The 71818-nt window shown below is 45.2% G+C and overlaps 1 protein-coding gene, 1 long non-coding RNA gene and 1 pseudogene across 2 annotated transcripts; 1 reads left to right on the plus strand and 2 right to left on the minus strand.

Annotated features, from left to right (window-relative positions):
• Nucleotides 1-4772: 4772 nt before the first annotated feature.
• Nucleotides 4773-14150, minus strand: LOC111756303 (small ribosomal subunit protein uS2-like; annotated as a pseudogene).
• Nucleotides 14151-37429: 23279 nt separating this feature from the next.
• Gpr50 (G protein-coupled receptor 50) lies at nucleotides 37430-42817 on the plus strand. Its single transcript, XM_063245659.1, has 2 exons — nucleotides 37430-37616; nucleotides 39981-42817. The coding sequence occupies exons 1-2, from the start codon at nucleotides 37430-37432 to the stop codon at nucleotides 41522-41524; spliced, it is 1731 nt and encodes a 576-aa protein (XP_063101729.1). The 3' UTR covers nucleotides 41525-42817.
• An 8525-nt stretch (nucleotides 42818-51342) lies between these two features.
• LOC134475392 (uncharacterized) lies at nucleotides 51343-52162 on the minus strand. Its single transcript, XR_010046494.1, has 2 exons — nucleotides 51969-52162; nucleotides 51343-51856 (listed from the first exon to the last, which is right to left on the minus strand). It is a non-coding gene; the product is annotated as an uncharacterized LOC134475392 (long non-coding RNA).
• Nucleotides 52163-71818: the final 19656 nt, after the last annotated feature.

The following is a 71818-nucleotide window of genomic DNA, read 5'->3' on the forward strand; positions in this document are numbered from 1 at the left end:
CTGGTGTAAAAAAAAAAGAGTTGCATTTTGCTCCTTTACTGGAAAAATAAATTTAGTTTTCAAACAAAACTCATATACATTCAAACACAATAGATGCCTTCTGTTGTTTTAGTATCACTGAATGCTATTTTCAATAAGAAGAATGTTTATATTTTAAATCTAAACAGTGATCACAGATTTGTTTCATTTTATTTATTCTTATCTTTAGCTCTATACCATTTGGAAAAAGAATCTTAGCTGTTCTACAGTCAATTGAAAGGTATGAGCATGACTAATTTCTATTTTCCTTCTTTTTTGTGTGTCTTTTTGAGACAGGGTCTCATTATGCAGTTCAGGCCAGCCTTGAGCTCACTTTGTAACCCAGGCTGCTGTTGAATTTGCAACAATCCTCCTGCCTCAGCCTCCTGAGTGCTGGGATTACAAATGTGAACCACTACACTGGACTTCTTCTGTTGTTTCTTATCTTTTTGTTTTTTGAAACAAAACATAGTCCATGCTGGCCTCACGTTTGCATCAAGAGCACTTTACCCCCCAAAGTTTCTTCTTGCCCCATTTATTCTTATTATTTTAATGTTCTGTAGAAGAATGGTTGTCATTTAAAACCATAACATTCTCACCATTATTAGGAAATTACCTTTCACTCTTTGATCGTATTTTTAAAATTTTCCTTCTGTATTGTCATTATCTTTAATCCATGTGGTGCTTCTTATTAGAAGAGACCAGAAATCTGACAATTCAAGAAATTCAAGGTAACCATCACAGAAAACTTGTTTTAGTTTTAAAGCACACATGGTGGATTGCTATGAGTTTGGGGCCAGCCTGAACTATACCCTGCCTCCAAAGACCAAAGAGGGAAAAACTATTTTTAAAATTAAAATTGTTTTTTGAACAAATGCAAAAAATTATAAAGCCACACTTACTGATGGGGAACCATGCGATGTTCTTTCTCTTATTTCTTTCCCTCTCTCTCTTTTCTTTGCCTGCCTACCTTCTTTCCTTCTTTTCAGTCCTAGGGAGCAAACCCAGGGTCTCCAGGCCGAGCTACACCCCCAGCCCTTTTTACCTGTATTTATTATTTGCTTATTTATTTAGAGACAGGGTCTCACTAAGCATTAAGTTGTCCGGGCACTGGGCTTGAAAATTTCCATCCTCCTGCCTCAGCCTCCTAAAGAGCTGGATTACAAGCATGAGCCACTTTACCTGGATTATTTATCATTTATTGTGATGAAAACATTCAGAATCCTTCCTTCTAGCTTTTTGAGATACACAACTCAGTAACCACGGTCACCTGCAGTCATCCCACGGTGTGACAGCACCCCAGAGCTTCACTCCCCCTCCAATCTTCACAGACTGCATACCGCGCAACTCCTCCACACCCCTCCCTCCTCTCACTCTGTAGCCCCTCACAGCCGCATCCACCCTCAGCTTCTGTGGGAGCCGTGTCTCTATTCTGTGTGCTAGTGACATCATGTGGCACTTGTCTGTCTGCACCCGGCTTGCTGCTCTTCTTCAGGTCCATGTCCAACCATGTGTTTTGAAAGAGAACTGTGTTCTTTTAGACGGCTGAGTAGTATTCCACAGTGCATATTTACCTCGTTTTCCGCATCCAATCATCAGCTTCCAAACCCTCAGGCTGTCCCCATTGCCTGACCATCATGAACAGTGCTGCTGAGGATCAGGAGAGTGCAGGCATCTCTTCCGCACACTGCTTTGCTCTCCTGTGGCTATATTCCCAGAGCAGGATCACTGGATCATGTAGGAGTTCTATTTGTATTTAATTTTTTAGTGCTGAGAATTGAGCCTAGGATCTCGCACATACTAGGAGAGTGCTATCCTGCTGAGTTACATCTGCAGCCTCCTAATTCTTCTAAAATATCATTTTGAGACAAGGACTCAGTAACTTGCCCAGGCTGGTCTCAAACCTGTCATCCTCCTGCCTCAGCCTCCTGGGTAGCTAGGAGTACGAACATGTAATCAACTGCCATGCCTGGCTCATGTGAAGTGCTTCCAAGGAGCTCTAGTCTGTCTTCCACAATGGCTGCTCTGACATACATCCTTCTGGACCTGAGAAGTCTCTCGGTCCTGGAGCCATGCTGGTCCCCAGACACAGCCAGGTCCAGTTGCTAGGGAAAGCTGCCTCAACCTGCAGACCACCCGCAACTCTGATCCTCTGTGACCACATGGCTTCCAGCGTGACCTTTAAGAGCCGGTTTCTGTAGCCTTCTGGTGACTTTTTGGTGGGGGAAGGAGGCCTTTGGAACACCAGCTACTGCAAGGCTCTGACTTCTGCAGGCGCTGTGCTTCCTGCAACCTCACCTGCTTCTGGCTTGCAGGCCAGAGGCCTGGGCAGGCAGCAGAGCCTGGCTGATTCGCTTTCTCTAGCCTGGCCTTCCCACTGCTAAATTCACATCTCCATAGGCACAAAAGTCCTAGGTTCATCCTATTTACACAGCCTTCTCCTCGGGTTCCTGGCTGTTCTCCCTGGGATTTCCTGGAAACTTGGAGGACAGGCAAAAGTTTGCATTGTAGGCTTAGGTGGTAGGGGAATCTTCTAGAGATGGGTTGCTATTAGGTCATCAGGGCACTGCCCTCAGATGGGATTAAGGGAGTTCTCGTGAGGCTTCTTGCAAGTACTCACAAGAGACAGTTGCTATCAAAGCCTGGGCCTCACCCCTGAGTTGCTTTCTGGCTTCCTGTCTTTGAGACTTATGCTCTCCTGCTGTAATGCTACACTACCCACCATTCAGGTCTCCCCAGAGGCTGAACCAGTGGGGCCCCTTCCTGCCCAGTCTTGCACTTTGAACCTGCAGAACCATCAGCCACATAAATCTCTTTTCTTTGGTTGGCCTGCCTCAAGTATTTTGTTGCATTCATGTGCACCAATATGTTGGATGTTGGATGTCCCCCAGAGACCCAAAGACTTGATCTCTGAGGGGTCACTACTGGGAGACAGTGAGATCATAAAGAGATGCAGCCTTGGGAGAGGTCATCAGAGGCATGCCCCGGAAGGGAATTGTGGAAGCTCTGCTTCTTCCTGTTTGTTCCGTGACTGATGAGCTGTCCTTGCCCAAAGCAATAAAGTTATTTGATCTTAGATGGGAACCTCCAAAATCTTAAGGCAAACAACTCTATTTTTCCATTGTAAATTAATTTTCTCAAGTATTTTGTCATAGTGATGGAAATCCAGCACAATGCAAAATGGACTAACATCCAGGTACTCTCATTTCATCCTCAAAACAGATTCTGCAATCGTCCTTGCTTTGTAGAATGAGGGAGAGGTCAAATCACATGGATGCTACGGGACACAGCTGAAATTTCAATCCAGGCAGTCAAGCTCCAGAGTCTCCTCTGTCAGACTGAGGTCACCTGCATCCCTTGGTTGTGGTCCTGGGATACTTTGCCCTAGCCAGTTGGCATGATCACAGCTTTGCCAGTGCAGGGCGTGGGACGGATGTGGAAGGATGGAAGAGCATCTTTCCCTGGCCCTGGTGCACTTTGCTTTTTCTGCTCCTGGGGGCCTGGCAGGTTTGTAGGGTGCCTCGTGGGACTCTTCCTTGGTGCCTTTCAGGAGCAACCCTTCTGCCCTCACCTAACTGCCTTCCCAGAAGCGAGTCTGGCTGTATCCCCTTCCTGGCGCGTGGGTTACCTGTGAGGTCTGGGGTGCCACATCGAGTTCAGGCAAATTCAGCAGTACCTGGCAAAAGGGCAGTTTCTGGGGCATTCCGAAGACAGCTACCTGGCTTCCAGTGGGTTTGATACCATCTCTTGGGCAGCTTCCTGGAGAATTGATTAGAATCCAGGGTACAGTTTCCTGCCTGACATCCTCAGCCCGCTGCAAAGACTAAGACTAGGAGAGGGCACCCAAGGAAGACCAAACTTGGAAAGAGGAGGTGGGTTTCCCAAGGTTGGAACTTACACCTCGAGGAAGAAGGTATGGTTGCAGCCAACTGTACTAGCGTTAGTAGCCTCGCAGAATATAAGGCGCAGACTGAGGGCCACACTTGTACTTTCTGCTTGTCACTTGCTGTTTGCTACTTCACTGCTTTGCTACCTACCTTCTGCCTGCCGTGGACTGTTTCTCCTCTGTGAAGCCCCTCTGCCACGCCTTCCTGCTTTGGAGCCTGTGCACTATGGACTGAAACCTCTACAAACCGTGAGCCAAAATAACCCTTCCCCGCTTTAACTTGTGATCAGGTATTTTGTTCAGCAGTGATAAAAGTAACTACAACAGGGCGTCGTATTTCATGGATATTTTAATAATAGTGACAATAATATTGACCATTAGGCACTTTCCTAAATAAATATTTCCTAAATAAATAAATAAATATTCCTAAGTAAATATTGGCATCTTTAACCCTGTCAATAGCAACAGAGGTTAGGTTCTATTATTGTCCCTATTTTGCAGAAATGACACTGCAGTCGGTCCTATGAAATACTTAAATATTTGGGTTGTCTTTTTTTGTGGTACCTGGAATTGAACTCAAGACCTTGCTCTTGCCAGGCAGGTGCTGTGCCACTGAGCTTCATGCTCAGCCCTGGGTTGCCTTTTAGTGTTTAGAATGTGACACTCATTGTCATATCCTCCCCCTCTTGCTGTCCTTTTTTGGCATGGGATGATGCACTGAACCCTTTGTGGTGAGTTACATTACCAGACCTTATTTATTTGTTTGTTTATTGAGAAATTGGTGCTTTATTTTCCATCAATGTCATCGCCATTTTGCTGAAGTGTCTGCAGAACCACTCAAGACTTCTCGTTGGTGGCTCCTACCCACTCAGTGGCCTGCAGACCTGTGCTCTATGGCTGGCTGCGCACTCAGGTCTTCGGCACGGACGGCTGGGTGGGCAGAGGGCACCTGCAGGCCTTCAGACTGCTCTGTAGCCTCAGGCTGAGCAGCAGGGAGCTCTTGAGCCAGTTGCAGTCCACTTGCCCTGAAATTCCTCTTCAGTCACTGCCCTTTCCAGTCTCTGCAGGACCCCTGTAGCAGTAGAGCTCAGGCACAACTTCCCGAGGGTGTGCATGGGACATGGTTCCACTCGTGCACAGCACTTCCCGGGCTAGCATCCACATTAGACCTGCCGAGGGAGGAGTGGACTCCCTTACTGTTGCATGCGTGGCGACGGCCCTGTAGCGCAGGGCAGACTCTGCGTGACACAGGGCAATCCGTGGCTGGCAGGTTGACATAAGATGCCTCAGTGAGGGGCTGGCAGTCTGCCCTGGGATCAGTAACCACCAAAGATGCGACTCTCAGAAGGCTGCCGGGATCTGGTTAGTGAAGGTCCCAAGAGTGAAGCTGCCAGGGATAGGAGTGGCTCCAGTGGCAGTGCAAACTCATCACAGCCTGTTGGCCGGTGCTTGTGGAGGACACTGACATCGGAGAGGTTTTCACCCGCGACTGTGGCTCTCGAGCTGCCAGCAGAAGCTTCAGATTTCTCATGTAGATTCCATGGCTTTTCCTCCTGGAGATGTACTGCGACATCTGGAAACCCGGGTTGTGCCACCAAAGTGGGTTCCTACAGTGAGGAATGAGAGGACCTTCTCCTCCATTTGCAGGACATCAAGGGCTCCAGACGTTGTGACAGTTTTCCTATATGATGAGAATCGAGAACAGCGCCTCCGTGTGGACCGCTCCCAGGGCAGCGCCCAAAGCGGTCTTTTTGATTTTGAGAAAGCTCAATCGCTGAGCTGCCTCAAACTCCTGGTCCTCCTGCCTCAGCCTCCCAAGTGCTGGGATTACAGGCATGCATCACCACGACCGGCTGTTTTAGTTTTTACGTCTACAGTTTACTTGTTTATTGGTAACATTTTTATTTTTACTAGTTCAAGTTTGTGGCACATAATGATTACATCCCTTGTGGGGAGTTGGTGCATGTGCACAATGCATCTTAACTCTTTTGTGTACCTTTCCCCTTCCTGTCTCCTGACTCTTAGGGTTTTGGGGTTTTGAGACAGAGTCTCACTATGTAGTTCAGGTTGGCCCTGGACTCGCTATGTAGATTAAGCTGGCTTTGAGCTTTATGATCCTCCTGCCTCAGCCTCTCGAGTGCTAGGATTACAGGCGTTCGCCACCCTGCCTGCTCTTCTGGCTGTTTCGATCTGTTTGATACTGGATGTCATCTGATTCACCCTTCAATCTCAACTTCAGATTCCTGGTTTGGAGTCGCCTCAGCAGTTCCACCTGCTGGCGAGAGAGAGCGATGCAGATTTGGTGAATAAGCCGGGAGCTTCTGGCCAGTCATGTCATCCTGGCAGTGCGGCTGTGCGGGACTGTGAGGTCCAGAAGAGTGAGCTCCACACACTACCGTGATCTCTGATCCAAGCTCACCGTGTCTGTGCCAGCGAGGATAGTGTTCGAGTCCCTCGCTTTCCACCCGAGTACTTTAGAACTCTGCTGACCCCTTTCAGCCTCCCGTACTTGCTGGTCACGGTACCACGTGTTTATTACTGCCTGCTGTGTGCTAGGTGGTGGCTGAGATTACAGTGCCAATGTGGACATTTTCCATTCCGGGGTGCTGGCCAGAATGTAGACCTCTTGCGATGGCTGGGGAATTCTTGCCTCATGACTCAGTGTGGAAGGTATAGAAGATGATGTCCTAAAGAACAGAGGCAGCAGAGAATACTCCCTCTGGTAGCTCTGTCTCCAGGTGACCAGGTCACCAGGACGGCTGGTGACTTCCAGAAATCCTAGTGGCAGTGCGGTGTGTACACCTTCTCACAGTTTGGAAATTACAGCTACAGATCCTAGTGTTAGCTTAGTGTTTACTGGTGACAGCAGCAGGACTGTCACCGAGCCAGCTCTGCGGGTGACTTAATGAACTACCAAACATTCTTTTGATAAAGTGCTTTTCTGCTTTATTAGACAAGAGCCAGTTTCTGTTGGTTGCAGCACGGACATTCAAAGGCTGGGTGCATCTGCACAAGCTCTCGGCCTCTGCTGCTAACCCATTGTTATGGTTTGTATCTAGATGTTCCCCCAAAGCCTCATGCGCTCATCGGTGGGACTTCACGGAGGTGACTGGATTGGATCATGGGGACTGACATCAGTGGATTAGTCTACTGATGAGTTTATAGCTGAGTGTGATGTTAAGAGTTGGAACCTGCTAGGAGGAGGTGGGTCACCAGGGGTGCGGCCTGGGAGGGTCCACAGCGCTCCTTCCTCCTGGATCTCTCTCCCTGCTTCCTGTCTGCCTTGCCATGAGCAGCTCTTCTCTGCCAGGCCCCTCTTCCGCAGGGTCCTGCATGGGCGCTGGCTGACCATGGACTGCAATGTGAGCCGAAATAAACCTTTTGCCTGTACTCGGCAGTGTTGACTATTGTGTTTCTGTGGTGAGAAGACCAAGACACCCACAGAATTGACCAGAAGCAGAGAGACTAGACCACTCACTTATTTACCAGGGATTCACATTTTAAAAATTTTTCAGTTAAAGCAAAACACACATAGGAAACTGAAAAAGATGATTTCAGAGCAGTAGAGAGTGGAATTGAAATCATTAGTGGCCAGGAAGAGCAGGAAAGAGGGAATAGATGGAAGTCCAATAGCAACTGCCAAAGCACAAGTAGATCGGAGGATTAAACGCTAAGGTTCCACGGCATGGAACAGCAGCTACTCTTACAGCAATTTATCAGATATGTTATAAAGAACTAGAAGGGAAGCATTGAGTAATTTCTGGTCTTACACATACAATAAATTTTGAGTGTTCTTTTTCCAGGAAAAAAAAAAAACAAACTAGAAGATAAGAGTTTGAATCTCTCCAACAACTAAGGACAAGAAAAGCTAGTCTGTATTTTCACATTGTAGTGCATAAATATGTACACATAATCGTTAAATTCCAGAAGTGACCTGTATGCCCATCAACAGATGAATGGATAAATAAAAGGCTTTACACGCCATGGAGTACTACTATGTTATAAAGAAGGATACACTTGTATTATTTGTAGGAAAATAGATGCACTTTGAGACTGTAATGGTATGTGGAATAAATGAGATACACAAGCTTAAATATCTCATGATTTACCTTATATGAGAAACCCAAAATTTACATAATTTAAAGAAGAAGGTAAAGGATGGATAATAGGAGACAGGAAGATAGAATCTTTTGCAGATGGGAAGGGGACCAAGAGATGGAGGAGGGAGAGGGGGAGGGAGGGGGCGTGCCATGTCCATGTACAGTGCCCCATGATGGATGGAATTATTACGTGCTGTACACATGGACTAATACAAATTGTAAAATAATATAAAAGCAAAAACACATATGGAAATGCAGCAAATTACTTCAAAAGGGACACACTTTTAAAACCTATATCTAGGCCAACCAGGTATGGGGGCACATGCCTATAATCTCAGCACTTGGGAGGCTGAGGCAGGAGGGTTGCCGTGAGTTCAAGGCCAGCCTGGGCTATGGTAAGTGAGTTCAAGGCTGGCCTGAATTGCATAGTGAGACTCTGTCTCAAAAACAAAACAAAACAAAACAACCCCCTCTGAAAACTCTCAAAAAACCAACAAAACAAAACAAAAACCTACATCCAGGCCAATATTTCAGAATCCAGTTCCCAAATATTACCTCGCTCTCCTTTCCAACAGTAAACACTACACAGACTTCTAACACTACAAATCAATTTTGCACACACATATACATATGTACATACGATGTCTTTTATTCAACATTTTAATCCACAGGGTTACATTTATTTGTAGTTCATTTTCATTGTGGTCCAGTATTCTATGGTAAGATCACCACGATTTTAAGTATTCATTCTCAGACTGATAGACATTTGGGCTGTTTTTAATAATCAGTTATTACCAGTAATGCTATGAGCATCCTTGCAGATATGACTCATACACCTTTGCTGGGTACAGACCAGAGGTTGTGGTACCTAATCTTAGATGAGGCATTAAGTTTGACTTTAAGTATGAGACAATAATTATAGCGATTAGGGTCCCGCCAGCACGAGTTCCACATCATTACCAATACCTGCTGCTGACAGCCGTATTCACTTGCAGTTTTGAGATTTTAAAGTCATTTTGTAGAAAATTTTTTGTAGCAGCACTGTGAGAATAATACAGAAGAGTCCCACATGCTTTTACCTAGTCGCCGGTTTTTCCTGTCTTTCCTAATGAAAAAGATTTATTTTAAAATAGTTACAAGCTAGGTGTGGTGGCACGTGACTGTGCCTGGGAGGCTGAGGCAGGAAGGTTGCAAATTCAAGCTCAGCATGGGCAATTTAATGGTTTGGTTGCCCAGCTAGATCTTAAACCTGTCTCGAAATACAGAATAAAGAAAAAGCTGGGAATGTAGCTCAGCTTGACTGCCACACACACACACACACACACACACACACACACACACACGGTAGATTCACAAGAATTCCCCTTCCCCTAGGTCCTGCCAGTTTGTATTTCTATATCTATAGCACGGTATGAAAACCAGGAAAGTGACTTTGGCTCGGCGTGTGTGTCCAGTGCCATCCATTCATACACATTGGGGAGGAGGCATTGGGGGTGTCACCAGAGTCTTCCCACCACCCGTTCGTGCTCCCCTGTGCTCTTTACAGCTGTCCCTGTCGATGCCTGCCGCTTGTGAGTCTTGTGTTCATCTCTCACATTTTATGACTTTGAGGAGGCGAATGGGACCACACAGCACTGACCTTGGAAATCAGCCTTTCGGCCGTGGATATCTCAGAGCTCATGTGGCCATGTGCCTGGGCACGCAGCCTCCAGACAAAAGTGCCTCTGTCCACCGCTTCGTTTCCTGGCCCTGTCTTGAGTGGTTTCTGTTACATCAAGAACTGACCTCTAAACTACGAGCGAAGATTCTTCGCTGGCCTCAAACTTGCAGTGACCTTTCTGCTTCAGCCTCCCCAGTGCTGGGGTGACAGGTGTGACAAGTCATCCGGCTGGCATTTGTAAGGTTTTGCCTGAGGCATTGCTCATGATGGCAAAACGATGGAGCCAAGCCAAACTTCAGCCCTGACACCGGGCTATAAATATTTTTGCCAATCTGGTGGGTGTAAAAAGATTCATTGTTCTAATTTGCCTTTCTCAGACTACAAATTAGTTTGCCTCGCTTATAATCTTATCTTTCACGTGGTTTTGTTCTTTTGTGCATTTTCAAAGCCACTGCTCATGTTTCAGATAAATGGTTTATATGTTTTTGATAGTGGGGTTCAAACTCACGACCTTGTGCATGCCAGGCATGTGCTAGTGCCGCTGAGCTAAATCCCCAGCCCTGGATTTGTCTTTTTCCTGTCTTATTTGTACAAGACACATTAAATCGTGGACACTCAAAAATTCAGTGTGGTATATATTCAAAATCTTATGCTTCTGCCAGGTAGCTGGTCTATTAACTTAAAACATTATTTTTCGTAGAAAAATTTTACATTTTAATTATAATTTTTTATGGCTTGCATTTTTATAACTTCTCCAGAAATCTTGTCCTGTCCCAAGATTCTAAAGATACTTCTCTGTTTTGACAAATGCATGCACCTATAGCTGGCATCAGATGTATATATAGCATTTCTGTCCCCCAGCAGTTCTCTCAGGCTGGCCTTGAACTCACTGTGTAACCCGGGTAGCTCTCAAATTTGTAGCAACCTCCTGTTTCGGCCTCCTGAGTGCTGGGACGAGAGGTATGCGCCACCACACCCAGCTGTAATCCTCGTATCCCACAGAGGAAGCCAGTGCTCTGATTTGCCCTCAACATACCTTTTTCCCTTTCCAAAATTTCAAATAACTGTGCAATCATACAGTAAGTCGCCTTTGGGTAAGGTTTCTCCTGACCCCACAGAAGGGTTTGGAGATGCGGCCCCGGTGTTTGCTCTGTCTACAGTTTATTCTTGCTCCTTGCACAGCAGGATTCCAGACACTTTTTGGCATTTCACTAGTCTGCGAGCATTTGATTGTTTGAGGAGTTGGGCTCTTGTGGATAAACTGTTCTGAACACTGTAAGGTTTGCTGTGGACAGGTTTTCATGTCTCTGGGAATCGATGAAACTACAGCTGCTGGCCAGGCGTGGTGGTACATGCCTGTAATCCCAGCGCTTGAGAGGCTGAGGCAGGAGGATCACTGTGAGTTCGAGGGGAACCTGGGTACACAGTGAGTTCAAAGCCAGCCTGGACTACATAGAGAGACCCTGTCATAAAACAAACAAAACAAAACAGGAACAGAATATTATGGCAGGTGAATGGTTTACTCTTGGAAGAAACTACCAGCATGCTTTGCAATGAAGTTACGAGAAACTACCAGCATGCTTTGCAATGAAGTTGCAAGAAACTACCAGTGTGCTTTGCAAATATGGCAGCATCATTTTACTTTTCCACCTGCAATGTATGAAAGTCCCATTGTTCTCTATTCTGGCCAAAATATAGTATTCTCAGCATCTCTTCTGGTGGCTGGGTCACGGTATTTATTTGGGGCTCAATTCAAAAAAAAATTTGAAATAAGATCTCATTATGCAGTTAAGGCTGGCCTTGGACCCACTGAAGAGCCCAGGCTGGCCTCAAATTCACAGAGATCCTCCTGTCTCATCCTGCCCAGTGTTGGAATACACCTCGTTTCAATTTGTATTTATTTGCTGACTAGTTGTGGAGTATATTTTCATGTGCTAGTTGGACCTTTGCCTATTTTCTAGACCTGTTCAAAAATTTTCCCTTTTAAAAACTTAGTTGTTTGCATTCTTTGTGTTGAGTCATAGCAGTCTTTCTATACTCTGGTCTTTAGAGAGATAGAGGGTGCTCAGATCCGAGGAATGTTTCCTCTCACCGTGGCTTTCTTCTTCTCTGCCCCATGGAGATCTTCAAAACACAGCAATTTTTTTTTTATTGGTACCGGGGATCAAACTCACGACAGTGCGCTTGCAAGGCAGGCGCTTATGCCGCTGAGCTAAATCCCCAGTCCAACACAGCAGTTTTTAAGTACTGACAAAGCCCAGTTCACTTTTATTTAACTTGTGCTTTTAATTTTCTATCCAAAATACCCTGTATCCATCACCATCATTTTCTGTTTTAATCTAGAAAGTTTCACTATCACATTTACTTATTTATTTTTGGTAATGGGGATCGAGCTCACAACCTTGCACTTAGCAGGCAAGCGCTTGAGCCACTCAGCTAAATCCTCAGCTCAGATTTCACATTTAGATCAAGGATCCCAACTGAGTTAAGTGTGACGTGTAAATAAAGTGGTTTACTCCGCTCCGGATTGAAAAGCATCCATTTGACTCCAATGGTTCGCAGCAATTTGGTTTTGATCAGCCTTGTGGGCTTTTTACATTTTGTCTTCCTAGAGTTTGTTGTGCCTTTAGATCTGCAAATCCGCAGTACGAGTATGTTCCGCTGTTTGCTAATGTCCCCTGTATTTCCTTATGTTCCATTGTGTTCTCTTCTGTAGTCTCTAATTGACTTTTTCCTAGCCGGTGAAATTTTTATTTCTGATTTGTTTTTCTGCACTGGCGGTTCCATATGTTTCTTTTTACATCCCTGGTGACTTTCTACATCTTCCACGTCTGAGTCAGAGAAGCTGCATCGGTGTCAGAGTCGCATACTGCCTGGTAGCTGTGTGGCTTCCGTGTCCCTTGCTGTGGTCTGATTTTTCTGCTGCTTGTATCCCAGATTACTTGCCTCTGGATACATCTCATGAACCTTTTCCCACTGGATTCTGCATTTTGTAAATATGATACTTTAGTTTTTAATCAGATTTTATTGGTACATTTTAGAGTAAACATATTTTTGAGGGTCTGGATTTTATTTTCTTCCTAATGCCTAAAATTAGTTGATGTACGGTATTTTGTCTAACTTTTAGTTATTTATGATTAGGTAGATGATTCCAGGTTGTTGCTTCTTCATGGTCAGGAGTTCTACATTTATGTTTTCCAAACTTTCTGGAACAAGTATGAATCATTTTCTTAAAAAAAAATATAGTAGGATTGGCACATGCTCTAATGCGAGCACTCTGGGAGGCTGAGGCGGAAGGGCCTCAAGTTCAAGTCCTGCCTGGGCAACTTAGCAATTTAGTGAGCCCCTGTCTCAAAATAAAAAGCAAAACGTACAGCTGGCTCCTGGGGGCTGTATCTGAGGGTGACTGCTTCCCCAACCCCACCGTGGGTTCCCAAATCTCTGGCTTCTGAAGAGCCCCCTGCACGCTTCAAACCTCTTACAGATGAGAAAAGATTTCCAAGAATAACAATATATGCAACACTTAAAACTGTTCATATTTACCCTTGTGCAAGCATCAAGTCCTGTCTGTAACAGGAAACACTATGCCAGAATTTGCGTGTTCACACACAAAACACTCATTTGAGTTTTCTTCACACTAAATTTAAGGGTGAGGCTTGAACCACTTTATTAAAATGGTTAGTCATTTCTGGGAAATATAATTAATCCGTGCTGCCAAAAGGAAAATCAGACCATTATATCCCAAATGGGTACTTCTCAGCTCAGGCTGTCTCAAATATATGCGCATTTATTAAAATAAATGCTAATGAATGAGTCTGCATTAAAGAGCTTTTTTTTTTCTTTTAATCTAGGGCAAAAATTTGGTTCGTGCTGTTGGTCCTATTTATGGAGGCTTCAGACTCAGACCCTGGTCGAATCCTCGGAAACACAGAAATCCAACTTTCGACCAGTTGAGTTTACCTACTTGCGTTTAGCCTCGCTTTGGAAGGAGAATTTGAGAGCAATCGAGGCAAGCTAACAAGCAGAATTTCCTCTGGGTTCCGGTGTGAGCTTTGCATGCCAATGTCTGGTGCGGACACTAGGGGGCGCGCCCGCACCGAGAAAGACACGCTCTTGCGAACCTGCTGGATCTGAGATTGAGCCCGGCCAGACCCTAGTTTCTGGGGGGCGGCCAGACTTGCACTGCTACGGGGTCCTAGGCGGCCCGACCCCCCTCCCAAGCATCAGGCATCCCTCTTCCTTGGCTAAATACCTCTGGCCTCCTGCACTCAGTCTGATGACTAAGCCTAGCTCCTGTGGCCACCTGTGTCTCTCTCCGGTTGGGGGTCAGTGGGGCAGGGGGCCCGGCTGGCTGGCGCTCCCCTCTATGCTTTAGGCCCATCGTGCATGGTTAGGAACAGAGAAACGGATCCCCAGTGACTGCATTATTCAAAGCTTCTCGGGGAGCTGGGGCTCACTGTAGGCGCAGGCCCGTGCCCGGCTGCATCTCGGCCTCCTGAGTCACAGAACGAGGCAGGTGGGTACACCGGTGCCTGCACGCTCAGCAGGGCACAGAGGGGAGCCTGGGCGGCCACTGGGCCTCTACGCAAAGAGTGGCCCTAATTGGGCCTAAGGGGCCTGCATTAGTGCTAGAAAGCAGTGCTGCCTTATTAGAGCAAATAAAGGCATCCGGTCAAGCAGCTAGTTAGTGGCAGAGCCGCAGCTGAATCCCAGAGTGCCCATTTCTGGCCCGAGGTCTCCCGCTTCCCCCAAGCAGCACCAAGCCCCTGGCTGTCGCATCCAGCTGTCTGGCCACCAGGGCTCTGCGGGTGCCGGCTCTCCCCGCAGCTCTGCTAAGGGCCTGCTGCACGCTAGGGGTGCTGTAGTTTCATCATGGGCTTCTCGGCTCGGTGATTTTCCACTGCCTCCTCGGGGGTTCTTGGGGGGCCGTGGGCGGCTTGCATGCTGTCAGGTGTGACGCGGTTCGGCCGCTCGCTGTCTCCCTCGAGAACCTTCGCAGCCACTTGAAGCGCTGGCTGACGCAGGAGCCCTAGCACGGCCCTGCCGAAGCGGCGGCGGGGACTGATTGTTCCAGGGACAGTGCAGCCCACGCGCCCCGCCTGCACTGCGCTCCCGGGGAGAGCGGCTGACCCCAGGCCTTTGCTTTGCGTTGTGCCTTGCAGCCAGCGCCAGACACCGCGTGGCGGTCGTCAGACCCATGCATCCGACTCCTTTCACCTGCTATGCTCTCTTCCGAGGGCACACATTTTCCCGCAAAGGTCCCCCGTGTCCCCTTCAGGGAGATCCAGGGCCAGGTTAGGGGTGGAGCGGAAGGGGAAGGATTTCAGGCCCACAATGAATCCCAACACCCTTGGTCAATATAGGAACTAGGAATAATAATAATAATAATAATAATAATAATAATAATAATAGCAATAAGAATGAAAGTGGACCAGGGGAATGGAAAGAATCAAGCTGTTTAAGCTCACACGCCCCCTGCCTACAGGAATGCAAGCTTCTTGTGCTGCGAGACCTTACTAAGGAAATAAAATGTTAAAAACTGGGATGGGAAAAAGAGAAAAGAAGGAAGGGGAAAATCGATACACACGCACATGCGAGTGAGCTAATTGTACTGCTGACTGCTAGCTCATGGACAGAAGCTGCGAGTGCTTGCACCGAAGCATCTATTTTGCACACCTGTGTCTGGTAATCGCAGGTACTATTTTGAAGATAATACTGACCATTGTTAATTTCATATCATCTTGTTTTGAAATCCTACATCGTTAATGCTTTGTTTTCTTTTAATCTCTTTGAAATAAAGTAAATAATAAACAGGCCCAAACACCCCCCCCACACACACACACAAAAAAAACCCTGTTAGGAGCCCAGAATCTTATTTGGGGACAGTGCCAACAGGTGGGGCAAATGGGTCTCCAACGCCCACAGGGAGTCTTTCCCCAAAGGTCCCCTCCCTTGCGGCCAGCGCAAGTGACACAGCCCTGCCAGTCGTGACTGTCAGAGCGATGATTCACTCGGTGTCTCAGGGAGGCAGCGGCGCTTCATAAGACTTTCAAATCAGTTCATTTCCAAGTCAGAGCGGCTGCTCGCCGCCCCCGCGGGGCCCAGCGGCCCGGGGCTTCACCTGCCAGAGGCCGGCCTGTCTGTGGCCCTGGCAGCCAGCGTGGGGGTGGTCTGGGTCTCAGCGGTACTGGTGATTAAAGTGCCGGGAGGCCGGCGGGGGCGCCCCTCGGCCTTCCTTAGCGAGTGTCTGGAATTCAGATGGCTTTGGGGGGCCCTCGCACGCATATTCCCACACAATGAAAGCAGTCACTGGGTCCCCCGCTTCCCATCGGCGTGTTTTCCTCTTTCTCCTGCAATTTGCTTGCCGGTAGAAAATTCAAGCAAATTCTCTCTGAGGTCTCTCTGTGTCTCTGTCTCTGTCTCTGTCTCTGTCTCTGTCTCTGTCTCTCTGTCTATCATGAAGGACTGGGACATTGGGGTGCTCACACCCCTAACACAGCTCTGTGGACTCTACCTAATCACTTGACTTGCTTTTTTTTTTCTTTTCTTTTCTTTTTTTTTTTTTGAGGCAGAGTCTTACTATGTAGTTCAGGCTGGCCTGGAGCTCACAGTGATCCTCCTGCCTCACCGACCTGAGTGCTGGAGTGACAGGCGTGTACCACCATCCCTAGCACATTTGGCTTCTTGAAAGGTGAGTGGGTCTGTCATTTAAAAAAAAAAATCACCCTTTGGGTCCCCACAATGTCTGAGGTCAGAGGGAGATTCCAAAGCTTTGGTAATGACAGTTTCACTCTGTGACATTTGGGTGGGACCATGGCAGCTTCCAGGTCCACATTTTTCCTGTCTGGTACAGGGAGCCACGCCCACCGTGTATTCCACACCAGGAAGCTGCTAATGACTATCTCAGCATTTTGCAGACTTTTCAAGGGGCTCTGTGTTTTATTTATTTTATGCTGGCCTTGAACTCACTATGTAGCCTAGGTTGGCCTTGCTGTTGGGGTGATCCTCTTGCCTCAGCCTCCTGAGTACTGGGATGACAGGCATGCACCATCACAGCTGGCTGTTCCAGTATTTTAAGGATGGCTTAGCTAGCTGCAGTTGTTGGAATGATAATAATACTCTACACAGCAGCCAAATTTTTCTCCTGATGAACTGGTGGGACCCGGATGGCCCTGCTACAAGTTAACTGACGGATGGAGTAGGTGCATCCAGGACCCGAGCGGGCGCTGGGGCTTCGCAGCCATCGTGTGAGGCTGTGACTGGGTTTCCTTGTCTGAAGGGAGTGCAGCCAGTTTTCACTCCTGTGGACGTGGGGCAGCTGAGATCACAGTCCCTGGCACAGCTGGAGCCTGATGCCTGCGTGACGCCCAAAAGCCATTAAGGAAAGAGGGGACTTGATGACAGTTGCCACCTTGCCACTTACAAACAATCACAAAACATATTCAGAGCCCAAACTGGCAGATATTGAACAGAAGCTAGGAAGAACAGCAAGCCACAGCTCTGCGGGAACGGGCAGAGCTGGGGCTCACTGCCATCAGCCCTTTGTGGTGTGTGACAGTTTCGTGCATCACGGGAGCGATGCGTGGACAGACACGTCTTCATTGTTCTCCGTCCCCGTCCCCTCCTCCGCTCCCCTCCTCATCTCTCCATTCCCTTCCCTTTTGAGAAAGATCTATCTGCCTGCTTCCTGGGATCTTTTAGTTTGCTCTTTATTTACATTTCTCTTGCATAAGAAACTGATTTATGAGCTCATGTGTCTGATTTATTTCACTTAGCATTATGGTCTTGAGGTGCTTCCATTTTCCCACAAATGGATCAAGTTTACCCTTTTTTATCGCAGAGCAGTACTCTGTTGTGCATAAATATCACATTTTCTTTATCCGTGCCCCTGTGGTGGGCACAGAGGCTGCTTCGAAGATCCAGCTCCTAGGAGTCGCACTGCTGTAAATATGCGAGTGTGTGGGTCACTGTGTGATGATGTTACAGCCAGTATTTGAACTCATTCAGTGTGGCTGTAGAGTCTGTCATCTAAGGAGCCCTACCTTCCTCCTGGACAGCCAGGGGACAATGGCAGCACAGGAGTCCAGCTGGGGAGCAGCCCAGGAGGACCTGTGTCATACCAGGAAGCCTCCAGAGAGAGCCCGGCACAGGTCGGCAGGAGGAGTCTTGGTTTTCCTTACACTTTTGGGCTCTGCACATTGTTCCACGAGGTTTTGTTTGTTTGTTTGTGTGTGTGTGTGTTTTTGAGACAGGGCCTCTCTATGCAGTTCAGGCTGACCTTGAACTCACTTTGTAGCCCAAGCTGACCTCAAACTCCCAGCAATCCTCCTGCCTCAGCCTCCCAAGTGCTGGGATTACAGGCATGCGCCACCACATCTGATTTGCTCTTTTTCTTTTTAAATCATGTTGAATATTTTAAAAATTGTTGGATGAAAGGAAAACATCTTGACATAGCCTCTGATCAGAATTATTGCGTGTGGCTTTAGATTTAAAGGGGGTCCTGGGTTACAGTGTCTCCATTTTATCATTTTATTTGCATAATAAATGTTAAATTTAAAAAACAGAGCTCCGTCAACAGAGGAATGGGACCAAGAACAGAGGGCGGCCGCCAGGGAAACGGAGGGGGACGGACTGAGACGTGCTCTGTGCATGAGCCAACTGCACTCGGGGAATGTAAACGTGCACTGCAACAGAGACCAATAAAATTTTTAAGTTAAAAACCGCAAAAAAGGAAGGAAGGAAGGAAGAAAGGAAAAGAAAGAAAGGAAGGAAGATACACAGTTTGAAGCAGAGAAGCGGCGGGGGGCGGGGGCGGGGAGTAAGCAGCAAGCCTGGGAAGAGCTGGGCTCTACCCTGTTTCAGCTTCGGAATACATTAGCACAAAGCATGTGATTTAAAGCAACAGGAATTGGCTCTTTTCCTGCTCGGGAGGCCAGAAGACTGGCATTCAGTGTCAGCGTCGCACCTTCTCAGAAGACCCTGGAGAGGGCCCCTGGCTGGCCTTGGATGCCGCCTCCTTCTCCCAGGGGCCTGTCCCTCTGCTTCCGGTCTGCCAGGCCCCTGCCTTAGGGCCGGCTGACTATGGATTGAAGCTGTACAAATTGTGAGCTAAAAAGAACTCCCCTCCCTTCACTACTGCGTGCCAGGCTTTCTCCGTGGCTTAGAGACAGCCACATTTTCACCTTTCTTTTGTGCTTGGGGGAGGGGAGAGAGGGAGAGGGACATAGGTCCAGTGTCTCTTCCTCTTGCAAGAACTGTATCTTGCTCCATTCGGCCAGTGACGTGTGCCCTTAACTGCCACCATGACCGATGCCCAGGTTGGAGGCCAGGACAACATCCCAACATGGAAGCCTGTGGGATACCTTGGGGTGCTGCATGGAAGTTACCCAGGCTCGTGGGGGGCCATGCTGCCTGTCCCTCATGCTTTGTTAGAACAGGTGACATTTACTGATAGCCGACTTAGTCTGGAGAGCTTCCCAGAGATGATTTTCTTGAGTTACTATGCCAACCCCACAGGGGAGGTGGTGCCATTACTCTTTCTTTCCAGGGGGGGACAGAAGCACTGAGAGACTAAGGGACAGGTCAACAAAGTGACGTGTCCAAGTTGACCTGTCCCTTCCATAGTAAGAGCCAGGTCGTGGTCAAGTACACAGGGTTCAGAGCCGGAGTAGGCCTGCCCAGGAACTTTCTAGAAGGCTTCTCTGAGCCAGAATGGCCTGTTTCCTCTACTGGGACCCCTGCATTCAGCACTCCTTCCCTGTACAAGCCCTCCTTCTTCTCCTCTCCAACCTGCCTCCTCACTTCGCCCCGCCCCCCTCAGGCCCTCATCCTGTCAGAGGCTGGGCCTTTGCCTCTCTTCTTGGCCTCCATCAAGACAGCTGCTCCCTGGCTCCTCCTACCTGCTGTCCCCCACCACTGTGGCGCTCTGCTCCCAATAGGTGTCCCCCAGCTCCTAGCAGCCTCCTCCCTTCCTCCCTTCCTCCCTTGGTGCTGATTGAGAAAGCCACCTTATTGTCCAGCTTGCTCCTGCTCTTGGTCCCTACTACATAGGCCTGGCCATGTCCTTGCAGCCTGTCTCCAAGCCCTGTTCCCTGCTGGCTCCTGTCCCTTGTCCCCTATCCCCTTTGGAGGCAGTGTCTCAGAACAGTTCCCTGGTAGCAGACAGAGGGGACAGTGTTTAGGTAAACAAGGCTCCCAGAATTCTCCACTCCACTCACTCGCGTGGACTCCAAGATTGCATCAAAGAGAATGTTAATGGGTGTTTTCTAGAATGGTGCAGGTCAGGACAGTAGCCAACAGCCACTCATAGCTGATGCTAAGGAGCTGGGAGGGGAAACTGAGTCAGCAGGGCGAGGGGGGAGGTTAGTAAAGGAAAGCAGGTCCAGCCTACTTGGATCAGCCTTCTAACTTTGAATTAAATAATAATTAAATACAATTAAAATGGAATTCCCCCAGTTGCAGTGGTCACATTTCAATGTCCAGGGGCCACGTCTGTCATGACAGAAAGTTCTGTTTAACAGTGCAGGCTGGATATCCGACTTAAAGTAAATGTAGCGCGCTACAAATCCGTTACAGGAGATGAAAAAGACATCTTTGCTTCCATTTGAGCAAAACCTTGATGTTTACCATTTCCCAGTAATTCTATCACACAAGAAAATCCAGCTAGTGAAAAACCTTAGTATAGCCTGAAGCTTTCCACTATTCATCACGACGGCGCGAAAGGCCAGCTTCCCCTCCTCGCCATCAAGGCTTCGCGATGATCTGATTGTGGAGTGCATATGACAGTCAATTACAACAGGCTTTGAATCTCGCATAAGAGACTAAATTATCGCAGGGAAAACTCCAGACTTCGTGCAGAGTACTGCAGCTCCATTGTTCATCCCTGTGGGCGTGGGACTGATTTTCAGGCTGGCCCTCTTAAGATACCTGTGCCAAGCACATTTCCCCGCCATGCCTCAGGGAGACGGCTGAGACTGTGATCCTTTTGCTAATCCTCTTCCTGACATAGCCCCAGGTAAGGTCACTAAATCCACAGTCCCATGAGGACTGGGACTCCAGGCAAAAGTCCAAGTTTCAGCCAGTACCATGGGATGCTTCCTTCATGGAGAAGGAAACTTCAAAGCGTGGAATGATAAAATCCCAGGGCTGGAGATGCTGTGGAGGTCATAACCAAGTTCAGAGTGGACACCATTTATTTAAACAGAATAGAGGCAGAAATCCAGATAGCAGCCTCCGAGTGCATGTTTGGTGCCCATGGGCGGAAGAGCGCAGGCGCCCACCGTTCAAGGCAGATGCAGGACTCCTGTTTACCTTCAAACCTGGCAGGGATGCCACTAAAATAATAAAAGGAAAATGCACAAAGTCAACAGTGACAAAGAGGTCATGAGCTAGGCCCATGGCAGGGACATTCTGATGGTGACCCAGAGATTCAAAACTGTTTGCAGCGCAGCCCCCACAACAGCTGGACCGGCCAGCCGATGAAAGCAAGTCCGAGCAGTTACAGAAAATCCGCACTGAAAAATCTGAAAAGCATAAAAGACCTGAGTTTTTCCCTTGTGGGAAAGAAATGAGAAGGCTGAAATCTAAGGAAATGTGGTAACTTTTTTCCCCCGTCTTTTTGAGCTCGGGTCTCGCTATGCAGTTCAGGCTGGCATTGGGCTCATTTTGTAGCCCAGGCTGGTCTCGAACTCACAATGATCCTCCTGCCTCAGCCTCCCAAGTGCTACGATTTCAGGTGTGAGTCAGCATACCCAACTAGGAAATGTGAAAATTTAAAACAATGAGGGAAATATAAAGATAAAACCAATGAGGGAGTCAGTCCTTTGTTCTGCTTCTGAGCTTATAATTCCAGGGCCTCAGAGGGCAAGAGCCACAAAGCCCAAGACCAGGCTGGGCCTGGGGGACAGAGCTCCCTCCTAATATACGGAGACCCCAGAGCGAGGGAATCTGAGGGTGAGAATGAGACAGAAGAGTGAAGGAAGGTTGAATGACTCAACAGTCAAAAGGTAGGAGAATAAACCGAGAGTGTAAAGCTTATGAACAGAATGAAGAAAACCCACCATGTCATCTTGATGATGCGGAAGAAGCATTTTGCAATCATCAAGGTGCTGCTGCCACCATGAACAAACATCCAGCAAACTAAGGACGGAGGAGACTGTCTCAGCGCTCAAAGGCCATAGGTTCAAGAAAATGATATCACAGAGTTTTATTGGATCATTGAACAGAACTGTTTGCAGTATCATTGTTGGAATGTCCACTCTACAAGCTTTAATCTTGTGACTTGAACAATTATTTCTAAGATGGCAATATGTAATCCATTAACTAGTGATTTCCTACTGCACATTTTTTTCTTCTGTAAATCTGTATAACTTGTACCCCTTCACTGTTTTTTTTCTTTTCTTTTCTCCTTAAATAAATTAAAAAAAAAAAAAAAAAAGAAAAAGAAATTACAAAAAGACCCGGCTAACATCATCTGCAACAAGGAAAGACTGAAAACTCTTCCAAGGTCAAGAAAAAGCACCTACACCACTTCCATTCAGTGTGGTACTACAAGTCCTGACCATGGCAATCAGGAAAGAGAGAGAAACACAAGAGGCTGCGGGAAACGAGGGCGACACACAAAATCCAGTCAAGTGTTTAGATCCTTTCCATGCACATTCTAGAAAAGCAATTGTGACAGCAACTCAATTTATAACAGCATCAAAAGAGTGAAGTATATATCAATACAATTCACCAAAGAGGGGAAAGATGTGTATACTGAAAACCACGAAATATTGCTGAAGAAAATTAAGAAGAGGCAAGAAAAAAGGAAGATATCCCGGGTGCTTGTGGTAAGACATGATATTTTTGAGATGAACACTCTACAGATTCAATTCAATCTCTATTGAAATTCCAATGCTTTTTACAGGTGAAAATAGAGAACTCTGTCCTATATGGAATCTCGAGGGACCCTAAATAATAGCCAGCATAACCTTGAAATAACAGAAATTGGAAGACTTCCCCTTCCTGATTAAAATTTAACTACAAACCTAGTATGGTGGCGCAGTCCTGTAATTTCAGCGCTCGCAGCCAGGAAGCAGAGGCAGGAGGATCTCTGTGAGTCCAAGGCCAGCCTAGGCTACATAAGTGAGTTCAAGGCCAGCCTGGACTATCGGATGAGACACAAACCAAAGCAGCCTAAAACTTAGCTATAGAGCTACAGTGATCAAAAACATGTGGTTCTAGCATAAAGGCAGACATAGACTAACGGAACACAGTAGACATCCTGCAAGAAAACCCTCACACACATGACCCTGTTGGTTTTCAGCTGTGCCAAAACTTCAATCAGGGAAGGACAGTCTTTTCAACAAACAGTGTTGCCAAACTGCACAGTCATATGCAACAGGATAAAATTGGCCCCTTGTTTTGCACAGCGGACAAATTTTAGTTCAAAGCGATAAATATCTGAATGTAAAAGCAAAAGCTATAACATTATTGTTGGGAAAAGCATTATCACATTGGATTTGGTAATCATTTCCTGTATACGACATTGAAAGCAGGGACAATAAAAGGGAAAAGTGGATAATTTGAACCACATAAAAATTAAAGATTTTTGTGCATCAAGGAACAGTTTCAACAGTATGGCAATTTTTCAAAAAAAATTAGGCGGACCAGATGAGCCAGCAGTTACACTGGTAGACAGATACCCAAGGGACCTGTTCAGCTATCTGTCTACCAGTGATCACAGCACTATAGTTCATGTCACAGTCTCCCAAAGGGGAAACAAGGCAAGAGTGTGTTGACAGATGGATGTAGAAACCAAGTACACAGTGGCCACGCAGTGGGCCATTAGTCACAAAAGGAATGAGGTACCGACACGCGTTGCGCTTGGACAGACTTGAAAGAAACCAGACCCGAACGGCTGATACGAAATACACAGAATGAGTAAATATGTAGAGCGAGGGTAGGATGATGGTGTTTTCCAGGGAGTGGGGCGAGGAAGAGTTATTTTTATTTTTAAATGGACATGAAGTTTTATTTTGGGGAAGTGACCACACTTGTGGAGATGCAGGGTGGTGATGGTTACACAATCTGTACGCCTATAACGCTTCAATGGTACATTATGTATATTTTACGTAATAAAAATTGTAGGGGTCACTGAAAACATTGAAACAGAAATCCAAGGAATGCGATAGCAATGAAAGAAGTTAAATAGGTAAAGTCTTCCCTAAAGAAAAGTATAGAGCAGGTACACATCATAGCAAATTATGCCAAATGTCCCAAGAAGAAACAATCTTACGTAGTTCTTCCAGAGAATGAGAAACTAAGGGATGCTTCCATACTACCAAGTGAAACTCAAAGCACAGTATAAGAAAAGGAAAAAATAGAGGACAATTTCATTCATGAACAGAAACACAGGTGCCTACACAAGACTAGCAAGTAGAATTGGGCAAAAAGACAGAAGGATAATCAATTTGAGCTCAATCTCAAAAATGCAAAGTCTCAAAAATGCTAGTTTATTTCTAGCAAATGACACAGTGCAATTTCTGCTATTACCAGGGGAAAATGTCGTATTTCAATAGGTGCAGCTTATGTGTTCAGTAGAATTCAGTGTACGTTCTCATTAAAATTGTACGACAAGCTGCAGGTTGGAGAAGACAGCCTCAAGCCGGCAATGGTCAGCTAGACAAATGCACAAGTGCACTCGCAGGTGAAGCATTGACCTCGTTCCCTTGGGGCCTAGGGAAGCGTGAAGATGTCTGCCATCAGCCTTGCTACTGAGAACTGTGCGGGGAGTTCCAGCTGTGGCAAAGAACAGAAAAATTAAACCTAGCTGTCTCCACAGATGATATGGTTGCCCGTAGAGGAAATTCAAGTGATTAACAGAGAAATTATTAGGATTAATAATTTAATGGGTCTGTTGGAATTTATAATAGCTTCTAAGTACCTTCAAGGGAAAATTTCAAAGATTCTGCAAAACCTCTTTTTGAAAGACTCTAAAATAAGGGGAAAGGCATGTTACGTTAGTGGATTTAAAAACTCGGCATTATTACAAAGATGTCAATTCATACACTATTTGATTTCTAGACCTAATGCACTCCTGATAGAAACTGTGCAAGCGCGGTGTTTGTGTGTGTACACTTTGATGAGATTATGCTAATATTTGTATGGAATCCCGAGGGCCGAGGATGCTCAAGACCCCATGGAAGAAGTATGTCAAAGCACGGGGAAAGTCCTAGCGATTGAGGCTGCGTGGTTTTCATCCCGGGAAACAAAACTGGACCAGTCGTACAGATGGGAGCCCTAGAAACACCTGCACATAGATTCCTATCTTTCACACACAAAGAAAATCCAGATAAATTAAGGACCTAAAGAGAAAGAAAAAGTCCTAATGTTTTCATAAGATAGTATAAGCAAAAATCTCATGACTTCAGGGTAGAGATGACCATCTTGAAACCAGCTGTAAAGTAGCCCAAGAACAGAGATTCGTAGCCAGTTTGAAAAGAGAGGCCTCCTCATCACGCAGGCACAAGAGAGAAAGGCCAGTCTGAGACGAACACACACTTCTCAGCTGAAGAAACAGGAACGGCCAACAAGCTGAAAAAAGTGCTCATTTGAGAAATGCAAATGAAAACAACACAGGAATTCCACTTCATTCCAGAAAGAATGGCTGTCATCAAGAAATCAACCAATAACAAATGCCAGCAGGGCTGTGGGGAAAAGGGACACTTCGCCACTGTTAGTGGGAGTGCAGACTGGTGCAGCCACGGAGGAAATCAGTGTGGAGATTTCTCAAAAACCTAGGACTACAGGCCCCATTCAACCCAGCCATTCCCATTCTGGGTATCTTCCCAAAACAATTAAAAAACATCATACTACAGCGATATGTGCACCCATGTTTATAGCAGCACAATTTGTAAAAGCTAAAAGCCACCCAAATGCCCATCAGCTGAGGAATGGATGAAGAAGGTGTCATCTTTTTATACAATGGAGTACTACTCAGCCATAAAGAAGGATAAACTGGAGACTTTTATAGGTAAATGAATGCAACTCGAAGACTATACCCATAAGTGAAATAAATTGGACTCATATGTAAACACTGTATTGTCTCCCTGGTGTGAAAAACTAAAAGGGTAAATATGGTCCAAAATGTAAAATAGATATTGTGAAATGGAAAGAAACTGTTCAAAAGGAAAGAGAAACTGGAATGTGGAAAGGACAAAAGAAGGAAGGGAAAAGGAAAAAGTAATATGTATGTACAATACAGTTTAGATAGTACTAGTTTCTCTCAGTTTATTGAAAAGAAAGGCTTGTACTAGTATTCTTTGGACAATTTTTATGCCTATATCTTGTACCTTGAATAACTACTTTGAAGATAACAATATGCAATGTATTAACCGTTGTTACTCTCCTATTATTTTGTTTTGAAATTGTGTTCTATTTTTTTCTTTTAAAATGAAAGAGAATTTCTCACTTGAAATTATACTATAAAGCTACTGTGATAAAAACACTGTGGTACTGGCAGAAGACAGAAGTGGAGATCAATGGAATAGACTAAAAGATGCAGACACAACTGCAGACACACTAAGCAACCTTATCTTTGACAAAGTTGCCAAACACATTCACCGGAAGAAAGACAGCCTCTTTAATAAATGCTGCTGGAAAAACTGGCTCTGCACATGTTGAAGATTAAAACTGGACCCATCTCTTTCACCATATACTAAGCTATAATCAAAATGGATCAAAGATCATGATATAAAAACAGAAGCGTTAAACCTTCTGGAAGAGAGAGTAGGTAAAACTCTTGAAGACACTGGTGTAGGCAAAGAGTTTATGAACAAAACCCCGATTGCACAGGAACTGTCACAAAGAATCAGTAAATGGGATCTCACCCTACTGAAAAGCTTTTGCACAGCAAGAGAGACCACCAACAGAGTAAAGTTATAACCCACAGCATGGGAGAAAATGTTTGCCAACTGTTCCTCAGACAAAAGATTTCTGTAGAGAACATATAAAGAGCTCAAAAAAAATCAGTCCTCCTAGATCAATCCAAAAATGGGCATCTGAGATGAACACACACTTCTCAGATGGAGAAATACAAACAGCAAATAATTACGTGAAAAAATGTTCAACACCACTGGTTATTTGAATGATGCAAATTAAAACAACACTGAGATTCCACCTCACCCCAGAAAGAATGGCTATTCTCAAGAAATCAACTAATAACAAATGCTGGAGGAGCTGTGGGGAAAAAGGAAGGCTTCTCCACTGTTGGTGGGAGTGCAGAGTGGTGCAACCACTGTGCAAATCAGTTTTGGAGGTTGCTCAAAAACCTAGGATTGGAGGTCCCATTCAACCCAGCTATTCCCCTTCTGGTTATTTACCCAAAAGAATTAAAAACATCATACCTCAGTTATATATGTACACCCATGTTTATAGCAGCACAGTTTATAATAGCCAAATCTTGGAAACAACCTAAATGCCCATTGACTGAGGAATGGATAAAACAGAGGTTGTATTTGTATACAATGGAGTACTACTCAGCCATGAAGAATGATAAACTGGACATTTTTATAGGTAAATGGATGCACCTTGAGAACATACTCATTAGTGAAATAAATAAGACACATGTGTAAACATCCTATTGTCTCACTAGTGTGAGAAGCTGAAAGAAAAAAGATATATATATATGTGTGTATGTATATGAAAAATAGTAAAGATAGCTATACTGCTGATTTCTCTGAGTTCACTGAAGAGAGATTTGTGCTGATATTGCTTGGACAATTGAACGCTAGCCGGAGATTTAGCTAAGTGGTGTAAGTGCCTGCTTGGGAAACTTGAGGTTGTGAGTTCAATCCCCAGCAGAAAAAAAAAAAAAAAAAATATTACCTACCTGAATGCATATGTCTTGTGCCCTGGGTGAATGACAGTGCACAATGTATGTATCATTGTTGCCCCCTGATTGATGTGTTTCGAAATTTGGTTGTAGTTTTTTTTCTTCTTTTTTTCTCTTGTTATCCTTGAATAAAATGGATTTAAAAAAAAAAGTAAAATGAAAGAGAGGATTTAGCTCACTGGCATAAGCCTTGCCTGCCCGGTGAGCATGATGTCCTTAGTTTGATCTCTGGTGCCACAAAGAGCGCTGTGGAGTTCCAGCTGTCTGGGGAGGCGCTGGGGGATTCCCTGAGCTGTCCTTGTCCTCTGCAGGGCTGCCCAGCACGGCAGAGCAGAAGGCAGGAAGGCGAGAGTTTGGTGAGTCCTCGAGGCTCCTTGCAATCTCATTGCTTCCGTTTTCCACAAAAGCCAAAGCAGGTGCAGGGTGGAAGCAGAGTCCCCCAGATGCTTTGAACAGATTGAGGCGGGGGCGGGGAACAATGCTGGCATCTAAGTCAATTCTGATGATGGAGTGGAACTGAACCAGGAATGATCTACACTGGGAAGCACTGGCATGACTGGCTCGTTGACAGCAGGCGGAGGGGGGCTTCCTCATCCAGCCACCTGGGGGGTGCTCCTCCCAGGAGGGAGGACTGAGGCCGGGCCTTGGAAGAGCCCCAAGGGGGAGCTCAGTGTCACTGGAACCCAGCACTTGCTCAACCCAGTTCCCTTCAGTCCTGGTCACCAGGGCTGGCCTTGGCAAGGAGCAAAGGGAAATCTTTGAAAAGCCTTTTATGAGTCTGTGTTTGCAGCACATCGTGTTTGCACTGGAGAGAAGCCAGGGTAGCATTATGACCTCAAGGTGCACCCATTTCCCTGCACCTCACTCAAGTTTGTCCTCCTTCATGGTAGCGCAGTACTCCTTTGGGCGTAAAAAGCACCGTTTCTTTATCTATTTATCTCCCCATGGGCACCTGGGCTGCTTCCAGGATGTAGCTGTTACAAGGTGTGCTGCTGTAAACACAGTATGCACGGATCGCTGTAACAGGACGCCTTTTAGTCTTTGGGGAAGACATGTAGGAGCGAAATAGTTGGGCAAAATGGAATTTCTAGTTTTACATTTTTGGGGAGTCGCCACTCTGCCTTCCATAGTGACTGTTCTGGTTTCCACAATGGAAGCCAGACTCGCCAGCGTTTGGTATTGTTCGGTTTGCTGATGGCCATTCCAAAAGTGGAATCTTAGAGTCTTTGGACTCAGGCTGTCACCACTGACTCTTCAGCCAAGTGAATGCCCCCCTGGGACATTTCACTGCCATCTGTCTGCTTGCTTCCTTTTTAAAATTAATTCAGTTTATTGATACATTTTAGGTGTGCATAATGATCACATTCACTATAGGCGATTTGTACCTGTTCATGGTGTAACTTGATTCTTGTCTTTTTCCGTCCCCCTTCCCTCCCTTCAACCTCTCTTTCCCTCCTTATTTTTTTAACCACTAGATCTGTTTAATAAGAAATGCTTAAATGGCCACTTTAAGCTGAAATAAAAGGATCTAATTAGTAACATAAAAACCCAAGAAAGTATTAAACTCACTGGTAAAACTCAATTTCATTGCAATCAATAGATAAGCTTTAATAGTAAAACCAGAAATGATGGTCATAAATATAACGCAAATGAGAAGCAACTCTGAGAAGTAAATTGCTCTCAACTCAGTGATTAGAATACAACAGAGCCAAGGTTGATCTCTGACTTGAATAAACCCAGTCTCTAGGGGTTTTTTTTTGTTTTTTGTTTTTTGTTTTTTTAATTTTAAAGAGAAAACTCCACCCCAAAACCCACCGATACAGAATTTCAAAAATAAAACCATAGGGAATTGACAGTGGTTACTAAAATGGCTATTGTCATGTTTAAATCTCCCCTTCTTACCTACAAAACCTTTGTTCCCATTTCCCTGCATTCCCTGCCTTCCCCTCCCCGCCCCAGTTCCCTTCTCCTGCTTCTTTGATAACCTAGATGGTCATCTTTCTGCCTTTATCACCACCCCCAGCCTCCCGAGGGAGTGTGGCAGGAGACCAGGGCCTGCAGCACACTGGAAAGCAACCAGGTAGACTGTGGCAAAGGCCAAGGAAAAGACAGGAACAGGCAGAGCAAGATGTTTTCTAAGAGCAGGGGCCCAGCAGGGTGTCTGCTCTGGCGCCATTCACAGGACCAGCCAGAAGATAGTATTTTCTGGTTGTTTTTCTTTCTGTCTTTTTTTTTCTTTTGAGTCAGGGTCTAACTATGTAGTTCAGACTGGATTTGGACTCACGTTGTGGTTCAGGCTGGCCTCAAATGTGCAGCAATCCTGCTGCCTCAAGACTCCCAAATGCTGAGACGACAGGCGTGCACCAGCTCAAATGTTGCTACGTTTGAAAGAATTAAGATGTGCTGTACCCACTCCCCACCAGGAATGTGATCGCTATGAGCTGGCAGCATGGACTAGCAAAAATAAAGATTGAACAAATCATCATAAAAGGTGCTGTGCTCAGTCTCTCATCTGTACGTGGGTACAACCAGTCTAAAGGTAGTGTTCCTGACCTTTCACTTGCATTGGGTGCCAGGCCAAGTGAGGTCTTCATAGGACAAATGTCCTCATGCCTTATGTGTAGGAGGGCCCAGAATTGTGGATACACAAGACCTTTTTGCTCTAGCCTCTTTTCTGTGGATGTCTTTTCCATCAGCACTAACTGCACATCTTCACTGCCTGTTCTGTGTGTCTTGGCCAAGTTTTGGTCCAGGACACAGAACCTGGCAAGTCACCCCACCAGACCCTTCCTCTACTAGCAGAAGGGTTGCTGTCCAACCCTGTCACCTCCACCTCTCGTTTCCGGGCTGCCCTGGGACTGGGGTGGAGACAGAAGTGATGCCCAGCACTGGCCTGCAGCTCAAGTGCAAAGCTGCCGCAGATCAAGTGTAGCTTTTGCTGACTTACAAGATCGGCTACATGGGATATACAAATCCATTTGGGGAGCCTCAGGAAGGACCCTGAAAACCAAGTCTCCAGGGTGGCTGATCTGAGCCTCCGAGACACACCATGGTGATCACGCGCTGTGAGTGGAAAGTAAGGAGCAGCTCCATGTCCAAGCCTGGTGCAGAACTCAGCCTCGAGCTGGCTCCAAATGCCAGGGCTCAGCGGCAGCCAGGCTGTTGCTTGCAGCCTGTCCATGCACCGCAGGTGTGGGTTTGGGCGGTGAGCTGTGGCTCTTGTAAGGAAGCAAGAGGCTGGGTGGCAGGAGATCAGTAGTCCTTGTCCCTAGAGCATGCCATTTAGCTGACTTGTTTAGGGTCAGCCCCAGACTAAGTTTCTGAGAGGCATAGATAAGCTATAGTATAAGCATGTCCAAAGACCAGGGTGTATATGGGGTGTATTCAGGCTAAGATTTTATTTGGAATTCAAATTCAGCTGGGTGACCTGTGTTTGTGCTGACCTAGGCAGCCCTGCGCAGGCGGCCCTAGTCTTTAATTATCGTCCGCTGGGCTGGGAAGCTTGTGTGTGCAGTTGAGACGCACAGTGGTTTAGTGTGAGGACTGAAACCAGATTCTAGATGCTGGAGCAAGTATAGAAAGTCCCAGCAGGGTGGTGCCTCCAGGGAGAGGGTCCTGAGCCACTGGCAGACAAGACTCCTCATGTGACCAGGGCTGGATAGGACCAGTGCTACACCACGAGAGGCCCCTAGGCCCCAAAGTAGCCCTTTGGGAAATGTGCAGGTTCCAGGGTGCCACTGCAGACCTACAAAGTTAGCATTGCAGGCCTAGAAATCTGCATTTCCCCAACCACTCCTGAAAGCTCTCGTATGCGTTGAATGTGAGAACCAGCATGCTAGAGTTAGTGGCTAGGTGTGGCCTGCTGGTCATCAGTAGGCATAGTGTTTAAGGGAAGAACTGTGGAGCCAGGTGGCCAACTTCTACTTCAGGATCCATGCCTTATATCTGTGCAAACTGCAGCAGGGAAATTACCCTCTCTGAGCCTCAGCAAAATAATTGTGCCAGGCTCACAGGGATGTCGGGAGCAGGGATGGACAGCAAAGCAACGTGCCCAGGCCTGGGCCTGCTGTCCGGGAGGACAGCGATGCTTGTGCTAGATGTTAAGAGGCCTGAAGGGACCTGCAGGGGTGAAGGGGACCAGTCTGGGCTCTGTCGGGGGCCCATGCCCTGGGTGCAGCTGCAGTGGGGGTCGAAATACAATGTCCCAAGTCATATGCATGACTCATACCAGGGCCAGTCCTTAGGTGCATGGCTGACAGTGCTCGACTAGCATGAGGAGTTAAGAAAATTGATACTGTGCATTAAGCTCTAATTAACAGGTAAATTGTGCAGGGGACGAGAGTCCAAGTGATGCTCCGAGTAATTAATGCGCTGCTTCTCTCCCTGATCACCCTTTGATTTGAACCACCTAACCTGTAGGCTCCATCAGACGCTGCGATCCGATCCTGGAACTACTGGCTGCTAATTATTTTGATCGCACTAAAGCAAATGGATGCGCCCCACACCCTCTAATGACTCAAGCACAAGGAGAAGATAAAGTGGTTCTAACTATGATGAATTAAGCCCAGAAGAGTTTGGAGAGGACAATCATTCTCTCTGTTCATTTTACAAACTGGAATCGTATCTCCAAGGTGGTAAAGTAAATGTGACCAGACGTAGTCTGCATACAGGGAAAAAAAAAAATCTAGCATGTGTCCCCAACTGCTCCTGAGTTGGCAGACATCAGAACCTGGCTGGCTCTGAGTTGCATGACTTGATTGCCGCTGGAGTTGTCACTCAGCCTCTTCCGGGTTCAGCTGAGCCCTGGAGTCCTGGACCTACTCTCAGCCAGGAGCCAGACCTCCCACGGCCCTTGCCTCCCATGCTCAAGCTCCATGCACCCACAGGGACCTGGAGTCTGCCTGTCTCTAGGGCGACCTTTCTCCTTTCTTCTTCTGAGGGATATGCAGAAACCCCATCGCTGTCTGTTGGGGCAAACAGGAGTCACGTCAGGGAAACATCTCCGTCCAGGACATGGGCAGTGTAAGAGCCAGCCATGCTGAGTGTCCTTTCCACTGGACCCTCACGGTGGCCTGGGATGCTGGGTGGGGTCTGCCAGGAGAGACAGCTGACTGCAGAATGTCTGCCATCCCAGAAAGCCGGAGTCCTGGAGAGAAGCGCAGTAAGAATTTAATGGAGCCTTAGAAATTGTCAGGGTAACAACAACAGCAACAGTGACAGAAGTGGCTGCTGAGTGCTTACCTACTCTGCCCTAAGTGCTTGGTGCACTGTCGGTGTCCTATAACCACCCACTCCACCTTAGCAGGCACCGTGATGATCCGCAGTTTATACAGAGCCCACAGAGGCCCAGAGAGGTTGAGCAACTTGCCCACAGCCACACATTTCATCTGTGGAAGAGCTGGGCTCAAGTTTGGTTTCGTTTTGAAGAACTGAATCGAGTGTGCTTCCTGTCTGCCCAGCAGCTGAAGGGCATTCTCAGTTTTCCTGGGGTTCCACAAGCTCTCTGTTTATCTATTAGAGACCCTCCCCCCGAGTGATGTAAGGTACATTTAGCAAATGACTCAGTAATTCAGAGAAATTCTGACCCGAGAAGGCAGAGTGCCTGCAACAGCCCGGGTTGTCCAGCAAGACAGCGGCAGTGGGTTTCAAGGGGCCCTCTGCTTGTCTATCCTGGGGCTAAAAGGAAGCCCGGATGTTCCCAGCACTACTTTTCCTAAGAGCAGGAAAATGCTCACGCCCAAGTCAATGGAAGGACAGATAAGCAAGAGGTGGTCTGTCCGGACCATGGAATGTCATGCAGCCATGAACAGGAAGCCAGACACACAAGCCGCATACGGTGTGGTTCTGTTTATACAAAATGTCCAGATAGGCAAATCCATGGAGACAGAGAGCTGATGAGTAATTTCTAGGATCCCAGGCCAGGGGAGTGGAATGAGGAATGATTGCTAATGGACTGAGGTTCTTTCTGGGGTGACAGGGAGGGTCTGAAATTAGATATTGGTGATGGTCACACAACTTTGTTAATATGCGGAAGTGGCTGGATTGTAACAGTAGAGGGTAAGTGTTCCGGTGGGGGCATTAAAATCTCAATAAAAACAAAGGAGTCAGAAGCAACACAGCAACCGAAAGAGAACAGGGAACTCATGCTATGGAGACCCAGAGCCAAAAGGCTATTTTGCCAGCGTGGGCTGTGGTGGCAAACCAGGGCTGGCTGAGCAGGGACTGAGCCTGGACTGGAGCCTGGGTTCCTATAGCAGCCTTGCCATGATCTTGGGCAAGTTCTTTCTCCTCTCTAAGCCTCAGTATCCCCATCTATTTAATGGCCTTGCTGGGAGAAAACATATCTTGTAGAAGTTTTTTTTTTTTCTTCCAATCAGATTTTGTTGGTACGGTTTAGATATACATAATGATGACATTCGTCATAGAGAATTCATGCCTCTACATGATATAAGTTGATTCTTTCTATACAAGCTTTAGAAAGCTATAAAAGACTTACTTAACATCCCCTAATTACAGTCACTATTGCAGTATCAAGGGTTAAACAGAGAGCTGGAAAGTTTGCTAGAAGGCGACACCGTGCTCGGGTTCTGTCATGTACCCAGAAGGCCACCGGAAGTGCCTGCTTGCTCTGTCCTGGGTCTCCTGTATTTGGATTTTATATATTGAAAGCTTGCAAATTCCCAATAAATTGTTTCTGTGCACCCCCCACTTACAAAGCATCCCGGTGGGCTTTCACATTTTATTTTGTAAAATGTTTATTATTCCACGTTTGCGGTGTGTCATGATCTCATTGTTCATGGGTCATTGCTACATGGACAGAACCCTCCTCTCACTCTCCCTCCCTCATCTCTCTGTCCCCTTCCCTTCTGCAAAGCATCCATCTTCCTATTCCCCATGATCTGTCTTTTGTTTCGCTTTTTATTCATCTTTGGGTTTCTCATATAGGAGAAACCATGTAATATTTAAGCCCGTATGTTTGATTTATCTAAAGTAACTACGGTTTCAAGGAGCATCCATTTCCTACAAATGAGCGGAGTTGAGGGCAGAGCAGTGCTGGCAGGGGAGTACTCCATTGTGTGTAAATACCACGTCTGCTTTAGCCATTCATCCTGAGCAGACCTTTTAGAAAGAAATTTAATTTGAAATCTTTGGAATCCTAAGCCACGCACTCTGCGCTGTACCCCATAAAGGGCTCTAACTTTACCTTTCCAAAGTCGTTGAATTTATTGCATGACAGACTTCTAACCTGGCAGAAAGGTGTTGGTTGTCTCCCTCCTGTTTCTATCTGACGGATTCACCGTTATTCTTAGCATCGGAGCGATGTTCAGAATCTGTATTGGGACCAGTTCGGAAATATAAGGAAATTAACTTAATCAGATACAGAGTTCTCCAGAGCGGACCGGCTTGGACTGGCACCAGACCCCTTAGATTTTTAAAATATTTGCTTCAATATTTGTATTGAAAAGCCCAAGTCTCAGAAGCTCATGGTCACTCAGCATCCAAACAGGGGAAGGGGCCGGGGGACAGAGGGTTTGGCTCACTGTGCCCCATCGCCAGTGCCAGGAAGCGCAGACCACGGCCACAGGCAGACCTGCAACACCGGGCTCCGCGCCAGCTCCGGGACCACTTGGGCTGGCGGCGCGGCGCCTGAGAATCGCTGTGTCTGTGCCGGGAGTTCGCAGCTCCATCTCCCAGCATGGCTTGCAGCTGGAGTCTAGGGTCTTAAATCCCTGGAATCCTTTCTCCCTTTTTTCCGCTTCAATTTTATTTTATTTGTTCCTTTGAATTCAAAATACTCTAGCTAGCTCCTTCCCACAAGCAAAAGGAACCCAAACCCTCCGGGGAATCCGTGTGAATAGCCCACAGTGGATCCTACAAAATCCCACCGGCTTTGGGCTGCCGGGCTCTCCGCCAGGCGCGCAGTGGGGTAGAGAGGATCGCAGACCGCTGTCTAGGCGGCAGCTGAGGTTGCGGGAAACCCCTGGCCGAGTTGCCTGGAGAGCGCGGGCTGGCGGCGGGGATGCAGCCTGGGAGCTGGGAGCCGGAGATAATGAACGCGGCGGGGCTGCGGGCGGAGACGGTTTGCTTCGCGCAGGATGGGGCTGGGGGCGTCAGCCTCGCGCCGGGGAGCGCATTTCCTCTTCGGTTCTCGCCGGGGAACGTGGTGCCATTCGAGTTTTCAGCAGCGCGTTTTCCCTTTAAGGATCTCTGAATGTTGCGTCCCCAACCCCCCACCCCCGCCACGACCACCCTGTCACCCCGAGGCGGGGGGCTGCTGCGTCCAGACGGTGGCGCTCCGGGCCAGTGCAACCCCTGTCCCCCAAGGTGACAAGCGGGCTAGTCCGGACAGAATTTTGAGGTGTGTTCGCGAAGATTCTCCGAGAGGCTTCCCGACAGCAGTCTTAACTTTTAGCAGTCAGCACAAATCCACTCCCAAAGGGAGAGCGTTGGGGTCTAGGGGTGGCATCCCCTGCCTGAGTGCGAGGGACAGGCTTTGACCCCTAAGGCCGTGTCCAGTCCAACAGTCTCTTTAGGTCTGTGCCGCTCTGCTCTCCCGTCTGTCCGGAGCCTTCTGCACCCCTTGGGGAACAGAAACAAGCTGTCGGGGAAGCAGGCTCCTACCCTAAAGTTGCCCGCGCTTACAGATTGGGGCGCACTGCCGGGTTGGGCGACAAAGTCTGGAGAGTTCCGGGACTGGGTGGAAATAAGACCCTAACCCTATCCTTGCCATGGAGCGATAGGAAGAAAGGCCGACAAGAAGTGTGGACTGGGGCCGAGGGTGCCGGTCAGGGGACACGCCGGGGACCGAGCACCCTCTCTGCCACCGCAGCCCCGCTTTGCCCTGAGGGTCGTGCGGAGCACTAGGACAGGGGACAGAAGCCCAAGCCGCTGGCCCAGGCATCCAGGCGAAGAGGCAGCGCGGCAGGGGCTTTCCTGCTCACTGTCCCCCGAACTCCCTCCGCCAGAGTCCCCTATGTGAGGAGATGAGGTCCCTCTCTCACTGGACCCGAAGCTGGAGTGGTCCCCGGCCGCCACCCCTCGTTCCCAGTGTGCGCTCCTGCTCCCCGCTTCCTGAGCGGGGCACAGCGTGCATTTGTTCACGATGAGTGCAAGACTTTTATGGGGACAGAGCAGCCACTTGCTGCTGCTGACACAGGAGTTAAACCGGCCCCGACGGGAACCCGAGCGGGAATCAGTTCCCTAAGAGGACAGGGACCCCGAGTTTGGGTGGAAGTCCCCACAGCAGTAGTCCCCTACTCCCCAATGGGTGCAGAAGGGCTATTGACGGGCAAGAGCCCTGAGAGTGGTGCCGACCTCTTAAGGAGAAAGCACGGTTGGGGGCTATAGTTTAAGGGACCACTGGCTGTCCCCCACACCCTGTTGGGCGATGTGGATCGGGTTGGGCTGGTCCTAGACCACAGGAAAGACCCCATGTCCCCGTTCTGCAATCTAGGGTTCTTTGCCAGGTGTTTGTATGGAAGGGAAAGGAGAATTTGCTAGAAACGGAGGCGCAGCGGCTGGAGGGGAGGGGGAGGTGAACTCTGAGCTAGTCACGAAGCAGGGTACCTGAGGGACTGGTGGGAGGGGTGGCGGGGAGCAGGGGAAGCACAAACAAGGCAATCGGAAGCAAGATGACACCTCGACGTGGATTTGTCCAGGAGGAGAGGGTAATTAATGCGTGGGTAGCAGGGGTGTCCTGATTGGTCAGTGGAAGGTTAGGGGTGGGCTAGGGACCCCTCACGGTATTAAAGGCTGTTCGTGCGGGGCTGGGCTCGCTTTCACTCTCTGGACTCCAAGAGGAATCCACGCTTTCTGGAAGCTCCTCGCAGCGCCTGAGCCGGTTGCGGATCCCAAGCCTCTTGGGGATCTTAAGGGTCTCCGGGAGCAGCATGGGGCCCAACCTAGCAGTCCCGACCCCCTATGGCTGCATTGGCTGTAAGCTGCCACAGCCGGACTACCCGCCGGCCCTGGTCACCTTCATGTTTTGCGCGATTGTCATCACCATCGTGGTAGACCTGGTCGGCAACTCCATGGTCATTTTGGCTGTGACGCGGAACGACAAGCTCCGAAATTCCGGTAAGCCATTCTTCCTCCCCCCTCCCGCCGCGTAGTGCTCGTAACCCCGGTAGGGTTAGTGCGGGGCTCTCGGTCCACACCGAATGTCCCTGCTCCCCAATTCCCCGCCAGCCCGGGGAGGGGGTGATGTCGTTGCCTGCGCCCCGTAAACTTGGGAGCTCCCTAAGGCTGGGGAGAGGCTCAGAAAAAGAGCTCGGAGCCTCAGGCTGCAAAGCCCAGATTCCCGTGATGCGCGACAGTTCCCCGTGACCGCTCCCGTCGGGGACCAGAGCCGGAGAGGGAGGGGCGGCCGTGCGGAGGCTCCGCCGGCCATAAGGATGCGGAGGGAACACTGGTGTGCGAGCCTAGCGCTTTGGGGGAAAGTTAAATTCGCGGCGGCCGCAGCGGTGTTTCCCGGCGGCGGAGCGCATCGCCGCGGCCGCGCCAGAGCCCAGCGAGACCCCGTCGCCACGACCCCGGAGCCCCCGAGAGGCTCGGGCCGGCGGAGCGCAGACCCTTGCGCCTGAGCATCGAGCGGGGAGCTCCAAGCCCGCTGCAGCCCAGCTCGGTCCGCCCGTCCTTGGGCGCTCGGCGGAGGGAGGCGAGAGGCGGCTGGTGCTGCAGGCAGAGGCAGCTACAGCAGCGGCAGCGGCGGAGATCCCGAGGTCCGTAAGCGGGGTACTTGAGGTCTGGGTTGCGAAGTCGCCGAGGATCGCGGCTCGGCGTCACCTGTGCGAGATCGCAGGCAGCGGGACCAGGTAGAGACCTGCGCGGGCGTCTGGCTGCAGAGCTCAGGGGGCGTGTGGGGCGCTGACTGCCGGTGCCGAGGGTCGGTGCCAGCAGCGATCCCAGGAGGCTCGGGGACACGCAGGAGGATTCTGCGCCCAAGACCTGCGCGGGAGGTGGTGGGAGGCGGCTCTGGAGGGGCGAAGGGGCCCTGAGACCGCGGGAGGGGAGAGGGCGGCGCCCAGTGACCTGGTCGCTTAGGTCTGGGTGGGTTTTGGAGGACTAGGGCAGTCTAAGGCGCTGAGGACCAATCAGACTCGCGGAAGCGGGCGGTGGGGGCGGGGGGCGGTTTACTTTGCTGAGAGGAGGAGTCACATGCACCTCGCAAGTTTCTAAACGCAGCGGTGCACACGCAATCAGTAAAAGTTTCTTTCCAATGCCGATGGGTGTGGCCGATTTCTGCGCACCCTAGAGACCAGGGCCTGCGCGCTGGACCCCATCTTCACTCCCACAGGGCAGTCTAACCCCCGGAGCTCCGGGACCACCTGTGAAGCCTTTTTCTTTCTTTTCTGCCTTTCTTCTCCCTTTCCTTTCTTCCTTTCCTCGCCTTCTCTAATCCAAATAAAAGTTTTCATGGTTGTTGCAGTTTTATTTTGAAGGCTTTTCTCTCTTTCTCCCTTTCCCTTCTTGGATTCAGTTTGAGGGAAAACCCTAGAAAGAACCTCCTTGGTGGAAAGCGCTGGAGTGGAGCCTTGGCAGCGCCCGCGAAGGAGGCCAAAGGAGCCACACCTTTGCACTTTAAATTAAAGAGCCCTCATTTTCTCCCAGTCCAAAATGCGAGCAGTGTTTTGCCAAACCAGTGCTAATTAGCGAGGTGTTTTCAAAGCAAGCGCTGGGCGCCTGCACTTGGTCTCTCGCTTTTTGCGAAAGGTTTTACAGGAAGGTTCCTGCAAAACCTGGGGTGTGTGTGTGGGGGGTCCCCTTCACTTTCCTGGGTATCCTGCAGGCTCCAGTAAAGCTGGGTGTCGTGGGCCAGGGATCCATGCCCAGGTTTCTGCGGGACAGGTGTGAAAGAGGCGCTTAAGCCAATCCTGCCAGGGATTCCCCTTCTCCAGTGTGCACGTGCGTACACGCGCACGCATAAGCACCCACGCACGCACGTGCATTATTTCTTTGCTCGCAGCACCCCACCCTAAAGGCAGGGCTCACTCTTAGAAAACTGCCTTTTCTGTCCTTTGTCAGAGGCACCTTGTATAGAAGGCACTGTTACTCCTCTTCCCCACCGGGTGTGAAAAGTTTGCATTTTTCCTCCCAAAATAGTGCCAGCTCGCTTGTGCCTCCTTGCTCACTGTTTTGTTTTTTGTTGTTGTTGTTCATGCTCCGCTTCTCCCCGCACCACAGGTGACACCATCTGAAAGGAAAAAAAGAAAAACTGGACAAAGGTATCCCAAATCTGGCTTTGCATAGCAGTCACCTGGGACCTGCTTGTAATTAAACTTGAAAACACAGCTGTGTTTCTTTAAGAGCATTCCTGAACTTCTAATTGTTATGGTCCAGCCCAGTGGGGCCTCTACTCTGCCTTAGATTTGCGGATAGCTGCAGGGTAACCATTTTTTCTTCTGTCTCCCCCTTCTCCCCCCCCCCCCCCGTGTTTTCCAGCCAACATCTTCGTGGTCAGCCTGTCCTCTGCCGATGTGCTGGTGGCCATCTACCCTTACCCCCTGATGCTGTATGCCATGTCCGTCGGGGGCTGGGATCTCAGCCAGCTGCAGTGCCAGATAATCGGCTTCATCACAGGCCTGAGCGTGGTGGGTTCAGTCTTCAACATCCTGGCCATCGCTGTCAACCGTTACTGCTACATCTGCCACAGCCTCAAATACGAACAGATCTTCAGCGTGCGCAACACCTGCATCTACCTGGTCATCATCTGGGTCATGGCTGTTGTGGCTGTCCTGCCCAACATGTACGTTGGCACCATCGAGTATGACCCCCGCACCTACACCTGCATCTTCAACCATGTCAACAACTCCACCTTCACCGTGATCATCGTCAGCATCCACTTCATCCTCCCGCTCCTTATCGTCGGCTTCTGTTACATGAGGATTTGGAGCAAAGTGCTGGCAGCCCGTGACCAGGCTGGGCAGGATCCTGACAACCAACTTGCTGAGGTTCGCAATTTTCTAACCATGTTTGTGATCTTCGTCCTTTTTGTAGTGTGCTGGGGCCCTGTCAATGTGCTTACTGTGTTGGTGGCTGTCAGTTCCAAGGAGGTGACCAGCAAGATCCCCGACTGGATTTTTCTTACGGCGTACTTCATAGCCTACTTCAACAGCTGCCTCAATGCTGTCGTCTATGGGGTCCTCAATGAGAATTTCCGCCGAGAATACTGGACCATCTTCCATGCCATTCGCCACCCTATCCTGTTCATCTCTGGCCTCATCACTAGAATCCGTGAGGCACGGGAGGCCCGTGTCCTGGCTCAAGCCCGTGCCCGTGCCCACGCCCGTGCCCACGCCCGTGCCTACGCCCGTGCCCATGCCCGTGCCCATGCCCGTGCCCATGCTCGCAACGAAGACCGTGCCCGTGGCTGTCCTAATGTGGAGGGAATCCCGATGACCTTCCGGAATATTCCACTGCCTGGTGATGCTGCAGCTGGCCACTCTGATTGTGCCTCTGGCCACTCCAAGCCCCACTCTCAGTCTTCTTCTGTTTACCGGAAATCTGTGTCCAGCCACTACAAGTCTGTCTCTGTTTACCCCAAGTCTGCCACTGTCCACCCTAGGCCTGTCTCTGTCCACTTCAAGGATGACACTGTCCATTTCAGGTCTGCTTGCAAGCCTACCACTAGTCACATCTCTGTTGGCAGCCACTCCAGGGGTGCCTTCAGCCCAGTCATCAGCCACCGGAAACCCACCACTGGCCGCATGAAGCTTGTTACCGGCTACCCAGTGCTCCCTGGCTCCCACTGCTCCGAGATGGCCGCTACCGGATACCGTGAGTCTGGCATCACCATCGTCGACCTCCCTGAGTCTGTCTCCAGCTCTGCCAGAGCGTCCCCGGAGTCTGAGTCTCCTATCAGCCAGCCGGAGTCCGTGTTCGCCGATGACCCCTGTGACCCTGCTGTAGTCACCACTGCTTCCAGAGGGTATCGCGACATGAGGGTCATGGGTGTTGAAGATGACTCCGACGAGACGGCTGTGTGAAAAGTGTCTTTGTTAGTGGCCAGGTGGTACCCCACTTTCCACTTTCTTCTTTCTGCACATGTAACCCAAAGTGAGACACACACAGACACACACGGGCACTGACACCCATCTTTCAGGCATACTCCTTCTTGACACCGTGTACTTGCAAACAATGTGTGTGTGGCTCTTGCTATCTTCCAGGTAGGATTCCCCTCACTCTCACACCTGTTCCTCCAGCCCTCGGCAGCCCGGACACGGCACTATTAGGCTTCGGCTCCCACCTCACCCCTTCTTCCTTGCGATTCCCTCTGCTGCTCTTGCTGTCTTCTCCCACTTCAGGTGGGGGAGGAGTGCATGCGCAATGTCGAAGGCGTGCCTTGGTGACCACTTTTGTCAAGTGACTGTGACTGCATAGCTTTATGTTTTAACTGTGTTAACTCTTTGTTGTAGTTTTTCATGGCAGTCAGAAAAGCAGTTACGAGAAAGTGTGAGCACTCTTTAAAGTTTGTTTACAGTGACAAACTATAACCCATAGCTAAAGAATGCAATTTGATGAGCTTCTTATTAAGAGAAACTTTCATGCCTGCGAGAAAGGAAAGATGTAGTCACACCATTTTTTTTTTTTTTGTGAAAATTCAAGTTTGGGTGCTGAGTTTTATAGTCAAAAAGGGCTGCAAATGGTGAGAGTCATTTACTCTATTTTTAGTCATTTAAGTTTGTGCTGTTTGCCAGGATTTTCTTCCATTTAGTTTCACAGACACAGATGCACACATAACTAACTCCTCTGCAGATCCAAACTTAACGTTCCTAGTCTCAATTACAGTTGTTTTTATAAATCATAACTACCCTTTACCTCAGAGTATTTTTTCCTTTGCTTTTTTAAACAGGTTGATGTTTTTACACAGTGTTTACATTTTTCTTTTGCATTCGCAAGGGAATTCTCAGTGATAACCGATCGCCAGAACTGAACCGAGTGTGCCGTGTTCTGCCAAAAGCCTTGTGCCTCTCATGAGGAGGAAGAGAAGCCAATGCCCCTCAGTCCCAGCACATTTGACTGAGGTGGAGTGACACACAATGTGACGCTGTAGCAGTCTTGCATCAGCACACTTGACAGCCCAGGGAATGATTCTCTAGAATTCAAGGGAAAAAAAATCTGCTGTTTAATAAGCATTTCAGGTGTTGATTAGAACTGACACTTTAAGTGAAGTTTACTGTACAAAAGTTTGTAAGGATAAGCAAAAAACATATTATACTGCCTTAATTCTATTCTCTATTTGTGCTAGCAACTAAATAAAAGTGCTATTGTGGCTTTAACCAGTGGTTTTGGATGAATTCTTTCCTCCGTCCACCAGAGTTACTTGCGGGGAGGGTCAAGCAGCGTTGACCTTGGAGAATTGGAAGACTTTGGTACAGGTTGCGTTCCTGGGACAATCTGCTGTATGCCACAGCAGTCTTAGGACCCTCTGATCTTTAATCACCTTCCCTGACCGTGGGGAGCTGGTGGGGGTGTGGGATCACTGATGACCCAAGTGGGGAGCTGGTGGGGGTGTGGGATCACTGATGACCCAAGTGGGGAGCTGGTGGGGGTGTGGGAGCACTGATGACCCAAGTGGGGAGCTGGTGGGGGTGTGGGAGCACTGATGACCCAAGTGGGGAGCTGGTGGGGGTGTGGGATCACTGGTGACCCAAGTGGGGAGCTGGTGGGGCTGTGGGATCACTGATGACCCAAGTGGGGAGCTGGTGGGGGTGTGGGAGCACTGATGACCCAAGTGGGGAGCTGGTGGGGGTGTGGGAGCACTGATGACCCAAGCTGCCTCCCTGGCCTCTGAGAACAAGCCCCTTGCCAGTGCGGGAGGAATGAAGCCGAGCTCCAGTTAAGCTGCCACGACTCCAGAGAGGTTGCAGTGGGTGGGTGGGGGGCACTGAAGGAGGGGAGGCTGGCATTCCTAGCTTGAAGTGGGGTCCAGAATGGCCACTGGGCAAAGCCTCCAATCTCAGGAACACCGTCTTGAAAGAGTCCAAAGACAAAATATTCTGGATAAGAAGAAAAAGTTCAAAATAATATATAATAGCAAATTGCTATTTTTTTTTAAAGTGCACACTTCCTACACCCATACACATCACAGAGTTACTCATCCGCGGTGGTCGGTGGCTCTGTCCTGCTTTGCTGACTATGGGGACAGACTGAGACCATCCTAACTTTCACTGCCCAAGGTCCCAGGGTCCCAGGGCTAGCAGCATGATCTCTCCAGCAGGCTGACTGCCCCACCCCCACCCAGGGGGAATTCCTCCCTGCTGCGAGGACTGCAAACCCAGGATGCTGTGTCCCTGTTCTCCACAGGGCTTCAGGAGCAGGCGGCTTTCGGCTTTCAAATGCAGATGGGAGAGGTCTGAGGTAAACTCTGCCCTAGCTCTGTTCCACACAGTGTGCTTGGCTTACCTCCTGCAAGTCACATTCAACAGGTCTCGCCTCTGTCCCCCACTACTCCCAGTGACCACCAGAAACCAGAAGGGGTTCGCACACCACCCGGGAAGGTTCTTCTCTGCCTCCTCGCTTGGCTCATTCCCCTGTACCTCACAGAGTCAAGGAGCCTCTAAATGCACTTGGCGTTATCATGCTCACTTGGAGTGAGCAAGGCCAGGAGCTGCTGCTCTGCATCCCTAGTATAGCAGGTGGAGACACTGGGGCTTCTGGCTTTCCCCCAGGTGCCAGCCGAGGGGCAGGTCCACCCAGAGCACCTGTCTCCACATCGAGGCTTTGCAGAAACGCCAGCAAAAACCAATGCCTTCTCCAGTTTCTATCTCCCCCTTTTCAGTGGATGTTTGTTTTGTTTTGTTTGAGACAGGGTTTTGCAATATCGTTCAGGCTGGCCGTAACTGACAGCCTGCTTCCTGAGGGCTGTGATTACAGGCATGCACCACCACGCCTAGCACTCCCTCTTTTACATAGAAATATAGCTTAGGTGCTGTAAGTGAAATCGTGACACTTAGTGTGTATGTGTGTAACTTCTATCACCCTGCTCAAAGGCATAAGGTGTGATCAAATTATAGAGTGAATGTTTAAATAAAACAATGACAAAAGACACCTTGCCATGAGCCCCCACCCCCACCGCACACTCCTTACTTGGAACTCACCGTGGCTCTTCCCCAAAGTCAGAATGACCATGAGGCCCACATGTCGAACCAATTCAGGACGTCGAGGCAGCCACAACTGCACAACTGTAGACACTATTCATAAAAGAGGACTTCCAGGAAGCGACCAGAAGGATGGGCTCAGTGTGTGCCACCTGGGGGAGGGCACTGATTTGCAGGGCATTTCATGGCAATGGGCCTTTCACTGTGCCAGTTGCTTATTAAAATGTTCACAGTACTTTCCATCACACCTCAAAGCTAGCCCATCATCAATAGGCTCCCCTTTGTCCCTTTCTAATCAATAACCTCTTCCAAAGGCCACCATTACCCTCTGCATTACCTCACTGTGCATTAATTTTGCCTGCTCAATAATTTCATATAAATAGAAGGGACATATGTACTCTTTTGTACCCAGCTTCTTTTCAAAATGGCCATACTTCCAAAACTATTACAAGATGTAAAGTAATCCTAATCAAATTATCAATAGTGTTTCTCACAGAACTAGAGAAAGAAATTCTAAAATTGTTACGGAGCCAGAAGGGACCTAAAAGAGCAAAAGCAATTCCAGACAACAAGGGCAAGGCAGAGGCATTACAGTCCCAGGCTTCCAATTATACTGCAAAGCTACAGCGACTAAACCAGCACAGAACTGGCAAAATAGACTTGAGGATGGATGGATCAGAATACAGGATACAGAAACAATTTCAAGCATATTCCATCGTCTGATCTTTGAAAAAGGGGACAAATAATACCTTTGGTGGGGGAAAGCTAGCCTCTACCCAGTGGTACTGGGAAAACTGGATTTCCACACGCTGACCAAAATAATACCAGGAATCAACAAATGAGGTGAAAACAAATGGGGAGAATATATTTGGTCAGGTACCCCTCAGACAGAGGACAAACATCTAGAATATATAACAAACAAAAAAAGGACCCTTCACATGTAAAGACTCAATCAAAAAATGAGCATCTGAAATGAATAGATACTTCTCAAATGCAAATTACCAATAAATACATGAAAAAAAAATGTTCACCATCACTGGCCATTTGAGAAATGCAAACTAAAATAAATCCCACTCCAGAAAGAATGGCCGCCATCAAGAAATCAACCAATAATAAGTGCTGGTGAGGATGTGTGTGGGGGTGTCAGTTATCGGTCAGAATGTACAGTGATACCACCGCAATGGAAATCAGCATGGAGAGTCCTCAAAGAACTCGTAATAGAAATTGCATCTAATCCAGCTAGTCCCCTGCTGGGTATCTTCCCGAAAAAGCTAATGGCACTGTACCAGGGTGATGTACATATTCCCATGTTTCTAGCAGCACAATTCATAACAGCTAAACCTTGGAAGCAGCCTTTGTGTTCATCAGCAGATGAAGGGATAGAGAAAATGTGGCATGATTCACAGTGGAGTATTACTCTGCCACGAAGAAGGTTAAACTTACGTCATTTGTAGGAAAATGGATGCCCCTTGAAACCATAAATGTTAAATAGATCAGACACACAAGCTTCTTTTTTTTTAAATTTTATTTAAGGAGCAAAAGAAAAAAAAACAGAGAAAGGGTACATGTTATACAGATTTACAGAAAAAAATAAACAGTAGGAAATCACTAATTAATGGATTACATATTGTCATCTTAGAAATAATTGTTCAAGTTACAAAATTAAAGCTTGTAAAGTGGACATTCCAACAGTGAGACTGCAAACAGTTCTGTACAATGATCCAACAAAACTCAGTAATATTATCTATCTTATACACTTAAATATACATGCAGTTATATCGTTTAGAGCACTTTCTTTTCCTCTCTTTTGTACAATGACAATTACATATTTTGGGTTTTGTTGCTCCCACAGTTATCACTTTTTTGGAAGAGAGTAGAACCAAATGAGACATAACAAAATAGAGTCAGTCAAATCAAAAGGGTGGACATAATAGATAATGTAAAAGCATAATACAAGGTGATCAACAATGGTTACCATAATGCCTCCCGCTATTTCTAATAGAATTGCCTATATCATCAGTTACAATAAAATTGAACAAAACAGTAAAGAACAAAACCAGCAAAACCAAAACATTGGAGACATTATAGGTCTTCAAAAGTAGATAATAGTCAATCAGAATGGGCGTCATAATGAATCCCACTATCTTCACAGCTGTTGCCTAAACTTTCGAACCTGGTACTATCAAGCAAAACAGAATAGAGGCACATCAGTCAGAACAAGATGGTGAGAGCAATACAGGGCTTTAAATCAAGATAATGGAAAGTCAAAGTGGGTTACTATAATCTATCCTGCTATTTTAAATTTATTTTTCCCTTAATTAAAAGGATAAAAATAAAAAAGTAAATAATAAAATGGAGATTGAGATAAAAGAGGGCATAACAGCAAAACAGTGCAGATCAAAACATAACCATTTAAGCAGAATAGTGTTTGACACACAAGCTTAAATACCACATTTTTTCTTATGTGAGAGATCCAATATGTAAAAAAAATTGCAAAAAAAAAGAGATAGAGGATAGGGAAAAAAAGGGGGGAAAAGTAACTGTAATCCAGCATGGACAGTATGTGTAAAAGTGTACCTTGATTTAATATAGTCATTTTATGTATTTTATATGTATTTTTTGGCCTGCTAGCTTGCTTGCTAATCTGTATATAGGATATTCAACTTTACAAGTATTTCTAAGATAACTAATGAATCTGATGGTGGCCAAAACTTTATAAGCGGAGGAGTGGAGAAGAAGGGGAAAATTGAGATCTGTTAGGGACGTGTACCAACTCCCCACAGTGAATGTAATCATTACGTACTGTAAACATAGACTACTACAAGAAATATTCAAGACTAATGGTGCCATGGCTGTACAAGCATCTGTCTGAGTACTCGCCATGAGTCTTCTTAGACACACATCTAGCAGTGAAATTGCTGTCTCATGAGTGACTCCACACACTTTGTTCAATATTATGTTTCTAAAATTCATTTGTATCTTCGTATATGCCAGTGGTTTATTTTACATTTTTATGTAAGACCCATATACCATGATTTATGTATTGATGCTATTACAGGTGGGCATCTGCTTTGTTTCCAATATAAAAATGTACCCACTAGCTGAGCGACAGTACTCCTAAGTGTGCCCAAAGCTCTGGCTTTCACCCCTCAAATAAAAAGTTCGTATAAACATTTTTGAGTATGTGTTTTAATCTAATTTTATGTGGAGGTGTAACTTTACATGCGGAGAAATACACTGACTCAGTAAAGCTATATGTTGGGTGAAGTTTAAACACATACATGCCTATATAACTCCTCACATAGCTTGAAAAATAAAATATTTCTGGGACCCCAAAAGGCTCACTAAGTCAACTTCACTAGTGCCTGAGCTCTATTTAAATACAGGCATGCAGAGTTCATTCTATGAATCCGGTTTCTTTTGTCCATTTTTTGTGTTTGTGAGATTTAGTTATATTACTTTGGTGGTAGTTGCTTATTTTGTATGGCTGTGTAAACATCCTGCCTATAAATACGACAGAATTCTTAAGTCCATTGTACTCTGGCTGGATATTTGGACTGTTTTATTGCTGGGGGCTATGAAGAATGTGTGTGCCTGGGTGTGCATCTGTGTGTGCATCTGTGTGTGTGCGTGACTTTTGAAGCATATATGGACTCAGGGCTTTTGGAAATAATGTCTGTCTAGGAATTGCTGAGTATAAGTACATTTTAGTTTAGAGATAGTGCTAAATATTTCCCTGAAGCTATTGAACCAATTTCTATTATCACCAGCAAGAAATGAAGGTTCAAGGCACCCCAAAATCTGGCCTATACTAGATATTTTCAGCCTTTTTAACAGTAGCTATTTTAGTACTGTAATCCCAGTACTCTGGGAGGTAGCGGTAAGGGGACCATATGTTTGAGCCTAATGTGAACAACTTAGAAATCTAAGGTGAAACACACATACAAACACACACACACACACAGAAGCTTGGGATGTAACTGAATGCTTAGGCCCTGGGTTTAATCCCTAATATCACATATAACACTTTCTATAGTAAATATCTTTTTATATTAATATATATATATTTATTGAGACATAGTTTACATAAATACATTTCATCACTAATGTTTTCTGTGAGTATTGATTTACCCATTTTGGATATTTTGTATAAGGGGAATCATATAACATGCAGCCTTTACTGCTTGGTACAGTTCACTTAACATAAAGTTTTCATGCTGCTCCTATGTTGTAGTGTGTGTCAGAATTTTACTCTTAAGGAGGGATAAATAGTCCATTGTGTTGTACATTTTGTTCATCTATTCATCTGCCAATGAACATTTGAGTTGTTCCTGTCTTTTGGCTACTATAAATAACATCGCTGTGAAAATAAATGTACAAATCCGTGCTTGACTCACTGCTTTTAATTATTCCTGGGTGTGCACGCAGGAGTAGAATTGCTGGATCATATGGTGGTTCTATATTAAATGTTTTGGAGGCAAAGTCACACTTTTCTGCAGCAGCTGCATGTTTTACCTTCTCGCTTTCCCCACATCCTTGCCAGCACTTATTATTATTTTTTTCTTTTTTGATAACACCAATTCTAATGATGTGTCAGTCACTTTCCCATTGCTAGGACATAATGCACTTAGAACTCAAAATGGGAGAGGTTTATTTTTGCTGATATCTTCAGTTTGTGGGCTGCTGGCTCCAAGGCAGGAAAGGCATGGTATGTGGTAGGGCCTGGCAGAAAACAACTGCTCCTCCCGTAGTGGCTCTGAAGCAGAGAAGGGAGGAGCCAGGGGTGGAGACACACCCTCCCTTCCAGGTCATGCCTCTGCTGACTCACCTCTTTTGACCAGGCACTATCTCCTAACAGCACCTCCAGCTCTGAATCCATCAATGGATGAGTCCGCTGATGAGCACAGTGCCCTCTAATCCAATCAACTTCCACGCACATGAGAATTTGGGGGAGGATATTTCAGATCTAAACCACAACAACTGGATATGAAGTGCATCTCCATGTGTTTTTGATTGGCAGTCCCTTAATTAGGGATGCTGAACATCTCTTTGTGTGTTTATTGGCTATTCTGTACACCTTCTTTGGAGAAATGAGTGTGTAAGTCCTTTGTTCAATCTTGTAAATTTTAAATTTTGTTGGCCCATGTTTGTGGTGCATAATGATTACATTTCTTGTGTGGTGTTGGCACATGTGCATGGCACGCGTCGATTCTTTTTCCAACCCCTGCCTTTTCCCTCCCATTACTCATTTTAAAATTGAGTCGTTTGGATTTTTGTTGTTGAGTTGTAATAGTTATTCATATACTTTGCGTGACAACACCATATCAGGTACATTATTTGTAAATGTTTTCTCTCATTCTGTGGGTTGCTTTTTTAATGTGTTCGTAGTCTCCTTTTTTGCAAAAATGTTACATTTTGGTGAAATTGGATTACTTTTTTCTGTTGTCGATACCTTTGCTGTCATCATCTTGTCACTTTCTTGGTAATGCTTTTGATTGTCAAAAGCATTTCATTAGGACGAGTCAATTTCCCTTTTTGATTTTGTGCTAACTGTGCAGTTTAAGAAACCATTGTGTAATTCAAGGTCACAAGGATCTAATTACTATTTACCTATTTTATTTTTATAAGGGTCTACTTTTATGTTTTCTTCTAAGAGTTTTATAACTTTAGCTTTTACATTTTGTTTTAATTTTGCTATACAAAATGTGGTAGGGATTGAAAGTCAATCTTTTGTATGGGAACCTGATTATTCTAACATGCTCTAATCAAAACAAACATTGTTTTTCCCATGTTAGCATCTTGGCACCCTCCTAAAAAAAAGTAATTGAGATTTCCAGTTTCCAATTGGATATATGAAGATCTTGGAAATCATAAGTCCTATCTTGAACAAGCTAAAGACCAGCAGCTCTTCTTGCATCTATCCGAGAAGTGAAGTTACAGGGCAAATGTCTGCTCCCAAAACTAGAGAGACAGCGGAACCCAGAGAATCACAGCTCACTGGGAACACAAACTGACACTAGTGTCAAGAATCGTTAAAAAAACCCACACAGGATAGTTGATTAAGTGTTAAAACTAAGGGTGACAAGCTTGAGAGATTCAAGATTTCTGTGCCCCTGATATCCCAGGAGGATTGCTGTGAATTCCAGGCCAGCCTAGACTGCATAGAGTTCAGGGTGAGTGTAAACTCCACAAAGTGAGAAACTGTCTCTCAAAAAACAAAAAAGACTCCTGTGTACTCAATTTTGGTGTGGGATGCACTTTCTTGAATTGTCTCTCTAAGAACTGTACCAAATTCCTAGAAAAGGAAGCAGGAAAAAAATCCACGCATTCTTCTGGGAGGAGGGGGGGAGTAGAACCATTTTGACATAGGCAGCCTGTTCTCAACCAAAGCTATTCTTAAAGGGTTAAAAGTGCTAGTTTGACTTGGGCTTGACCAAGGCCTGGCCAACCTGGTAGAAGCAAATATCCAACTCCAGGCCTCTCTAGCCTTCCTGTCTCGGAGGGCTTGATCATAACAGCAGATAACAGGAGGCCCTGAGCTGTAAACAGGAACTAAACAGGGAATGACGAGGAGAATCCTGAAAATGGGTTAGAGGCGGAGGGAGGGAGGTGGGTGTGGAGGGAAGGGCGGAAGGAATCCAGCTATGGTACACGTTGGTTCCCATTCCCCAAGGCGAATGCAAACATCGTATACTGCAAGCACATACCACTGAAATAAAATTTAATTATTTAAAGAAAATAAGGACATTAGAAGACAATTTAGTCCCTGACACAGCTACAGCAAACAATAAGCACAGTCTGCTCCCAGGCCAGGTGAATCTAAACTTACACACTGAAAGCATTTTTACCCAAGCTCCCTTTATACTTAATAGCTTATGTTCAGATTTCATAAAAACAAAGAGCCATATGATAAAGAAAAAAAATTCCACTATCTAAAAAGACAAGACAAATGGCACAACTGCACTCAGATATGGCCGAGATTTTAACATGATCAGAACAGGAATTGAAACTAAATCAGGCTGTACATGAAAAAACATAGTGTGCAGGAGCACTGCAAGTGGCGGCGGGAGGCTCTAAGAGGGGCTCAGAGGAAGGCTGCGGATCCAAAACGCCGTGCCGGGAGTGCGGACTGGATCCAGTGTGCTCCCGGTGGGCTGGACAGAGCTGCGAGGACGCTGGGCCTGCAGGCGCGCCGCTTCCTAACAGACAAGTCCGGACCTGCAGAGCAGAGAGAAAGCAAGAGTGAAAGCAATAACACACATCCGAGAGCCGTGGGACAATGACAGAAGCTGTCTGTATACACAATGGGGACCTTGAAGAAAAGACATACAGGAACTGGAGAAAGCTTTGAAGTAGTCATGGTTGACAGTTTTCTAAACTTAGTATCAGCCATCAGAGCACAGATCCAGGAATCCGCGGGAACATCCAGCAGGATGACACACGCATAACAGCATGTCACAGGCAGGCTAAGGAGAATCGGGGGAAAGGGAAAGTCTCAGAAGAATTCAAAGGAGAAAAACAACGGATCTATAGGAGACTAAAAATAAGACTTACATCAACCTTGACGTATGCACGCAAGGGGAAACGGAACCATTAAAGTGCTGAAAGAGAAACGCACCAGGCTGGAATTCAGGGTCTAGTCTACTGCAGAGCAATAGATGCACCGAGACCATCATGTTAAGTAAAATAAAGCGGACACGCAAATTTAAATATCACATGGCTTCCCTCTCTTTTTTTGCAGCCCAGAATAACACAGCAATTTATTTATTATTTTATGAAAAAATAAAATGAAATTTCACAGATAAGAGGACACAATAGTTATTATACTGTGCTCCATTTCTTCATAGTATTTAATCAGAGTACAAGCCACACCAAAAAGATTCTTACAAAAAAGCAAACAAATAATAACACAAATCTTTCTCTTCAAAGAATGATAATAAACCAGCAGTATAAATGAAACCAACTAGGCTATCTATTGAATACATTAAAACAATGGAATTTGTGGAATAAGAACTTTTTAGGCCAACAAAAATCGAGGAGCTTTACACTAGTAGACCTTGCATGAAATATTAAAATTTCATCAGAGAAACAGAAAATGATATAGATTAGAAATTTATGTCTGCTTTTTAAATAAAGAATGTTAGAGAGGGAATGACTGAAGACAATGTAAAATCCCCCACTGTCTGCACTCTAATAGATTACAGGTTGTTGGAATAATGAGACCAGCAATGTACTGGATGATTGTGACATGTGGATAACATAGCCGGAGGTATGTGGGCTGCCTGCGAGATGGCATAGCACTATTGGCGAGTGGGTTTAGCTTAGCTGTAAATGCGCATTCCAAATACCAGTATGCTCACAGAGGTGCACAAGGTAGTATAACTCATGTGTAAGAGAGCAGAGAAGCCGGGCGTGGTGGCTCATGCCGGTAATCACAGCGCTCGGGAGGCTGAGGCAGGAGGATTGTTGTGAGTTTGAGACCAGCCTGGCAACAAAATGGGGTCAAGGCCAGCCTGAGCTGCACAGCCAGAAGATGTTTGAAAAATGTAAAAAAGAGAGAGAGAGAGAAAGAGAGAGAGAGACACAGAGAGACAGACAGACAGAGAGAGACAGAGAGAAAGAGAGAGACAGAGGGAGAGAGACAACAGGCAAAGAGACAGAGAGGCAGAGAGAGACACAGAGAGAGGAAATGGAATCTCACAATGCTTGGTTAAACCCAGAGGGAGGAAAAAAAAGCAATAGATAGGAAACACTTACAAACATGATCAATGTATCCCAAACGATATAAAAAATCACTGAAACCCGAAGGGTTTAAAGCATCAATTAAATAACAGAGCTTGTGCATTAAAGGAACAAGACTCAACTGTATGTTCTCTACAAGAAACTCATGCTAAGTATAAAGAAGACATTAAACAACATACTTCTAAATATCTTATGGGCCATGTAGTTGTCAAAGAAATTAAAAAAAAAATATTTTTAAAGAGAAAAAACCCCAGAAAAATCAAGAAGCAAACAAAAAACAATGAAAGCAAAATGACGATGACAGCAGCAACAACAACCACAAACAAGATTTAACAATGATTGTTATATTACACATTGTTATCTTCAAAATGTTTGCTCAGGCTACCAGATACAAGGATGCAAGTTTGATCAAACAATAAAATTTCCCTTTGTGCAGTTTCTGTTTTGCTATATTTAGTGTAATTTTTGGATCTTATTTACTCTTTCAGGTTTTTAAACTAGTAAGACAATTTGGTGTTTACACAAGCAAGTCTAATTTATTTCATTTATGAGTATGGTTTCCAGTTGTACCCATTTACTTACAAAAACCTCAAATTTATACTTATTTTTTTTCCATGCAGCACATGGGCTTTTAAGGTTTATGCTTCTTTATGGCTGTGTAGTACTCCATTATGTACAAATACCACATCTTTTTTACCCATTCTTCAGTGGATAGTCATTTGGGTTGTTTCTAGGATTTAGATATTACAAATTGTGCTACTTACACATGGCTACACATATATCATTGTGGTATTTTCAGTGCTTCTGGGAAGACCCCAGAAGAGGAATAGCTGTGTAGAATGAAACCTCCAACCCTAATTTTTTGAGGAATCTCCATATTGATTTCCACAGTGATTGTACCAATTGATACTCCCATCAACAATGGAGAAGGGTTCATTTTTCCCCACAGTCCCACCAGCATTTGTTATTGGTTAATTTCTTGATGTTAACCATTTTTTCTGGAGTGAGATAATATCTCAGTGTAGTTTTAAATTTTATTTCTCTAATTACCAATGATGTTGAACATTTTTTCATATATTTATCTGCCATTTGTATTTCTTCATCTGGGAATTGTGTATTCATCTCAGATACCCATTTTTGGATTGGGTCTTTAAATTTGGGGGGCCAGATTTATTTATTTATTTATTTATTTCAATTGTTTATGTGTTCTAGATAAAAGTACTTTGTCTGAGGGACAGTTGGAAAAAAACGTTTTCCCAATCTGTGGGTTTTCTTTTAACTCTGTTGGTGATTTCTTTACATGTGCAAATACTTTTTAATAAGACTGACAGGTTTTTGCTCACATGAATCTTCCAAGTCATCATGGCAGAGATCTAACATGGTGAGGAGACCACAAAAAGACCCCTTGTCACACTTCTTCCTGACCCAAAATAGACTTCCTACCTTCCACATGCACCAAGAACCTTCCAATCCCCAGATAAAACATTACCCAGATCCACCATCACCAGCTGACTTAGGTCCACCCCAGTGTTGTCTCAGACTGAGTGCGAAAATACTCAAGAAACATGAGATCCAAGGGTTAATTCTTTGACATACTTCCTGTGCAGTTTGGTTTTTGTTTATGAACCATCGGCCTACCCTGGTATCCATGAGATTTCTACCTACGTTGTCTTCTAGTAGGTTGAGTGTTTCTGTCTTAATGTTTAGATCTTTGATCCATTTTGATTTTAGCTTAGTTCATGGTGATAGGAATGGGTCTAGTTTAAGACTTTGGCATGTAGAAAGCCAGTTTTTCCAACAGCACTTATTAAAGAGGCTTTCTTCCAGTGAACTTGTTTGGCCCCTTTATCAAAGATAAGGTGGCCAAGTATGTCTGTGTCTTCTGTTCTGTTCCATTGATCCTCAGGCCTGTTTTTTCTTTTTTGCCAGTATCATGCTAGTTTTATTATAGCAACTTTGTAGTATAATTTCAAGTCAGGTATTGCGATGTCTCTTGTCTCACTTTTGTTGCCCAGGATTGCATTTGCTATAAAAATATTTTGAGTTAAACAAAAATGCAACTGCAAAAATTTGTGAGAGCCAGAAAAATGTTTCAAGCCTATAATCCCAGCACTCAGGAGGCTGAGGCAGGAGGGTTGCTGCAAGTTCAAGACCAGCCTGGCTGCAAAGTGAGTTCTGACTGCATAGTGAGACCTGTGTCACAAAGATACAAACAGAAAAAATGCAAGATACAGTAAAAGTAGCGGGCAGGAGGAAATTTATTGTTTTTATGTATTTATTAGGAAACATGATCTGAAGGAAACAATTGAAGCTTCCTCTTTAGGAAACTAGAGAAAGATCAATATAAGCCAAAATCAAGTAGAAGAAAAGAATTAAGAGGAGAACAGAAATCAATGACATTGGAAACAGGAAACTGATAGGGAGAATCAATTAAAATAAAGCCCTCAATTATTAGAAAGTATTTCTGAGAAAGCACAGATATTGTACTTCTTTGACAAAGGCTTTAAATCTTTTATGTTAAATATTTTCAAAGAACTAAAGGGAAACTGTCTGCAGAACAAGAGTATGAACATGAAGTCTCACCAAAATGAGTGTCAATAAAGAAATAGGAATAGAAATACTAGAAAATAAAACTTCTGGAATTGAAAAATATAATACATGAAATTAAAAATTCCCCCAGGAACCTCAAAGCAGATCTTGAAAAAAGACAGAAGAAATCAGAAAAATTGAACAATAAACTGAGATTATTCAGTCTGAGGAACAGAGAAAAAAGAATTTTAAAAGTTAACAAATCTGTAGCGGCCTGTGGGACACAATCGAGAATGCCAGCAAATGAGGGGCCAGAGGGGACCTGTCTTAGGTCACCTTGCTCCTAAACCAGGCCGCCCCAGCTGGCCAGTTTAGGAGGAGCGAGCGGACTGCGAACTTGTTGCTGAGTTTCCTGGAGCGGGGAGGAGCCTCATGGCCTCATGTGGAGAGTAGGAGGGGCAGAAGGGACACAGGCCAGGCCCAGCCTTTGCCTGGGAGGGACTGAAGCTCCCTCCCAAGCGAGAAGCCTTTGGGGGCTGTCTTTGCAGTTCCCATTTTATATTAGTACATAATAATCCCATTCCTTGTGGGGAGTTGGTACGTGTGCACAACACAACTTTAATTCTTTCCTACCCTCTTTCGTCCTCTCTGTTCCCCCACCTCCCAGCTCTTGGTTCCCTCCCCTTTTGAGAAAGAGTTATTTCCCTGTTTCCTATTATCTTTTATTTTTCTCTTTATTTCTATGTTGAGTTTGTTGTGTAGTAGAAACCATAGGATAGATAAGCTTGTATGTCAGATTTATTTCCCTTAATAGTCTCCATTTTCCTACAAATGACTCAAATTTATCCTTCTTCATGGAACAGTAGTACTCCATGTGTATAAGTACCATATTTTCTTTAACCATTCATCTATTGATGGATATATAGGCTGCTTTCAAGATTTAGCTACTACAAACTGTGCTGCTAGAAACATGGGTATGCAAATACTACTATAATATGATATCTTTAACTCTTTGGGGAAGATATCTAGAAGGAGTAAGTTGGGTCAAGTGGGATTTCTAATTTTAGTTTTTTTGGGGGAATATCCATACTGATTTTCATATTGGTTGTAATAGTTTACAATTCCACCAACAGTTAAGGATTCAGTTTCCCCCACAGCCGTGACAGAATTTGTTATTTTATTTTTTTGTGATACCAATGATTGAACTGGTGATCTCGTGCTTGCCAGGCAGGTGCTTCCACTGCTGAGCTAAACCTCTGATCCCTTGTTATTTCATTTTTCGATGACTTCCATTCTTTCTGGAGTAAGGTGGAATCTCAGTATTGTTTTACTTTGCACTTCTCTAATGGCTCAAGATGTTAAGCATTTTTCATGTATTTATTGGCCGCTTGTACGTCTGTGAAGTGTCTATTCATTTTGATTGCCCATTTTTTTTGATGGGGTCTTTTATTGTAGGAGGGTCTATTTTTTTGAGTTCTTTATATATTCTACATATTATTCTTCTGTCTAAGGAGTAGCCAGTGAAAACTTTTTCTCTTTTAGTAGGTTGTCTCTTAAGTCTGTTATTTGTTTCCTTCTCTATGCAGAAGGTTTTTAATTCACTCCCATTTGGTGGGTCTTGGTGTTATTTCTCATACATTTAGAGTTCTACTCAAAAAGTCCTTGCCTATGACTATGTCTTCAAGAACTTTACCTACTTTATTTTCCAGCAGATTAAATCTTTCCATTTTGATATTTAGATCTTTGATTCATTTTTATTTTATTTTAGTGCACAGTGAGATACGGGTGTAGATTTAATCTTTGGCAAGTGGACAGCCAGTTTCCCCAGCTCCATTTGTTAAAGAGGCTGTCTTTTCCTGCAGAATATTCTTTGACTCCTTTGTTGACTATGTGTGAGGTTGTTTTTGCATCCTTTATTTTGTTCCATTGATCCACTTTGTTTTTATAGCCAATAGCATGCTGTTTTTATCACTGCAACTTTGTAATATAATTTAAGAGACCATTCAAGCCGGAAACTAAACTATCCTTCAGAAATGAAGGCAAATACTTATAGTATCTGCTGGAAATGTTTTTTCATCTCTTGATTTGCTACCTGTGTATTCTCTTTAATGAGATGCCCGATCAAGTGCACTGCCTAATTTTAACACTTATTTTCTTTCTTTTCTGTATTTTTTTTTCAATTGGGTCTCTCTATGCAGTTCAGGCTGGCCTTGAGCTCACTTTGTAGCCCAGGCTGGTCTCAAACTTGCAACGATCCTCCTGCCTCAGCCTCCTGAGTGCTGGGATTACAGGAGTGTGCCGCCATGCCTGGCCCAGAATTGTTTCCTTATTGTTGAATTTTCATTATATTTTGGATATAAGTCCCTTTCCAGGATGCATTTTTCAAATATTTTTTCCTAGTCCATGGTTTCCTTTTCACTCTCTTAACAGAGTACAAGTTTTAAATTATTTAATGTAGCTTTGGTGGTGCATATTACTTTCACGAAATACGGGGTTTCAACCTGGTATTTTCATACATGTAAGATTTAGAACACAGTACTTCCCATTAATCTTCATTACATTGCTCCCAACTTATTTTATTTCTTTCTTGCCTAATAATAGCCTTGCTTTTAATTTCATGTCACTGTTTTTAGATTCTACACATTAAGGAAAAAATATGACACTTGTCTTTCTCAGTCTGACTTATTTTGCTTACTATGGTGATTTCCCAATCTATGCATTTGCCTGCAAGATGATATACTTTTGTTTTCTTTGTTGACAGGCACCCGAGTCTGATTCCATACGTTGGTCACTTTGAATTGTGCCGTAATAAGCTCAGGTGTGCAGTGTCCCTACAGGATGCGGACGCAGGTAGTTTACACAGGAATTCTAATGTCAGTTTCCTGAGGAATCCCCATACCGATTTCTGTGGGCCCTGTGATGATTTCTGTTCTCACCAACAGTGATGAACGTTCCTTTCTTCCTACATTCTTGTCAGGATTTAGTGTTGTTTGTATTTTTCATGATCACCATTCTGACTGGGGTGAGGCGGAATCTCAAAGTTGTTTAATTTGCATTTCCCTGATGGCTAAAGCTATTGAACATCTTTTCCATACTTTTATTGGCCATTGTACTTATTTTGAGCAGTTATCTGTTTAACTCACTTGCCCATTTACTGATCGGGCCATTTGATTTTTTGGTGTTAAGTTTCTTGAATTCTTTACACGTTCTCGATATTAACCCTCTGTCGGGAGAGTAGCTGGCGAGGGCTTCCCCCATCCTACAGGCTGCCTCTGCACTGTGCTAGCTGTGTCCCTTGCCGTGCAGAAGCTTTTAGGTTTGATGCAGTCCCGCTCATTGATTCCTGCTATTATTTCCTGTGCCATTAGAGTCCTATTCAGGAAGCCTACGCCTGAATCGGTGGCTTTGTTTTCTTGTAGCAGTTTCAGTGTTTCCAGCCTTACATCTAGATCTTTTATCCACTTTGATTTGATTTTTGTGCAAGGTAATGAGATAGAGAGGTAGTTGGGCTGGGGGTTTAGCTCAGCGGCATAAGCACCTGCCTTGCAAGCGGGCTGTCATGAGTTCGATCCCCGGTACCGATAAAAAAAAAAAAAAAAAAAAGAAAAGAAAAAGAGATGGAGAGGTAGTTTCAGTCTTCTACAAGTAGATATCCAGTTTTTCCAGCACATTTGTTAAAGAGGTTATTTTTTCTCCAGCATGTTTCTGAACACTTTGTCAAAAATTAGGTGACTAAGCTGGATGTGGGGGCACACATCTGTAATCCCAGTACTGGGGAGGCTGAGGCAGGAGGGTCACTGAGAGTTCCAGGTCAGCCTGGGCTGCATAGTGAGTTGAAGGTCGGCCTGAACTACTACTACTACGAGACTGTCTCAAAAAAAACAAAAATTCACCAACCAGCCAGCCAACCAACCAAGAATCAGATGATTATCAGCGTGTGGGCTTGTTTCTGAATTCTCCATCCTGTTGTATTGGTCTAAGGTCTATTGTAGCAGTACCTTGTCATTTTTTGTCAGTGTGGCTCTGTATTGTATTTGTTTCTAGTTTCCATTTGATATAGAGGAAAGAATCTCTCAACCTACAAGATGCCCAGTACGAGTTCATGTTCTCTAAAATCAAAGAATGAATTTTAGGAACGACAGAGGTTAAGAATTTACTGAGAGAGAATGTTTTGTCCAAGACAGAGACAGAAGGGGTCTTGAGTGGGCTGCCAAAGACCTATTTTTTTCCAGGGATTTTTACAGCAAAACCACGAGGTGAGGTGGGTCCAAGGTGGGGGAAAATGGAAACTGGCGAGGCAGGAGGGCATGAGGTGGGACAGAACCATGGCGAACCAATAAGGTTACAAGTGTAATTGCTCAGGTAAAATTGATTAAACTGGAGTCCAATGGGGAAGCCAGTGACATAGAAAGTGGCATTAATACACAACAGGGTACTTTGCTGTAGGGGGTTGGGTTAGTGGCTCCTTCTGGCTTCCTCAAAGTGCTGGATACTTATTTAGGATAGCAATCCCTAATTTTCATCCAGGGTGTAGTTGCATTTGAGATCCTGAGGTGTTTCTTCTCCTCCATAGCTGCAAGATACCCAGTCTTCTGCACTGGCTCCTATCAGGGCCCAGCCCTGTCTGACTGCCAATAATATTCTGTCTAATTTAGCTGTCTATAACACTTTTATGTTAGCTTGTGTTTGTGTAATAATAATTACATTCATCCTGGGGAGTGGGTACCTGCCTCCAGCCTTGCTCCTGTCACCTAAAATGGTTTTGGCTATTCTGGGTTTGTCGTGTTTCCATATGAATTCTAGAATTACTTTTTCTATTTCTATTTATTTTATTTCTATTATATCTATTATTTTCTATTTCTATTTATTATATTTTTAAAGAATGTCAGTGGACTTTTACTGAGGTTGATTCCTAGGTTTGTTGAACTCATCATAAATGGAACTGTCTTCCTGATTTCTTTCTAAGCTAGTTCACTATTGTTATATAAAACAGATATTAACCTTTTTTAATGTTGACATTATATCCTGCTACTTTGCTGAACTGTTTTATCAAATCCAAAAGTCTTTTCACTGAAACTTTAGGGTCTCTTTAATATCATATCAGTGGCAAATAGAGATAATTTTACTTTTTCTCTTATGTTCTTTTTATTTCATTCTCTTATCCAGTTGCTCTGGACAGAACTTCAATTACTATATTGGTAGGAGCTGTCTGAATGGACATTCTCATATTGTTCTTGATTTTAGATGAAATGCTATTTCCCCCATTCACTATGATGTTTTTGAGTTATTTTTTTTTTGTTCTTCCAACTTCCCAATTCTTGAGTTTTAATGAAGCCTCATTTATTATTTTTTCATAGATTGTCCTCTTTTTATTGTTCATAAGTCATTGCTAAATCCAAAGGGCTTCTCCTATGTTATGTTGTAGAAGATCTATAATCTTGCATTTTACATTTGACTCTATAAATTATTCTGATTGCATATATGTATTTTTTAAGAAATGTATCAGTTCTGTATATAGATTAATGTGGGACTCTTGGGAGAGACTTTGTGAATGTTTTATTTTTGTGTTTTTGGGACAGGGTTTCTCTATGCAGTTCAGGCTGGCCTTGAGCTCACTGTGTAGCCCAGGCTGGTCTCCAACTCACAACTATCCTCCTGCCTCAACCTCCCAGTTGCTGGCATTGCAGGCCTGTGCCGCCACACCCAGTTGACTTTTTTCCACTGTTGATGTACAGTATTTCTCACTGAACTATATTTGCTCATTTGTTAAAGACAAGTTGACTATATTTGGGTAGAATTGTTTCTGCGTTCTCTATTTTTTTTTCTGTTAATAGGATTTTCTTCTTTCACTGATATTACACTATACTTTCTTTTTTGGAGAGGTACTGAGGAATGAACCTAAGGCCTTTGTAATGAGCTACATCCCAGGCCCTTACTTTGAAACAGGGTCTCATGAACTCTGTACATTATGTAGGCTGAACTCAAACTTGTAATTTTCCTGCTTCAGCGCACACTATCTTGATCTCTGTGAGTTTACAGTAAATAATGCTGCTGATGACATCAGCCCTCTGACTTCATCCCTGGGTCAATGCATGCAGTTTTGTGCATGCTTGTGATCTTCTAGATTTTTCAGGAATGTGTTGAAACTCTTTGATGCCTGCTATGATCATCCCATCCTCCAGCTTTTCCTTTTAAATTGTTTCAGTCAGTTTCTTGTTAATACCAACTGCTACTGCAGATCTAGGCAGCTCCAAAATCCAGCAGTTCTCCAGTTCCTGTTTTTGACGAATGGCTTTGGTGTGACTCAACACAGTGCAATCCCTAAGTCAGCTCCGATGAAAACCCCCGAGATGGGACCATGTTGGCAAGTGTCCTCTTTTCACACCTCCTGTGCCCTGGGATGGGGCTGCTGGCTACCCCAACCCTGTGACGCCCTCCCCAGGGGCTTCTATGATGCTGATCTTCACAAGAAATGTAGCTGTGAGGCTGCTGGCTTTCAAAGCAACTCTGGAGCTGGCAGGGCCGATGGGAGTAAGACAAGTTAAAGCATCACCAAGCTCACTGTTCTTACCCAGATTTGGTAACTTTTCTCCAAAGGATTTTCCTTGGAGTTATGCAAGCATTAGGCCAATTTTCAAATTCCGAAAAATGTGTATGTGTGTGTGTGTATATGTTTGTGTGTATGCATGCGTGTGTGTGTGCGTCTGTGTGTGTGTGTGTGTGTGTGTGTGTGTGTGTGTTGTCTTTGCAGTGTTTTCATTGCCTCTTTGGAGAAGCATTGTTTTGTAATCACTCGATCTTCCATTCTGTAAGTAGCACTTTGCAATTTGTTTTTCCAAGACAGGGGCTTGCTATGTAGTTCAGGCTGGCTTGGAACTCATGGTGATCCTCCTGTCTCAGCCTTCCAAGTAATGGGATTGCACCGCTGTACCCAGCTTCTACGCTGCACTTTGATTTTGATCTCGTATGTCATGGAAACCACTTCATAGCAGTTCATAGAGGTCTACTTTATCATCTGCACAGCCATGTAAGACCACATTGGATCACTGTTGCATAATTTAACCATTCTTTAATGTATGGGCATCCAGACTGCTTCTGATTCTGTCGCTGTTGTTGTTTTTATTTTGTGGTACTGGTGGTTAACCTCAGGGTCCTTCCTCTTGTCTTTTGAGACAAATGATACATTGCTTGGTAAATTGCTAATTTTCCCAGGCTGGGCTCAGATTGATAATCCTCCTGTTTCAGCCTCCCGGAGTGCTGGGATTATAGATCTGTGCCACTATGTCAGGCTCTGCTATTTTACAATTGCAAGTAATTCTGCAGTGAGCATCTTTGTATGTACGTATTTCTGGTTGTTGGGAGTGCATTTTTAAGGATACTTGGTTTTAGGATTTGGACTTCTGGATTGAAAGGTTATTGGTGCAATAAGAACATCCATTTCTCAAAGACTCATCAACAGCTTTGGTTGTTATATTTTTTAAAATCTCACTTATCTGGAAGGTAAGGAGTAGCATCTCTGCCACTTTGTTAGCAGTTTTCTAATTATGCACTGAATTTAAGATTTTAAATATATTTAAAGACCATTTGCACACAAATTATATTTGTAATCACTGTGAGATGTTTGTTAGGCAGTTCTCATTTTTTCCAGAATCTTATAGATGAACAAATTAGAGTTTAATCTGTTCAGTCTAACAAACTGAAATTACAAAAGCAGAGTAGAACCATAGATAGTACCAGAGGCCAGGAAGGGAGTCAAAGCGCGACAGTGGTCAAAGGGTACCAGATTCCCATTGCAGAGATTCGCTGGACTACGAGGTGGCCACTGTGAACAATAGCATATACCTGACATTGCTAACACTAAATTGAAGTATTACCAACACAAATAAATACGTGAGACAGCCAGGAATACAGCTCAATGGCACAGCACCCATCTGGCAAGCACAAGGTCCTCAGTTTGATTCCTGGTATAAAAAAAGGATAATCATGTGCGACAGTGCATAAGGTAATTAGCTCCATTTACCCATTCAGTAATGCATACACATTTCAAACATGTTTTAAAATTTTTTTTTGAGACAGGGTCTTGATCTATTAACGTCATATCATACAATATAAATATGTGTAGTTTTGGTCCATTAAAAATAAATAAATTGTTACTTAAATAAACCAGTTTTGTCAAGAATGAAAGCATATGTTTTTGGCTAGCTGTTCAGCAGTTTTTAATTCAGCAAAATGTTTACTAAAAAAGCAAAGACACATTACTTAATTCTTGTGAGAGTCATTTTCCTCTACTATAAAATGGGGATAATTATTCCTTTCCAGATGTGAAGATAAAATGTAATATGTTTCAAGAAGTTTCAAAAACCATCAAAAATTTCATTCTCAAGCTGCTGCTATGACTATATTTAAGGAATTCTGTTTGTATACAGTGACAGGGACATTCCATTTCTTGTTTACTGAGGTTGAATCCCACTTTTGTTTGCTGTCCATAACATTAGCTTATTCATTCAGAAAGCACTTATTTTTCTACTGTTTTATGATAAATTCTACATATTTGTATCTTACGTCAAGTGAAGTATTTTTTCCACGAAGAGTAATTTCCAATATGTGACAGTGTTTGTGTGTGTGTGTGTTACTAAACAAGTTTTTTTTTTAAAAGCTTTTATCATGTAATTTTCTTTTGTGGATTTGTGCTTTAGTTTGTAGATTGTGCATATGTATGGTGTGCGGGGCAGTAACAACCTGTGTATACGATGCGATGAGCCAATCGGGGCAATCAGCGTTCCCATCTCCTTACGCAGTGTTTAGCTATTTAAGAGCTGTTCTAGGATTACTTATATTTTTTCCTGCTTGGAACCTTTGAACTCCTCTTTTGTTGGTTTTTCTAACTCCCAGATCAGGGCTCTTGGGACTGTGTTCACTTTGCCACACTGTAGAATACCAGGCCGGATCACGCCTTTTGCAGTGGACCCCCGTACCATGATCTGTCCTCTTCCCCTCCTGGTCCCTGCTCGCCACCATTCTGTGCTCTACGTCTACCAAATCAACTCCTTAGGTTTTCAAGAAGCATTTTCATTTTGTTCAGCACTCAGTAGTTGCACATAGTTCCGGGGCACAGTGTGACACTGATCCATGTATACAGTGTCCTTCCTTGTGTTGGGAATATTGAGAGTTTTCTCTGCCAGCTCTTTTGGGATACTCAGTAATTGCTGCCAACCATAGCGATTCTCCTGTGCTGCAGAACATTGGAGGTGACACCACTGTGCCCATTAACCACCTGTCTCCATCTTCCTCGCCCCTGCCCTACAGTGCTGTCCACTATTCAGTTTATGCATGGAAGGGAACACGCTGTGCCCGTCATTCCCTTTACACAGTGCGGGCCATCCATGTTGCTGAAAATGACGACATAAAACCTTTCTTTCTTTCTTTTCCCTTTTTTTGTCTTTTTGAGACAGGGTTTCCATATGCAGTTCAGGTTGCCTTGAACTTACTTTGTAGCCCAGGCTGGTCTTGAATATGCAGTGATGGTCCTGCCTCAGCCTCCTGCGTGCTGGGTTTACATGCTTGCGCCACCACAGCTGGCTGATGTCATGCTTTTTAAATGGCTGAATTGTGTTCCATTTTTATGGCTGAAATACACACACACACACACACACACACGTCCTGTATATATGTCCGTTGATGGGCATGCAGGTTCTTTGCATTTCCCGGCCCTTGGGAAGAGTGCAGAAATGAACATGGGCATCTCTATAACATCCTGATTTCAGCTTTTGGGCTAAATCATCAGGAATGAGGTCACTGGATCACTGGATCACACAAAAATCTATTTTTATCTTTTTCAGGGACAGTCATCTTGTTTTTCATAGCAGCTGCACTAATTTATATTCCCACCAACAGTAACTGCACCCTTGACCGCGTCTATGTTATATACAGAGCCCACCAAAAATATAGACATCAGGAAAAGAAAAACAAAGTAGGACTCAGATCTCCTTAGAGAATGGCAATCATCGAGGTAGACCAGATGATTCTTAGATAACAGCAACAGCAGTGAACCAGGGGCAGCACGCAGCCACGCACATGCCCTGTCATCATTAGTCCGCAGCTGGGTACACGTCTGCATTGTTGGTCTATCTCATTGCCACTGTGACAGTCCCAAGTTTGGGATTGGAAGCGTGGTTCAGTGGTAAGACACTTGCCTAGAATGTGCCCTAGCCCTAGCACCACACACAGATACACACACACACACACTCCTGGGTTTTATCGAGGATACCTACTTCACCCACAGCTATTTGGTTTACAAGTCCAGAAAATTCTGCCTCCCCCCACAGCTCTCCTTCTCCAACTTCCTAGTAAGTACCTGTGTTTGAAGCACCACTATCTTTCGGATGGATAACTTGAGCTTCTGAACCCTTCTGAACCAACATCGACCAAGCCACAGGGTGCTCCTGCGACACTTTGCCCTGACCCACTCTGCTCGGCAGCGATGTCGCACTGCCCTTTCCTTGTCCTGTCTGGATGTCCCTCCTTGCATAACTCACCTTCACATAGAGGCTGTATCCGTCCCTGCGTTACATGTTGTAAATATTTTCTACCACCTTGTCAGTCACCATTTGACTTTGGTATGGTGCATTTGTGATGCACAATTTTTAAATGTGCTCAAATTTTTTGGACTTTTATTGCTTCTAGATTTAGAGTGGTACTCACAAAGTCTTTCCATACCCTAAGGTTGCAGAGGAACTCATTCATATTTTCTTTTAATTTTTTTTTTTTTGGTAGTGGGGATCAAACTCATGACCTTGCCCTTGTCAGGCAGGTGCTTATGATGATGACCTAAATTCCCAGCCGCTATTTTCTTTTAATATTGATCTAGTTTTAACTTTTACACTTAGCCCTCTGATCTATTTGGAGCCTTTTTGGTTGTATGTGGGTGGTATGAGATATGAATTTAATTTGATTTTAGATTTTGGGGTTGGTGTTTTTTTTGTAGTCAATAACTTTTATTTTTTTCTATAGAAATTGCTCTGGGGGGTTGGGGATTTAGCTCAGCGGCTTAAGCGCTTGCCTAGCGAGTGTGAGGGTGTGCGTTGGATGCCCAGTACTCCTCTGTCCCCAAAATTGGTGTGTGTAAGCTTTCTAACTCTAATGAGGTCAAATCTGATAACCTGCATTTCCTTAGCAAATTACTGGTTTCCTCTAGGTTTTCAAATTTGTTTTCACACAGTCTTACTCACTGAGGCTGCTATAACAAAATGCCATGGCCAGGGTGAGTTATAAACAGCAGAAACTGGCTTCCTGCAGTTCTGCAGGCTGGAAAGTGCAGGATGAAGATGCTTACACCTCCCAGACCGCCACCTTTTGTATGTATGCTGGATGGGCAGAGGAGCGCCAGTGGCTCTCTGATAAAGGCACCAATCCCACTTCCTGCCTGCACTAGATGGCCAGAGGCAGAAGGGGCACAGCAAGGCCAGAGTCCTGGGTTGTGCAGCCTGGCTGAGGCATGACAATAGCTCGGCTTCTAGGGCTCATTCCTTCACTCCTCCCACCGCAGCCTGCCCAGGGGCAGCCCAGACAGGTATTTTATCACTCACATAATTCAGTTGTGAAATCTAATTCATTCTTTGGCTCGTAATATAAAGCAGTTGTAACCATACTAGCCAATCATTTTAGAAAGCTTTGATTTTGGGGATAGCCTGAAATTGATCTACTTCATTTAATTATTATGTCTTTCAGGATTCATCAACCTTCCCTCAGAGTAAATTAGCTTCAAACTAATGAGGCTTTTTCCTGGCTCTGGATTCCTATAGCATTTTTTTCCACTAGACTTTGTACTTGGCACTCGCTATATAGACTCATACAATTTTGGGTTTGGAAGGAACTTTAAAGGTCATGGAATCGAACTCACTACATAGTTTAGGGACTTGTATAGCATCTGCAGTACACACGTACCTAGCCTCTGACTGGATGAATTTACTGTTGGAGAATTCATGTCATATTTGAGGTTGTGTATCTAATCTGAGTGGAAGAATATTTAACTTGACTAAACCTTGCTGTCAGGGCCGGTAAACTGATAATTGGCACCTGCCTGTTATGGCTGTGCCTAGAAGTCCCAGCAAAGCCTCATGTGGTCACAGGCGGGGCTTTTTCAGAGGTGGTTCCATCTAGAGTGTGTGACATTGGGATTAAGTGTGTGGAATTATTAAATCAGTCCAGTGATTGGTTTGGCATAGTTCTGGGTGTGAGTGCTACACATCCTAAGGATGGAGAGTGAGCAGCCTAGATAGAATATAAAAGTGACAGAAAGGAACTGCTCCTGTCACTTGTAGCTCACTGCCTTATACCCTCTGCCTGCCATGGACTGTTTCTCCTCTGCCACACTTGTCTGCCACAGCACCCAGCCTTGGAGCCAGCCGACCATGAACTGAAACCTCTACAAACTGTGAGCTAAATAACCCGTTCATCCTTTAACTCTGGTCATCAGGAATTCTGTCTCAGCAATGAAAAAGTAACTAGGAGGGTGCCTATCAAATTTCACATGCAGAACAATCTCATGGAGAAGGATGGGGGATGTATCCAGACTTTCAATGTACAGGGCTGTTAATGGGAAATGTGGGAAAGGAGGGAGTGTCCAAGAAAAAAAATCTTGTTGAGGAAGGTGGGAAATATGAGGGAATCTGGAACAAGAGACAGGTTTCAGAAAAAGGGTTTTGAAGTGGGCGTGTGAGTTGGCTTGGTGTCCTACTTACTTTTCTCATTGCTGAGGCAAAATACTCAGTATCCGCAATTAAGGGGGGCAAGATTTATTTAGCTCACAGTTTGTAGAGGCTTCAGTCCATAACTGGCTAGTTCCAAGGTAGACTGATATGGCGGAAAGATGTCACAGAGGAGAAATTAGTCCATGGCAGGCAGAAATCAGCAAAAGCAGGAAGCAAGAATAGCAGGTCGCTTTCTGTCCTTTATATTCCATCTAGGCTACTCGTGTTCCAACCATAGGATGGGTAGCTCTCATTCCCAGAACTATGCTAAACCAATCAGTGGGATCATTTAGTAATCACATACCCTTAATTTCAGCATCACATGCCCTATAATAAAGCCCCACCTATGATTGCATGAGGCTTTGGGGGGGACACCTAGGTATAAGGCATAACAGATTCATACCAAAATAAAAATCAAGACAGTGGAACATAAAGAAACTTTTGAAGGTACAAAATACATATGATGTAAATGTTTATTACCTTGATTATTATGATGTTTACATGGGTATGCAGATATATCCAAAGGCACCAACTTGTATACATTAAATATTAGTGGTTTTTGACAACAACAACAACAAACACTCACCTCAATACAGGTCATAAAATGTCATTTTTAAAATAGTAATTGCCCAAATTATAGAAATACAAATAATTTCTAGATGTAGTATTGAATTTAGGTACCATAAATTTGACTTTTGTCCTGAGTAAAGAGTTATTTTATTTTAGATTTCACTGGAATTTTTACATACATGGTGATTTTCTACTAAAAAATGGTTTTAGCTTTTTATTTCTGTTGTAGTCAGGGGTTGTGAGGAAAACAATTAGAATCAGGACACAGAAATTATAATATTATTTTATGATGATCACCCAGACTAAAACACAAAAAAGTGTAGGAAATCAGCTCACAACACTAAAGACACAGAATACTCAGCCGAGGACCTGGACCCCACAGCAATGTCCTGAATGAGTCCAGATGAAGACCTAGAGCCCATGACAGTGCCTCCCACGAGTCCAACTAGAGGCCTAGAGCCCACAAAAAGGACTCACACCAGTCTGTTTTATGGATCTGCGCTGGGAAGGCCCAAAAGTCAGTGGTAGAACCTAGAAAGTCTATGCCATTCTTTCTGTCCCTTATATTCTATCTCGGCTACTCGAGTTCCGACCTTAGGTGGGTAGCACTCACTCCCAGAGACACTGGAGTCAAGAAGTCACACTCATACTAAGGACCAGGGCTTCCCTGAAAAGCACCACGGCCATCCTCAGCAACATGAAGGCCCTGAGCAACACCCACAATAAGAACAGCCGAGTACATACCAGAAAGCCAGCGTGACAAGTTTGTCCTCGAGCTTAAACAACACAAGTGTTCACCTCCAGAGCCAGGAAGCGATGCCTGACCAGAGCTCCTGCAAAGTGAACCACAGCCACTCTCACCAACAAGGTCTCGAGCTCCTCCCATGATAATGGTGGAACTCACACCGAGGAAGCCGGGAATGACGAGGTCCTCCAGGAGAACCAGCGCCTCAGAAAGCAACACTTAGGAAAACCCACAACGCCCTGCTCTTCTCCCAGTCTCTGTTTATGCTGAAAGCTTTCCTCAGGTGGGCCATCTACACTCAGATTTAATTCAGCTGGTGTTAAGTTGACCACCACTTTTTAATCCATAACACTTTCCAATGTGGGTTTAATAGGACAGCTATAAAGAAATATTCTTTGCTTTTCTAAGCCTGGAAGAAAAACCTTCCATTTTTCACTTTTAAGTATGATACTAGCTTTAGGATTTTCATTTTATTAAGTTGTGAGAGTTACCTTTTATTCTTGGTGTACAGACAGATTTAAAAATCATAAATGAATATTGGCTTTCATCCAAAGCTTATCCTACACTAATCTATGTGCTGGCGTGGCTTTCTTATGTACTGTGACATACTGATTGATTTTTAAGTATTGAACCAGCTTTGCCACTGTGGGATAAATCCACTTGGTCATGACGCATTATCCTTTTTAATATTGTTGGATTGAATTTGATAATGTTTGGGCAAGACCTTTATCATGTATGTTCATGGGTGATAGCAGCCTGGAGTTTATTGCATCGCCTTAGTCCAGTCTTGGTAATCAAATTAATGCTGACTTCATAAAATGAGTTTAGATGTAGCTCCACCTCTTGTATTTCCTTGACAGTTTGTGTCATGGAATGAGGACAGTTTCTCACTAAAATATTTAAAATACTTCACCAATGAGACCATATGTACTTGGAGGTTTCTTTCTTTTTTTTTTTTAACAGTAATAGATATTACAGTATATTTCGTTATCTTTACAATAGCTGTTCTTTCAATCATGTATATCAAAATAAAATGAAATATAGAACACTATAGAACTTATCAAAACAGAATATTGAATAGAGCAGTACCATTAATCAGAATAGAGCAAAACAGTAATAAATATATTTGCCTTCAAGAGATGGTAGAATAAAGTCCCCCTTATTTGCTATGGTCAACCTCCCAGGAGATGCTCAGATCTTGTTCCCATTTGCTAACAGGGGGGACAGGAGAAGCGGGGTAGGGAAGTGGGATGTTTGTACTTGGAGGTTTCCGTTATGGGGTGTTTTTTATTATGAATTTCATTTTCTTTAATAAAGCCAGCTATTTAAATTACTGTTTCCTTCCTAAGAAAAGCTGGACAGGAAGGAGAAACTGAGGTGGACGGAGCAGTTGGGGTGGTTGAAAGGATCAGTTAGTAGCAGGACAAGCCAGGGGATGGAAAGACACAGACACACCATGGCGGGTGGGAAAGAGGTGTCTGGTGAATGACTGCTTGAGGAGTGAGGGACACAGAAAAGGAAACATGAAGACCAAGTTTCTAATCTATGACCCCAGAAGAATGGAAATGTCACTAAGAAACGCAGGGAAAGCGGAAAAAGAGCTACGGGTCAGTTGCTAACAAGTCGTCTTGGGCCTGGTAGCCCCCACTGGGCCGCAGCCCCTCCTGCAGGCCACACCCGTTACGCCTACACTTCATGCGTCTCATCTCAGTGGTGCATCGGGTGCCTGGCCCTACATGATGAGGAAGATTTGGGAACACGGGCCACAGAGGAAGAAGCATGGCTCTGGATTGCCATTCGCATATGGAAGACCCGTTCTTGGCGGGGCTCTTTGCTATTTCCAAG

This window comes from Cavia porcellus, unplaced genomic scaffold (assembly GCF_034190915.1).
Source record: "Cavia porcellus strain 051 isolate PalLab524CR breed Dunkin Hartley unplaced genomic scaffold, mCavPor4.1 scaffold_3, whole genome shotgun sequence".
In the NCBI taxonomy this organism is placed as follows: domain Eukaryota; kingdom Metazoa; phylum Chordata; class Mammalia; order Rodentia; family Caviidae; genus Cavia; species Cavia porcellus.

Coding starts and splice junctions, on each gene's coding strand:
- Gpr50 (XM_063245659.1), top strand. CDS start 37,430: ATGGGGCCCAACCTAGCAGTCCCGACCCCCTATGGCTGCATTGGCTGT. Junction 37,617..39,980: donor CGACAAGCTCCGAAATTCCG/GTAAGCCATTCT, acceptor CGTGTTTTCCAG/CCAACATCTTCGTGGTCAGC.